The sequence below is a fragment of the Emys orbicularis genome, chromosome 14 (genome assembly GCF_028017835.1).
Source record: "Emys orbicularis isolate rEmyOrb1 chromosome 14, rEmyOrb1.hap1, whole genome shotgun sequence".
NCBI classification, from domain to species: domain Eukaryota; kingdom Metazoa; phylum Chordata; order Testudines; family Emydidae; genus Emys; species Emys orbicularis.
Window position 1 is genome coordinate 43,920,003 of NC_088696.1, and position 71,217 is coordinate 43,991,219.

Genomic DNA, 71,217 nt, shown 5'->3' on the forward strand with positions numbered 1-71,217 from the left:
GCAAGCTTTTCCCATGTGGCATCTGGAAGAAGAACAGGCTGTAATGGTGGCACATGATCACCACCATTTTGTCATGTAACTGGCTAGTAATGCACGTTTTTACAGCTGCTTCAACCTGAGCATGCATTCTTGGCCCCAATACAGGTCACATAGACACTCTTTCATTCTGTCAGTCCCTTGATGTGTATCATGTGCCAGATGTATGAATTTTGTCTGCAGTGTGTCGGGTACAATCAACCAGTCAGTACCTCTTAATACCCATCCGTCTAGTACAGAATTGTTTTGAGTACGCTACAGTAAAGGGGCAAAGCTGGATCAAGCATTTGGGGTTGTGTAGCCATTTTGTTATCAGCTGTTCCTGCAATCTTTGTTGAATGGGGCATGCTAAGTAAGCAGCTTTGAATTATTCTTGTGTAACAGATGTGGGGGTGCCTGCTATAAGTGCAACTACATTGTCACCATCTGTCGGCAAGGGCAGGCAGGACAAGCATCACATTTTGAATTCCCAGCCTTTATTCTGTGACATACATGAAAGACAGTAGTCTTGCTGACCATCTAGCAATCTGGCCTCCCACTCATCCAAGTCCTTTAGAAGTTAACAGTGTCGTCAAAGAGCTATGATCTGTATGCGACTTGAAAGTCTGGCCCCAGAGCTAAGTTCTCCATTTTTCCATAGTCCATAGCAAGCAAGTGCTTTCTTTTCAACAGATGAATACTTCCTCTCAGCTTCTGTAAGTGTTCTTCAAGCAAATGCAACAGTGTCCTCCATGTTGTCATCCTGGATTTGAGTAAGTGTTGCTCCCAGTCTGTAGTCTGAGGCAGGGTCAAACAATGCAAGTGCTGGACTATTTTCAATCAAATCTTTCACTGTTTCAAAACAACTTGTGCAACAGTCATCCAGGCCAAGCTCGAGATTCCCTGGAGTATGTTTGTAACGGTGACTGAAGTGTTGTTCAGAATAAACTGGGCATACCATGACATAAAAACTAAGAAAGCATGTAAGGTTTGTGTGTCTCTTGGAGGTGGTGGTTTTTAACCACCATGATGTGGTCCAGGTCAGGTTTCAATCCAGTCTCCAAAATTATGTGCCCCAGAAATAACAACTCTGTTTGTCAGAATTGGCATTTGGCGAAATTCAGTTTCAGCCCTGCAGTTTTGATGTGGTTTAGTACTAGGGTGACCAGATGTCCCGATTTTATAGGGACCGTCCCGATTTTTGGGTCTTTTTCTTATATAGGCTCCTATTAACCCCCACCCCCTGTCCTGATTTTTCACACTTGCTGTCTGGTCACCCTATTTAGTACTGCATGGAAATGTTTTTCATGTTCCTCGCAAGTCTTCCCAAACACAATAATTTCATCCAAATAATACTGGACTCCAGGCTGATTCTTCAGAATCACTGACATTATTCTTTGGAAAATGCTGGATGCCAATACAAGTCCATATGGTGCATGTTTCAAGTGGAATAGATCCTCAAGTGTAATAATGCTGTGAGATCTCTCTGTCCTCCTGTAGTATAACTTGGTGATATGCATTCTGTAGATCGAGAGTAGAAAATGTCTTTGTGTCACAAAGATCCACCAATGCTTCTTCTATGTGTGAGTGGATAGCTGTCAATCACAATGGCTTTATTAGGCTCCCTTAAATCTATGCTAAGACAAATACCTCCAGTCTTTCTCTTTATCACTACTATTGGTGAGACTCATTCAGATGATGCAATCTCTTCAACAACACCATTTTGTACTAATTTTTTAACCTCTTGTGCTACAGCATCCCTGACGGAGAATGGTAGAGAGGGAAATTCTGTCATACAGCTGTCACTTGAGGTCAAAATTTAATTTCGTGAGCAAATCCAAATGCACAGCCACTGGGGCTCCTCTGTACCATCCTCGTTAAGAGCAGAGACCAGAGTTTGTGCTGTAGTGGTGCCAGGTGGGGTAAAAGCAATGTGCCCATTGCCTGCCTACATGTTTAGTGAGGGAAACAAATCGCTGTTTAGGATAGCGGTACCCCTAGGCATAGGACAGAATTCTGCCGGTACACATTATGTATCAAATGTCAGGGTTGCAGGTAGTCAACCAAGCACAGGGATGTGGTTCATCAAGTAGCACACTAGGTGTAAGCTCAGTTCAGTAACTGATACATGTCCAAAGTATTGCAAGCAAATCAATTCAGGTAGTATAGAAACTGCTGAGCCAGTGTTCAACATTCATTCCACCACCTGGGGCTTCACTCCTGCTGCAGCAGAGACATGAACAGCACACGTTATTTTATCCACAGTGTCTGTGGAGCTGCTTCCATCCACACCCAATGCAGTAAGTTACCTCTGGCATGGTAACCGCACGGACTTGTTGATTAGGATGGGTTGCTTTAGCATACCTTAGGGAAATGTCCGCTCTTTTTGCAGGCCACTGAGCTCCCTCTGCAAGCTTTCCAGTATAGTCCAGGGATCGGCAACCTTTGGCACACAGCCTGCCAGGGTAAGCCCCTGGCGGGCCTGGCTGGGCTGGTTTGTTTACCTGCTGCGTCCACAGGTTCGGCTGATCGCGGCTCCCACTGGCTGCGGTTCACTGTCCCAGGCCAATGGGGGCTGCAGGAAGCGGCGCAGCCCGAGGGATATGCTGGCCACCCTTCCCGCAGCCCCCATTGGCCTTGGACGGTGAACCGCAGCCAGTGGGAGCTGCGATCGGCCAAAGCAGCGGACGCGGCAGGTAAACAAACTGGCCCAGCCTGCTAGGGGCTTTCCCTGGCAGGCCACGTGCCAAAAGTTGCCGATCCCTGTGTAGTCTGTAGTGGGGTGTTACATTCACAGTGGTGACATTCTTTTCCTTGTGTGTTTTGAAATCACTGGGCATGTTACTTCTCATTTACATTGCCCTTGTAATTTTTCAGCTGCCTTGTTGTAGTCCAGATGTAGTGGTTGCACGGCTTGCATCGCACCTGCTGTTCCTGAGCTCATTATATTCACCTCCACCATTGCTGACTCGATGTGATTAGCAATGGTTACAGCTTTCTGCCACTTCAATTCTGGTTCAAGCAGTAGATGTTCTCTAATACGAGGCACAGCTGTTTTCTCCATGAGCCGATCTCAAATAATTTTATCTGCCATGTTGCCAAAAATCACATGTGACAATCAGTTCCCTTAAAGCAGCAATATACTGATCTGTCAATTCCCCTGGTTTCCACGCTGGTGGAATTTATAGCATGCAGCTACCACATTCACTTTAGACACACACCAAAATTAATGCACAGAGTGCTGTATCATATTTATTATTCAGAAGGGAAGAGTGTAACATATAGCTGCCCTTCTGCTCCAAGGCACTTAAATAAGCAAAGCACATTTTCTTACTTCAGAGAGTTCTCTGTCATTAGCTGCAAGGACATCGTACTCAGATACTCTTATCCAAGCATTAAAAGCAATTGGAAGCTCTCCTAGGCTTTGAAGAAAGGGTGCAGGTGGATTCAGGGGCAGGAGAGCCACTTTGTTGAGCAGTGGAGGCCAAGACCAAAAAAGTGAAATCCAACATCAAACAGCTCCAGAAGCAGCTGCTGCAGCAGCCCCTGGCCTCAGCACATACAGATGCGCTTACCCTTCCTGCTAGTTCTCTAACCTCAAAGACTACAGCTCCCAGAAATCAATACTGTATCTAGCAATATCACACGGGGCTCTGCTAGGCCTTGTTTGCACACTGGGGGGAGTTGGGTTGGGGACTCTCAAGTATTCATAGAATGTCCCCACAAAGCATGGCAGGGAGGCAACTGACAATTCATTCTCTGATCAAAGAATCTGCATTGCCTTTGTTGTAATAACCTGGAGCTACCCCCTCTCTGAGCCCTGAGTATTTTTCCAGGGGAAACCCCTCACTTCACACGAGTCCCAAAGTGGATTTGGATCTCAGTCCGTGTAGGTCAAAGACAAAGAAACATAATCAAAAGAAGAAATAAAAGATCTGGTCCTGCTGATGTAGATGCTGCTCTCTCTGTAGTTTCCAGCCCTTTCTAGGATGGACACTTCAAGTCATCAGAAAAGGATGTTTCTCTTTCTCCTGCACACACCCTTAGAAGTTGTGTGGCAAGAAACAAGAGCTGATTTTCAAGCATTTTTCTTCACCTTTTTATCTTCTCTTGCTGTTTTCTCCAAAATTAAAGGTCTAATGGTCTTTAAAAGTCTTTCATAGGTTCATTCACAGATTCATAGATTCCAAGGCCAGAAGGGACCATTATGATTCTGACAGCAGATCTTTTAGAAAAACAGCCAATCTTGATTTTAAAATTGCCAGTGAAGGAGACACCACCACAACCCTTGGTAAGTTGTTCCAATAGTTCAGTGGTTCTCAAACTTTTTTGTTTGGGGACCACTTGAAAATTGCTGAGGGTCTCAGCGGACCACTTAACAATCTTTCCAAAAGTTGGTGTACCATTAACTAACTATTGTAAAGCGTGTTGGATAAAAAAACACCTTAATAATAATTAACATTTTTTTTTGTTCTACAAATAAAAGCACACAACTCATATTTTAATATCAGTATTCTTACCTTTCTAATGCGATGGATGTGCCTCTCTCCCCCACCACAGCCGACACAGAGCTGAGGCTGGGAAGGAGTGGGGTCTCTCCCTCACCACAGCAGCCACAGAGCTGGGACTGGGAAGGAGGGGGGTCTCTCCCCAGCCCCAGCAGCCAGAGAGCTGAGGCTGGGAAGGAGGGCCTTCCCTCCCCAGCAGCCGCAGCCCTGGAGCTGGGGAAAGTCGCCTTTCTCTGGCCGCTGCAGCCCTGTATGTCCCAAATTCCCCCCACCGCCTCTTCTCACCCCACTGCCCCCTCCCACTTACCCCCTATTCCCCCCAAGGCCACAACCTCACCTTACATGTGTGTCTTCTCCAGGGTCCAGGCACCTAATTAGTGGAGCCACGCCTGGGTGGGTGGCCCTTCATTCTCTCATGTGCGGCCTTAGAGGGAACTATCTGCAGACCACCTGAATGGAGCTCGCGGACCACAATGTGAGAACCACTGCAATAGTTAATTACTCTCACTATTAAAAAATTATGCCTTATTTCCAGTCTGAATTTCTCTAGCTTCGACTTCCTGCCATTAGCTTGTGTTACACCTTTCTCTGCTAGACTGAAGAGCCATTATCAAATATTTGTTCCCATGTAGGTACTTATAGATTTTCTCACAGTTCTTGCACAACAAAGATGTGAAAAGAACACCCAGAGTGTGGAGAGACACACATTGAAATCTGTTCGCTTATGCCCAGGGCACAGGCTCCTGAACAACTGATGGGAAATAACTGGCAGATAGAAGGGAATTCTGGATACTCGCATGAAAATGAGACACATCAAGTTCCACATCAAAATAAATTATTATTCTGCTGGGAATTCAAATTAGCAGCCCAAGTTACTGACCTGTCACCTTCAGTTCCAGAGTGGCTTCCGCATAAAATCTGCTTGATCGGAAGAAACAGATAAACTGCCCATGGTCAGAGGGGGTGATGTTGCGTATACGCAGGACAACGCTTCCATCCACAATACCATCCTTCAGCAGCTCTGTTCTGCCCTGAGAATTTGGTATTTGCTGCTCAGCCTGATCTTTTTCATTCTGATACAGATGGACAGGTTCAGAGAACTTGGATCGGTACCAGCGCACCTCCATCTTCTGAGCACTTGTGTTACGGAAGAGGTGACAGGGTAACAGGGCATCTTCACCTGCAGAGCCCATGATGGGATGATCAGGTCCAATCACCTTGAAATTCACTGTTAAAGGAACCAAGACACACAGACAATTAGACCAGAGGGGAGCTGGATTGCTTTCATAGGTAATGAATGGTGATCTCTCACAACTGCCTAGGCTGCAACTTGACCAGCTAAAACTGAGCTAATGGTGTCTCACTGTATCTGCACTGGAAAACAGGTCAAGTTAGGACAGGCTTAGCTAGCACATGTTAGCTAACCCTTGAGCTAAACTCAGCCACTTTTCCTAGTCAATACCAATCCAGAGAGAATTAAAAAATGGGTGATCTCTGTCTCTAAATGTTGTGAGCTGGTTAATTTGTGAAACCAGAACAATTAACCTGTGGAAGACTGTTTGCCAGACTGGAACCGAGGCAGGTGGCCTCTAGAGAGAAGGATGATACAGAACACCTGAAAGGAGAGGCTGTGTCTGTGACATGCTGTGGAGCTTAAGGCCTGGTCTACATGGGAAAGTTTTACTGGTTATCCAGGTGTAATTATACTGGTATAACTCCTATGTGGACCCCCTTATTCTGGTATAATAGTGACCTTTTTCAGTTTGCCTTAAACCCCTTCCCCAGTGACATAAGCTAAACTGAAAAAAAAAGTACTTTGTTTTATATTTGTAACTTGCTATGTATCCTTTCAAATATAGATATTTGAAAAACAATAAAATATAGTACAAAATCCTTCTTTACCCCTTCCACTTATGACATTCTCTGCTTGGTAGCACATCACACAAAATGAAATTACAGCATGTGTCAGTCACATTCAGTTCAAATCACTCTGTTTCATATATTTGACTTATTTGTGTAATGTGCAATTCAAACTTTTGCAGCATAGATTCATAGATTCCAAGGCCAGAAGTGATCATCTAGTCTGATCTCCTGTGTAACACAGGTCACAGAACTCCCTTGTATTTCACACTGGTGACACCCCTGCTGGAATTCTGTGTCCAGTCCTGGTTCTCACAATTCAAGAAGGATGTTGATAAATTGGAGCGGGTTCAGAGAAGAGCTATGAGAATATTAAGGAATGACTTGATAATGAGCTCAATTTAGCAGAGAAAGCTATAACACAATCCAATGGCTGGTACAGAAGCCAGCAAAAATAAGTAAATAAATAAATAAGAGGTGAAAACAGGGGAGTTTGAGTGGGAGTTCAGTGGGAGGAGAAGGAAGGAGGCAAGCACCTATTCCATAGGGGACAGTGAGTGAGTTTTTGTAGTTTTGTGTGGGTTTTTTTCTTTTTTTTTTCTTCTTTTTTCTTCAGTTTGCAGAGGCTGGTAGGGCATAGTTTTTTGTGAGAGAAGCAGAGTTCAGATTAGGGGGCAGGGCTTCCCTGATTAGGCAGTGGGGCTTCTCTGATTGGGGGTCTATAAAGGCAGCCAAGCAGCCATCCAGTGGCACAGGAACCAGCAAACAGAGCTGAAAACAGGGGCGTTTGAGTGGGAGGTTGGGGAAGGGAGTGTGTAGTGGTCTGTTTCTGCTTTGGTGTTCATTGGGGGGGGGGATTTTGTTTGGGGATTTGTTATTTTCTCCATGACAGGAGCTTAGGCGGGAAGGCTGTGACAGATACAGAGGCAGCAGTGGTAGGGAGACAAGGAATGGGTGAGACAATGAAGACAATCAGATGTGGAAGCTGCAGGATGTAAATTATCCGGAAGCGGGTACACAAAAAGAGCTTGGTTTGTATGAAGTGCCGCCTAGATGGAAGAGAAGATCAGAGACTTGGAGATGCAAGTGGAAACTATGGTTGTCTAGTTTTGATGGGGATTCAAGCAGATGATGGAGGGAAGACAAGAGAAGGCTGAAGGGAAAAGTCAAGACTGGCAGATGCAAGCTGCACTGATGAACTCTGAGGGGAGACTGCTGGATGAGGAATGCGGCCACTGGAAGCATGTGACTATGAGAACCAGGCAGAGGGAAAGACTGGCTAATGAAGGAGAAATAGAGCTCAGGAATAGGTTTGCTGAGTTGGAAAATGAAGAAGGGGCACAGCAGGCAGTCACAGAAGGTGGGAGGTCAAGGAAGAAGAGAAGAACGGCTAGTCCTATAAGAAGAGGGGAAGGATACAGGATGACTCACAAAAGATTGCAAGTGTGAACAAAAGACAAGAGGACTTGCAATCAGAAGGAACAGGAGGAAGCAGGGCCGGCTCCAGGCACCAGCACAGCAAGTTGGTGCTTGGGGCGGCTCATGGAAGGGGGTGGCACGTCCGGCTCTTCAGCGGCAATTCGGCGGCAGGTCCCTCAGTCCCTCTCGGAGGAAAGGAACTGCCGCCGAATTGCCGCAGAAGAATGAAGCGACGCGGTGGGGCTGCCGCCCAAGTGCCGCCGATCGCGATCGCGGCTTTTTTTTTTTTTTTTTTCCGCCGCTTGGGGTGGCAAGAACCCTGGAGCTGGCCCTGGGAGGAAGGCCAGAAAATCACAACAAAACCAAGAAAAGGAAGGTCTACATGACTGGGGACTCCCTACTAAGAAGAACAGACAGGCCTATCACCAGAGCTGATCCGGAGAACAGACGAATGTGCTGTCTGCCAGGAGTTAAGATACAGAATGTGGACCGGAGGCTGAAAAGAATTCTAATGGAAGCAGTAAAGAATTAACTGATTGTCCTTCACATGGGGAACAAATGATACTGCTAGATTCTCACTGAAATGCACCAAAGGAGACTATGCCAAGCTGGGGAAGATACTTAAAGAAATGGAGGCTCAGGTGATCTTCAGTGGGATTCTGCCTGGCCCTAGAGGAGGAGAGTGAAGGCAAGACAAGATTATGATGATCAACAGATGGCTCAGGCAGTGGTGCTACAAGGAGGGTTTGGGGATATTTCATGACTGGGATGCATTCACGGACAGAGGACTGTTCTCATGGGATGGACTCCACCTGAATAGGGAGGGAAATAGACTGCTGGGGTGGAGGACGGCACAACTGATTAAAAGAGCTTTAAACTAGGAACTCGGGGGGAGACTGCTGGGAGATGCTCATGTAATCCTCATGCCTTATTCTAATATTGACCGGCAGGAAAGTCAAGAGAGAATACTCCAATGGGGAAAGGAAGAGCAGTATGTAGGAGAATGGACAGTAAGAGGAAAGATAGTGCCAATACCAATGAAGCTAAAGGCAAGTAGGCAATACTGTAAGTAGAATAACTGTACTCAATCGGGTGAGGAATCTGAGTGAAGCCGAGCAGCAACAGTTAAGATGTTTGTACACCAATCCAAGGAGCCTGGGTAACAAAATAGAGGAACTAGAACTACCAGTGCAGGAAGTGAAACCAGATATTATAGGGTTAACAGAAACATGATGGAATAGTAGCCATGAGTGGAGTACAGGAACTGAAGGGTATGTGCCGTTCAGGACAGACAGAAATAAACGCAAAGGTGGTGGAGTAGAATCATATATTAATAAGGAGTTAAACTGTAAAGAAATCAGAAGTGATGGAATGGATAAAACAGAGTCTGTTTGGGTCAAAATCACTTTGGAGAAGAAAGCTACCAGAGGCTCCCCTGGATAGTGCTTGGGGTATGCTAGAGACCCCCTCCCCCCACACATCTGATTTGGATATGGATAGAGACCTTTTTATGATTATGAGAGACTTTAACTTCCCAGATATAGATTGGAGGACAAGTGCTACTAATAATAGTAGGGCCCAGATTTTCCTGGATGTGATAGCTGACAGATTTCTTCACCAAATAGCCACCAAACCAAAAGAGCTGATGCTATTTTAGATTTGGCATTCATGAGTAGTGAGGACCTCTTAGAACAGCTAGTTGTAGGAGACAACCTTGGTTCAAGTGATCATGAGCTAATTCAGTTTAAACTAAATGGAAAGATAAAAAATAGATCTGCAATTAGGGTTCTTAATTTCAAAAGAGCAAATTAAAAAAAGTAAGGGAATTAGGGAACTGGACTAGACTGAGGAACTCAAGGATCTGACTGTGGAGGAGGCTTAGAATTACTTTAAGTCAAAGTTGCAGAAACTATCTGAAGCCTGAATCTCAAGCAAGGGGAAACATTTGTAGGGAAGGGTTACAGACCAAGTTGGATGAGCAAGCATCTCAAACTATTAAGAGAAAGCAAAAAACCAACAAGGAATGGAAGATGGGATGGATCAGTGTGACACTCTTTACCTCAAATTAGCACCCTGGACCCCTCATATTCACTATTATCATGTGATTATGGTTTGTTTTGTAAAAAGTATGCCTTGTGAAGTATCATTTTAAAAGTGTGGATCTGTTGGACCTTAATATGCTGTGGATTTTATGTACTATCATTGTATGTGAAGTTATGAAGTATTGCTATACATGTTACTGAAATATGTTATGAGGTTGAGAGATGCCCACAGCTGGACTTTCAGTAGGGACAAAGAAGCCACCATCGCTGGCCAGACAGGTGTTAATGGCTCATCAAAACCCAGCCTTCTATCTCAGAGACTTCTTGTAGAAGGCACATATGCAATGGGGCAACCTAACTCACGTTACAGCAAGGATCTTTCTAGCATCCTGAAGAAAGCATAAAAGAGAGACAGTGACATCATCTCTTGGCCTCTCTCCCCGCAACCTCCATCTCAACACCTGGAAGATCGTCTGGAAGAGAATGGTCCCAGGCTGGAAGGGTGTCCAGTCCGTGTATTAAGGAACTGTAAGCTACCTGTAGGATCTGTTAGGGTGAGAGACAACTTGATTCAAATCTTACTTAGTCTGTTAAAGTTAAAATTTAGACTGCATTTCTATATTTATTACTTAGGTAACCAACTTTGATTTCTATGCCTGCTACTTATAATCACTTAAAATCTTAGTTAGCCTTTTTTGCATCTCCATCACATTGTTGACTCATATTTAAGGCTAAGATTTTGGTATGGGTATTTTTAATAAAAGTCACAGGCAGGATGTGGGCAATAAACAATAAATCATGGAAGCCCAAGCCCCGCTATATGGGGCTGGAGCCTGAGCTCCACCTCCCAGGGCTGAAGCCTTAGCTCTGCCACCCGGAGCTGAATCATAATTTTCAGGAAGTCATGGAGGTCCCATAAAATCATGGAATCCATGACCTCCATGACTGACTCATAGCCTTATTCATATTCAATCGGTGATCCACTGTAAAAAGGGAGAAAAATCAATATCTTCCCCTGCCCCCCCCCCAAAAAAGATTTTCTTTCTCAAATTTACATAAAATGCTCTTATTATGAATTGTTTCAAAATAACAAAAGATCAATGGTATTCAAACTGTTGAGAGAAAGTAGAAGACACTCTGTCACAAGAGGCTTCCTACCTGATTCCAATATAGAAACATGGACCCTAAAAAAGAAAAGGAGGTAACTGGACAGAGAGGGGTTGCCCATAGCACAATGCGAGTGGAAGGAAATCCTCATCTTCATTGTAACTTGATTCACACACCAGAAAGGAAAAGAAAAAACAAATTCCAAGTGAGCAACGTGCTGTAATTTGGGATACAAATTCATTGAGCACAATATGAACCCTAGGACATGTGCTAATTAATAATTGCATCAAAATGTGCGTGTTTGCTACTGTTTTTGTCAAAAGACATGTTACAAGACATAGCAAAACTCGGCTTCACTGTTCACCATCTCAAATTACAGTCCAATATTCTGGACAAAGGCCTTAATATTAGCATTTGCAAAATTCATTGAAAAATATCACAAAAATCACTAACTTTTTGGTTGTAAAATTACAAAGAGAAAGTAGCCAAGAAGAACAAATGTATTTTGTATCTGTTTTTATAATGCAGTGTGAGAAAAGGCATTGCAATTTCTGGGTCTGGGTCACGTGGATAAATACGGAGCATCTAAAGTCATTAGTGAAGCTTTTCAAGTGGAAAAAGGAGCATTTTAAAAACAAATTAAAGGATGAGAACTTCCTGCCACGTACCTCATGAGCCCAGGAGAAACTTCCCAGCAGTTACAGGATCACTGGGACATTTCCAGCTTCTCACAGTCAGTGAAATGGACCCTTAGTCCGGGAGGTGCCTTACAATGAAAGAATTCAAGTTATAGTATAAAGCAAAAATAATTTAGGAAAAGAGAATCAGTTCAGTATCATCTGTCCTTGTGCACTTTTATGGTGATGTTTTTTAAACAGCAGCAGAATTTACTCTTTTCTCCTGCATGTAGCAAGGCTGAAGATGCAAGTGAAATTGTAAAGCAGAAAGCCACCATTATCGTTTAGATGGTGCTATGAAATTAAAGAGTCCTTATGGAAATCTGCATACAGCAATGTGCTTATCCTCTCAGACCCAGACGGCTTAGCCTCACACACATCCCGGTTGGAGCAGAGTCATTCCCACTGTGGAAGAGGCTCCTTCATCCCAGTATGATGGAGTGATGATAGTCACTCCATAGTTTAAGACTCTAATAGTTTCCTTTATAACCCTGATTTTTGACCCTACATCTATAAACTACAGGAAGATCCTATCAGCCTCAAAATTGGAACCTTAAATCTGGGGCTGAAGTAAACTATTTCTACCAAATTTGATGTGAATTGGACAAGTGGTTGCTGAATTATAACACCCTGGAAAGGAGGGTTCACCAACGTTAAAAATCTTTTTTGCTGCTTTAAAGCATAAAGAACAAACACAACCACCCATTTTCTTATGGCTCCCTGGCCCCTCTGCTCCCTGGCCCCTCTACAGCAGAGGTTCAGGGGCTGCCCCACATATGCGATCCCTGGCACAGCGCCCTAACCCTCTGAACATTCTGCTTTCACGAGACTTGCCCAATGCTCGGCTCTTCCTGCAGCCTCTTGCCTCGTTCACGTGGCTGGGCAGGGGTAGCTCCATTGCACAGACAGCATAGCTAAGCACATCGATTTGGCACAGTCATTCCAAAAGGCAATGGCTAAGTGGGAGTGACTTGAGTCTGCCCCAGGAGAGACTGACCTTCTCTTCCTAACTCTGCTAGAAGTGAGCTTGAGCAGTGTCTCTGGTCCTCAGTTACCGCCTCTGTTAGAAGGGGGAGAACGGTCCTTGTTGGCCTCCTAGGATAGGGACATGGGGTGGTATTCACAAAGGTACTTCGGTGCCTGAGTCCCATTTTTAGGCACTGCTGAGACCTACGAAACTGCTGCTTGGCTGCTGCCCAACCCTGTAGGTGCCTTAGCTCACTTGACTGCTTAGTGCCTAAGTTTCTGCAGCACAAATTCCCTACGTGCCTAAGTCTTTGCCTCCATGCATGTGCTCTGCTGCCTCCCTCTAGGTTTCCAAATGCCTATCCCCTGCCTAACCCCCAAATGTGTCCTTTATAAACAATTGATTAATATGGAGCTTCCCTGAAAGTTTTATTACTGGGGGCAGGAATAATTAACAATCAAACCCAGTGTCTTCATTTTAATTTCAAGGGTCAGTTTCCATATTATTCTAAATAAGGAGGATTTTTGGTCACATATTTGCAGATTTACTATGAAACAAGCGATTTTCTGTCTTTATCGAGTACCTCTATGCTTTGCCCTAGGGAGAAGGCTAATGAAAAAGAAAAGCAAACAGGGTGAGGCAGTGAAGTAGCTTCCTGCTCTGTAAAGCCTCCATCACACACAGCACATGCTAGTCAAGGGCTGTTAGAAAGAGTTCTTGGTTTCCCAGTTTGTAATCCAGGGATGACAACACACTCCTGCCTTTGAACCTGTGAAGGAAAAGCCCTGCAGAGGGGCTCAACCGGTCATGCTGATGGTGCCAACACTTGACCCCAATTCCCCGCACAGCTTTGATGGTTGCTTGTTTTGGTGCCCTTAGGAGCCTCAACTGCTAATGAACAGCGCCCGGACACTTGTTTGTGCTGCAGACTTTGTGGAGAGTGATTCCCAAGGGCTCTGGGCTCAGAGGGCAGCAGCGTGGCCTGTACATGACTGGGCCCATAGAGCAGTGGTTCTCAAACTTTTGTACCGGTGACCCCTTTCACATCGCAAGCCTCTGAGTGCGACCCCCATTATAAATTAAAAACGTTTGTATATATTTAACACTATAATAAATGCTGGAGGCAAAGCAGGGTTTGGGGTGGAGGCTGACAGCTTCCAACCCCCCATATAATAACCTCCCGACCCCCAGTTTGAGAACCCCTGCCCTAGAGGGTCTGGCCGGGCTGGTGCAAGCCCTGGTGCACTCGAGCAGGGCCCCACACAGGCGCTGGGTGTTCCCAGGCCAGGGCCTGGCCCAGCCCCTGGGGAACGGGCAGCGCAGGCAGTACAGCCAGATGGGCCCACGGGGTGGCTCCCTGGCACTGCCGGGCCGCAGCTGCGGGGTCTAGGGCGCCGCCGATCCCCCAAGAGCCGCAAACGGAGCTCGCGGGGGGAACGGGGGAGAGGAGGAACTAGAGGATATGTTGCCCCGGTGCTCCCTCTATTAGAGTCTAACCTGGAACAGTTACCGGAAGTTATGTTGCCCCGGTGCGCTCAATATTAGAGTCCAACTGGGAACAGTGACCGGAAGTGACAGCACTCAGTAACCCCTCTAACAGATTCCCAACGGGAACAGTGGGCGGAGGTTGCTCCTCTTCCATACCTGGGGGATTGGGAGCTAGTGGAGAGGGGGAGGCCTGGCGGCATTGAGACGGGGGGCACCTGGCAGGTATTGGGGCGTGGGGGGAGTGAGGAGGGGCGGCGTGGGGGGGGTCCCTGCTGCAGTGCAGCAAGCTGGACCCTGCACCCCCACGCGCACTGGGGATGGTGCAGAGCGGCGCGCGGGGCAGGGAGACATCTCCTGGGGGGGGGCTTCCCAGCAAGGGCGGCCCCTCCCCAGCGTCACAGCAGCTTTTGCTTTCGGCCTCGGCCCACCGGCCCCTCACTCTAGAAATGGGAAGGCGGGGCCGGGCTTGGCAGCAGCTAATGGGAGATGGAGTCAGGGGAGAAACTACATCTCCCATGGTGCCATGGGGTCTGCAGTGGCAGATGGGAGATGGAGGCAGGGGAGACACTACATCTCCCATGGTGCCATGGGGCCCGCAGTGGCTGATGGGAGATGGAGGCAGGGGAGACACTACATCTCCCATGATACATTGCCTCACTCCCCACCCTGCTGCTTCTTGCAGGGGTAGCCTCACAGGGTTATTGAGCTATGGCCCTGGGATTTCCCCTCCCCTGCCTAGAGCCCCCCAACCCCAGGCTCCGTAGGGTTTGCAGGTGGGGTCAGGGCCGGCTGTAGGTTTTTTGCTGCCCCAAGCAAAAAAAATTTTGGCTGCCAACCCCACCACCACCACCACCAGCCCTGAGCTCTCTCTCCCCCCCCCTCCCCAACTGCACCCTCCTGCCGCCCCAGCCCTGGGTCACTGGTAACTCGCTCCCAGGGCGGGTCATTCAGCAGGAATTTTGGATGTTCACAGAACAAAGACAGGATTGGTTCCCATATGGTTACAGAACTGCAGTAAAGTGGAACATTTTTCAGCTTGTGTGATTGGAGGATATCTGGATGCATATTATAAGACTGTCCTACATAAATGAGGAAAAGTTGAGGTGCCTTTATTATTCTTTTGTTCCATTCTTTGTTTCTATGGGGAATTTGCCAATGCAATATTACTGTCTTCCTTTCAAAGAAATAAAACTAAAAAAAAAAAAAAAAAAAAGCAATGACTGTTGAAAATAGCAATTTCAGTCCTAATAACCACTGGGAAGCATTTCTTGCTCAATTTATTCTACTTTTTCTACAGCAAGTTACAGTGGATCAGTATATTTGATTTGGGAGAAATGAAGTAACAGCTGCCCGAATTGCACTTGAGCCCTCCTGAATTTTGAGGTGTTCAAATCTGGAAGGCTAGATTCCCTTTCTGAATATTAGCTATATCTGGAAAAGAAAAGTCAATTTCTGCTTCCATGGCTCAGAAGTGTAAATCCTCCTACGTGCCTGGTACTGTATCTAAAGCTGCCCAGGTCCTAGTAGAGCCTCCCCTCCCTTACTTTTCCGTTTAAATTCTAGTGGGATCCACGTACCTCCCTTGCTAGGCTTCAGATAGAGAGGGGCACTGTCCATTTAGTCCACCCAATTCTTTCTTTGGGGGAGAGCCCAGGGCTGGGGTGGCAGGAGGTGCGGGGGAGGGGGAGCCCAGGGCTGGGGCAGCAGGAGGTGCAGGTGGGGACCAGAGCTGGGGCAGCAGAGGGTGCGGGTGTGGGGGGGAAGAGCCCAGGGCTGGGGCGGCAGGAGATGTGGATGGGGGCCAGAGCTGGGGCGGCAGGAGGTGTGGGTGCAGGGGGGGGAAGAGCCCAGGGCTGGGGCGGCAGGAGGTGCAGGTGGGGGGCAGAGCTGGGGTGGCAGGGGATGCGGGTGCGGCAGGGGAGAGCCCAGGGCTGGGGTGGCAGGAGATGCGGGTGGGGGGAGAGCCCAGGGCTGGGGCAGCAGGGGGGTGCAGATGGGGGCCAGAGCTGGGGCAGCAGGGGGTGTGGGCGGGGGAGAGTCCAGGGCTGGGGCAACACGGGGGTGCGGGGGGAGCGCTGGGGTGGGGGGGGGCAGCAAAAAACCTAGAGCTGGCTCTGCCCCTACCATTCACAGCAAGCTGCAGCGTGAGGTTTCAGTTCCACACTCCTTCCCCCTCCCTTTCCTGTTAATTGCGGCTGAGGGAATGCTGGGAAACGTAGTTCTTTCCCTGCTCCAGGGCTGGCTCTATAGGCAGGGAGCTAACTAAGGAACTACAGCTCCCAGGGCCCCCTGTTGGTTCTCAGCTCCCATGCTGGATTCTTGCGCCCCTGCAAATTTGCCACCCCAAGCAACTGCTTGCTTTGCTGGTGCCTAGAGCCGGCCCTGGGTGGGGTGCCCTGGGAGGTTGGGGTCAGGGGAAGATGGGAGGATTGGCGGGTGGAGGGGGGCTGGAGAGCTGCAGCAACCAAGGCAGTGAAGGTGGCCACTCACATGTTCCCAGAATGCCGAGGGACAGGGCGGGGAGGTAATATCTATTATTGGAATAAATTCTTTTGGGGAGAGAGACAAGCTTTTGAGCCAGGCAGGGCTCTTCTAAAGGGCTGGTAAAGGTGCTCAGAGTGTCACAGCTAAATACCAGGTGGAGTCCTCTACCCAGAACACCAGCGGGGTTCGTTGCCCGGTGTGCTTCGCGCCAATAAACACACCAGGGGTGGAGAAGCAAACAAAGTTTATTTGGGATTCCAAAGCAGTGCTAGGAGACAGGCACGTCTTAAATCAAGCACACTAACAGAAACAGGTTTTTTTTTTTATATATATATATATATATATATATAATTTTTTTTGCAGTTAAGCCTTACCCCCCCCCCCTTTCCCTCCCTTCCTCCCCCTCTACCCCTCTCTTCCCTGGTAATAGTTACTAAGCAAATAACGATCATATTTAAGCAGTTAAGTTATTCTTGGCAGCTATAAGCCTAGCTTGTTAGTAACTTCTTTAAACCGTTATTTTGTTCTTTTTCCCTTCAGACAGAAACATGCAGGCCTCATTATTACCGCTTGATACCGGTGTGAGCAGGGGGTTGCACACAGATAACTGGTTGCTTACATAATTCAATTGCACCTGGCTTTTGAGGTTGATTAGAGTTTAAACATGAAAGAAGTTTGGTTCATATAGGCCTAGTGCAGGAAGGCTTCATTGACACTTTGTGGCCTTCCACCCTCCCGAGTTACCTAGGGTGATGCCTAGTGACGTCAACAAGCTTGCACTGTTCAAGAGACGGTCTAGAGCAGTGTAAGAGGGTACATTTCAGAGGTGCAAGACTGGAGCCTGGGGGGACTTGCTGGTGTCTCTCTATAATTCATGAGTGGCTTATAGAGCATTCATGCAACTTTGCTGGGTGTGTCCCTGCCTGTTGCTGGCTGAGTGATCACAGCACCTGGAGGGGTTTTGCTGTTTGTCACTAGCACAGCATTGTAAGAGACAGCCCAGGGAGGAGAATTAAGGGGGCACAGCAGTCCCACAGTTCCAGATTGTACCTGGGGATCCTATCCCAGGGTCGCAAAGCATTTTACAAAGGTGGGTCTGATTATCTCTATTTTACAGATAGGGTCAGAGAGGTTACTAAATACCCAAGCCACACAGCACATTTGGGCTTAGAACCCAAGAGCCTTAACTCTAGTGTTGGCTGCACCCGATCACTCCGCTTGGCAGGTAAAGCAAGAATAGCAGAGCTGTAATAACAGAACCTTGCACTAAATCTCCTGTGCTAAAGGTCAGATGGTGCCATGAAGGCCCAGGCTGCATTAGGTGGGTGTGGAAATGCCAACCCACAGGAACCCCAGCAGGTCAGGGCAGTGTATTGCACAATGCCTCCAGGAGCTCCTGGGCACACAGGGGTAACATTCCACTGCTACCACCCTTAGGAGGATATGGCATACACCCCTCCCCGTGACCAGCTGTTAGGGGGCTTATTCCTTCACCCTCTCACTTCCCTGGTCCTTCTTGCATGAACAGAGAGCAACAATACCCAAAGTCCAAAGGAGCAAACAATTCGATGTTTATGGGGGTGAGCTTCCAGCACGCATGATTCCGGTTTCCTTCCTCAGTGTCCCCTTTCCCAGCTCTGACACCATAGAGCCTTGCCTGTGTCCCTGTTCCCATTTCCCCCCTTAGCAAAACATGATTCCAATTCCCCCATTCCCATTCCCCCCCTTACTTCCTGATTGACTGCAGACTATATAGTAAAACTTGAATTCTGCTTAGTTATACCTTAACCAATCATTTTACTGAAATTTAACCAACCAATCCTAAGATACTGAAACATGGTTATTTAACCAATTATATTCCACCACCTTAATTAGTTTACACTCAGCAAAATTAATTATACAGCAGACAAAAACAATTAAAGAACCAGACAGAGACCATGCAAATAAACATACAAACCAATACAGAAGTGAGGATTTCACAACTACATCTATACAGACATAAGGGCTTTCCAGCTGTGTCTATTGATAAGTGAGTTCTTACCAGACAGAAAACTATCAAACTAAATTTTCTTTTACATGTTCTAGGCTTTTCCCTTTCTCTGGAGGTGATAGATCGGATCACCTTCCTAACAGCCCCAGATCGCCTTATTTCAATGTGACTAGTTTGGAATGTGAGGATGTGACCCTTTACTTCTCAGCTTATGGCTGCCTCTGCTGCTTCGCCAAAGGCCTTACTTAGCCTAAGAACAGAGCCGCAGACTGTCACAGTACGAGAAGGCCCTTACACAGACAGACAGTGATTTTGATTCTTTTATACCTCTATCACTAGCTAAGTGGTAAGAATACACCTAAATTCTTAAAGTATAGGCCTTTACAGACAGGCCTGAATATCTATATCCTAACACCAGCCAGAGTGCAAGAGGGTGTCGAAGCCTGTTCCCTCCTGCCCTATGCAGAGTGGCTTACAGCTAGCAGGGAGCAGCCCCTGAACTCAGGAGAGCCCAAGGACTCCTGGCTCCTAGAAAAGGTGGAGGAAGGCCCCTTGTACCCTCTCATTGAGGGGTTTGAATGAGCACAGGGTCTGGTGCTGCTCAGGGAGAGCTTTCCATGCACAGAGATGACGTGGAAGGAAGTGTGGAGGTGGTTGTGGGAGTGCCAGGGGAAGGGGGTGTTGAAGCAGAGCAGAGCGGGGTCAGGTGTGCTCAGATAACTAGGGAGAGGCAGTAAAGCCAATGAAGCCTCGCAGAGTGAAGCTCTTCAGTTAAGCCCAGAACAGGTAGAACACAGGCAGAGGCAGTGCCAGCTTCCCCCCATGCTGCTTTGCAAGGACAGATTCTTGGGGTGAGCAGATGGTCATGAGGAAAGAACTAACTCAGTCCTGGACTTTTCTTCTGGGCCCTCCAACAAGGAACCCCTTAGTGCCAGGCTTGGTTTCTGGCGTCTGCTGAAAAATCCCCACTGCTTTCACACGGATCACCAAACACCCAGGACAGTCGCAGCAGATCCTAGAAGCCCTCCTTGCATTAAGTTCCCGTCTGATTGCAAAAGGAGAGCACCCGCAGAAGGCTTTCAGAATATGTTCCCTGGTCCTCCAAACCTGAGCTAGAGACAAAGCAGTCATAGACTCTACTTCCTGTTACCAGCCCTCTGAACCAGCCACTCCCCCACATCTCAAGTCTTTTAAAAGGGCAATGAGCTTGACAAAAAGCTCTTTGCCCCAGTGACAGCACCAGTCCATTGGGTCTCTGCTGTGGAGCATCAATAGAACAAATCAAGCTGGAAGCGTAAAAAAAAAAAAAAAAAAGATTCTCACAGAATCAGAGGATTGTGAAGGGAATAAAAATAACAGTTCATCTCCATACGAACTGTTACAGCCCTGGCTGGGTCCCCCCCGTGGACGGTTATCAGTCTGCTTATTGGACCCAACCACTGAATCCCATCTACTTCCAAGCCAATTGGGGCTGAGCAGCATCCAGGGCCAGATTTCCAATTAGGCACATGCCTAGGGGCACCAGCGTTCTAGGGGGCCCCTAAAAGTGGTTTAAAAAGTTAATACATGCAGCTCCCCTGCAGGCAGTCGGGCTCCTGGCACGGGTTGGTGGCCACCCAGCATGTGGGGCTGGAGCAGGGTGAGCCCTGAGTCAGCCCACCTGAGGGCACTGTGAGCGTGGCGGCTGCTGAAGGTGCTGGGAGCATCCCAGCCCCTTCCCAGTCTCAGCTGCCCTGCTCCCTCCGCCCTGTGCCAGGGAGGGAAAGGGAGTGGGCGTGGCCGGCACCCCATTCACTTGCATGGGCAGAGCCAGAGAGCGGCTGCTGCGCCAGGCTGCGGGAGGGATGGAAGACACCTGGGGACCACTTGCCATGGGGAGAAGTACAGTCCCCTCCTTGCGCCTCGTCTGGGTGGCTTGGGCTGGGAGTGCCGTGCGTGGCGGAAGGTCTCAGGCCTTCCCGGGGAGGTTGTTCTTAGATTTCTTTTAATTTAATTTATTACGGAAAACACGAATGTCAGTGGTGGGTGGGTTGGTGGGCGGGGCGCTGAAGTTGCTGGTAGCATCTAGACCTTTTCACTTGTTCTGGATTCTCAGGTTGACTCCAGAGATACAGACTGGCTGGCTGGCCAGCCACCCTCCTTGGGATGGGGGGTGCCACAATCCAGCTGCTCTAGGGCCTGAAACCTGTGCTGAACCTCCCTACCCTGAGGTTCACCCTTGGGAGCACTCTGGTTTATAGCTCAATTCTTCTGGGACATGGGACAGTTCAGTAAGGAATATGGGCTTTGTAGAGGAACTTCTAAAACACACATACAGCTTACTCATAGGCAGTTTGGGAGAGATACAAATCTAGGCAAAACAACAAACAACTGAATGCAATCCAGGAGTGGTGAGGACAGTGAGGAGGGGGAGTCTTTGGCCTTTTGGTCAGTGTCCTTGGGGAAAGTGGAGTCTCTCTGCCCCCTGGCCCAGCCCACCCCCTTCTCCCGCTGTCTTTTTCTGGTGCTGGATGGCTTCCCTTGCCCAAACAGCGTGTCTCTTTTAAAAGCTGTCTGTAATACGTTGCTCTGCTTCCCATTCTCCAGTCATGCTGGATTCATGTGCACAACTCCCCTTGTTTCAGAGGGGATGGAATAGCAGATCAGAGTCATTAGTGAGCCAATAGTCCTTGACTGACACCTGGCTCACTCTTCTTGTGTTAGTTCTCCATAAGGTGAAGCCCCTCCTTCTCTGGCCTTGTAATGTATCACAACCTGGCTACGCGTAGACCAGGTCAAACAGGCTCCCAACACAAAATATGACCAGATTAGAACCAGGGGTTCTATTCTACAATGCAGGTTACAATCAAATCATAGAATCCTAGAAATGTAGGGCTGGAAGGGACGTCAAGAAGTCAACCAGTCCAGCCTTCTGAACTGAGGCAGGACCAAGTAAACCTAGACCATCCCTGACAGGTGTTTGGCCATCCTGTTCTTAAACTTCTAATGAGGGGGTTCCACAACCGCCTTTGGAAACCTATTCCAGAACTTTACCCTTAGAGTTAGAAACTTTTTCCTAATCTCTAACCTAAATCTCCCTTGCTGTAGGTTAAACCAATCACTTCTTGCCCTACCTTCAGTAGACATGGAGAACCATTGATCAGCAGCCTCTTTATAACAACCATTACAATATTTGAAGACTATCAGGTCCCCACCCCTCCCTGTCTTATTTTCTCAAGACTAAACACTCCCAGTTTTTTTAACCCTTCCACATATGTCAAGTTTTTCAAACTTGAAGTCATTTTTGTTGCTCTTCTCTGGATTTGTCCACATCTTTCCTACAGTGTGGCACCCAGAACAGGGCACAGTACTCCAGCAATGGTCACACCAGTGCTGAGAAGATTGGGACAATTACTTCCCATGTCTTACATACAAGAGTCCCATTAATACCCCCCAGAATGATATTAGCCTTTTTCACAACTGCATCACATTGTTGTCATATTCAATTTGTTTCACTATAACCCCCAGATCTTTTTCAGCAGTACTACCACATGGCTAGTTATTCCTTGTAATCAGGCACAGACTCACCCCTGCGGCGCCTCCTACTGGTCGTCTCAGGAATTAGCTCACCCACATCCAGAGCACCCTCTGCAGGCCAGGTGTCCCACCTGTCTCTGGCCCCTGTGTCCCTCCCAGACCCCAGTGCCCTTGGCTTGGGTGCTGCCCCCCTGGCAGTACCCCACTCCCTCTCTGGGTCTCCCCACACAGGGGAACCCCCACCCCCTATCCCAATGTCACCTCAGTCATGGCTACTGCCAGTCACCATCTAGCCCCCATGCCCTTGGGCAGACTGCAGTCTATCAGCCAATCATCACCAGCAACAAGGGGTTTTGAGTGGCTGCCTTTACCCACCCTCAGGTTGCCCCTCTGCAACCCCAACCTATATGAGCCTAGGACCAGGCCCTGCAGCCTGGGGAGTTGCTGGCCTAGGGCTTCCCAGCCCCCAAGGCCTTTCCCCAGCCCTGCCTCACTCTAGGTCCCCAGTGTGCTCCCTACAGCCAGACCTGTCTCTCTCTCTCCTATCAGAGGGAGACTCCTCAGTGCTGGCTACCCTGGCCTTCTTATAAGGCTGAGTGGCTCAGTTTGGGGCATGGCCCAAGCTACAGCCACTTCCCCAATCAGCCGGGGTTTTACTCCTTTTTACAGCCCCAGTCCTCTGTGGGGCTTTTCCAACCCCTTCAGGGCTGGAGTGGGTGTTCACCCTGCTACATTCCCCATTTTGTAGTTGTGCATTTGACTTTCCTTCCTTAATGTAGTACTTTGCAGTGCATGGGGCCAGCCGCTCCCCCTTCTGGTCTGTCAGCACAACCCCTGGTGCATGCCGGCTTTTGGCCAGCAGGGCCCTGCCCCTTGTCCCGTTTTCTGCCTGCGCTGGCTGCATGCTGTGAGCTGCGGTGGCTGGTGAGTGCAGGCAGGTGCCAGTCAGTGGCTGATCACGTGTCGTCTCTGCTGCCCACTTAGGGTGACCAGACATCCCAATTTTATCGGGACTGTCCCGATATTTCCTTGTTTGTCCCGCGTCCCGACCAATGTGCGGTCGGGACACTGGACAAACAAGGAAATACTCCGGAGCCCGGAAGTGTTCGCGCCCCACCCTGCCCCGACTCCGCCCCCTCCTCCCCCCACTGGCTCCCTCCCCGAATCCCTGCCTCTTCCCCAGGCTCACCATTCCGCCTCCCTCCACAATCGCTGGAGGGAGGCCTGGGAGACGCAGGGGAAGCGCGGGGCCGGGGTGAGTGAGAGTCCGGCCTGGCCCCGAGCAGGCAGGACTCAGTTGGGCGGTAGGGAGAGGAGGGGGGCGGCCCGCGGGGCCAGGCGGCGGCTGTCCTCCCCCCCGGGCAGCGGGACTAGGGAGCAGCCGCTGCTGCAGCTCCCACTGCCGCGGGGGGAGGAAGCGGCCGATGGCCAAGCTCGGCGGCTGCGGCTCTGGTGCCCGGGCCCGAACTCCCCGAGCCCGGGCCTGCTGCGGGGACCCAGCAGCGCGCACGCTGCACCCAGCCCCTGGCCAGTCACGTCTGGGCTGCTGCCCAGCTGGTGCAATCCCGCGGCGGCCCCGGGGCGGAGGCATCGGCAGCCCAGCCCCGTTCGTTCCCCTGCGGGGGACGGGGGGGCTGGGGCCTGCTGCCCCCACTCCGGGGCCGCTGCGGGAGAGCACCAGCTGGGCAGCAGCCCAGACGCGACTGGCCGGGGCTGGGTGCAGCGTGCGCGCTGCTGGGTTCCCGCAGCAGGCCCGGGCTCGGGGGGTTCCAGCCCGGGCGCCAGAGCCGCAGCCGCTGAGCTTGGCCATCGGCCGCTTCCTCCCCCCGCGGCAGTAGGAGCTGCAGCAGCGGCTGCTCCCGAGTCCCGCTGCCCGGGGGGGAGAACAGCCGCCGCCTGGCCCCGCGGGCCGCCCCCCTCCTCTCCCTACCGCCCGACTGAGTCCTGCCTGCTCGGGGCCAGGCCGGACTCTCACTCACCCCTGCCCCGCGCTTCCCCTGCGTCTCCAGGGCCTCCCTCCAGCGCTTGTGGAGGAAGGGTGTTTGGTTTTTTTTGCCCCCCCCGCCGCGTCCCGATATTTGACTTGGGTGATCTGGTCACCCTATGCCCACTCATCGTCCCTTTACGTGCTCCCCCTCTCGCTGTCCCCTCACTGCTTTGCCCTTTTGTCCCCTCCAGCCTGCTGCTCCGCCATATCCCCCACGGCGGGGCGTGTCCCATTGCCAGCGCTGTGCGGAGAACCCGCCCCTGGTCGGAGCGCTCAGCTCACCAGCACTCTGGCCAGCAGGTTCCTTCCTTCCCCCACTGCCTCTGGCTGGGCCGGCGTCTCGGGAAAACCCAAGTCCCTCCGGCGTGGGGCACTGGCCAGGAGGAGCCGAGCCCTGCATGTGTCAGAGCCCCGCACAGCACTGCCATGGGGAAGCCTCTCCCCCCCCCAGCCAAGCTCTGGAGTTGGGAGGGGGGGAGGAAGCGATTTCTGACCTGTTCATGCCCTGAACCTGCAGGCTCCATAGCAGCCCACAGGGCAAGGGCTTAGCACCCTCTCACCCATCTCCCCTCACCCGCCCTAGGTCCTGCCCCCCAGGGAGCGTGGGGCTGCTCTGTCCCCATGGCACCTCCCCTGCTGAGCCACCTCTCTGGCCAGGTTCGCTGAAGCCCCTGCAGTCAGGTTCTCTGGGCCCTGGTGCACAATGTGTCCTTAGGGCTTAACCCCTTCCTGCCCAGGCTGTAGCCAGAGGCGGCTGGTTTATGTCGGTGGCCAGCAGCAGCCTGGAGGTGTTAGCTGCCTTTTGAAAGTGCAGGCATGAATCCCTGGAACAATACTTAAAATGGTGAAATCTGAGTTGATAAAGGTGTCATTTTGGGAAACAAGTGATTTAAGGAAAGAGAGTGAAAAGTTAACTCTACAGAGGCTGGAGAGAATTAAGCAGTTAAACTTTGTGAAAATGTTAAAAAGGACCATGTTAAAGAGAGAGAATTCTTGGTTTCTTTGCAGCCATTCTGAAGGGGAAATGGGCCCTTTTCCAAAAGAATGTCTGTACTTAATCCAGGTAAAGAGACTATCTGATTGAAATCATTTGACTATGGACAATTTAGTCAAATTTGCTAAGAGCATGGGGGGGGGGGGTTCTATTGGAACTTAACTGCCTCAAATGTATAAAGGGAATGTAATCTATGTACAGCTATGTAAAAACAAAGCAGTGTAGAAGGGATGTTAAGGAAAAGAAAATGTGTATGTATCTGTCTGTCTGTGGAAATATGTGAGGTTGTAAAACTCCTGTTTTGTAGGTTTAAGATAAATTGGTTTTTAATAATGACACTGTGCAGGCAGGAAAGGACAAGCTGCTTCCAGCCACACTGGGGCGGGAAGGGGTGAAGGAAAGAGATGAGCTCTGCAAAAACACCCATCCCTCTCCCCTCCCTCTCCTCCCCCCCCAGCAGCTGGAAGCAACTCCCATCCCTTCCTTCCTGCACAGTGCTGAAAGGCTGCTGCTGGCCACATTCTGGTGTGAACCCTGGCAGAAATCCGGGGTGGGGGGGCATGTGACCCTGCATGACCCCCCATGTGTTGCCTCGGGAAGACGCGGTGCCAGGTACCAGGAGAGGCGGGTCCGTCCTGGGGCCCCAGCCAGGCATGGAGGGCAGAGAGCACCGGGAGGGTCGGGTAGTCAGTCACCTCCCCTGTGTGAGAGATGTGTATCGGAGTGTGTGGGGTGTGTGTGTGTGTGTGGGGGGGGTGTTTTCCCATGTGAACCCTAAAGCCTTAAAGATAAGAAGGTAAATTAAAAGAATCCAACTATGCAGTATTTCTTTTTAACAGGGGCTCAGTCAACTTGGTGTTAATTTGAATGTGTATATTGCATAGTTCTGATTGATTGTCGTTGAACTCGCTTGAATACGAGTAATTTTACCAGGTGTCCCGTATTCAGCATAGGGAAATATGGTCACCCTATTCAAAGCAACTGAAGTGCAAAATGTCTATTAATGATACAAAACAAAATGAAATTCATCAGGAGACACAGATATATTCCACGACTGTCACACTAACAGCTGCATGAACCAAGGGACAAATCCACACCGTCCTCTGTGAGTGTGGTGGCTCCCAGGCAGTGGAACGGATGCAGGTCTGCTGTACAAGCAATGGAGACTGGCTGCTGGGGCCACACACAGCGACTGTGTAACTATTCCACGTGAGCTGTCTGTGCTAAATAGGGTGACCAGATAGCAAATGTGAAAAAGTGCCTAGGTAAGAAAAAGCTCCAAAAATCAGGACTGTCCCTATAAAATCGGGACATCTGGTCACCCCAGTGCTAAAGCATGCAGGAGATGGAATGTGCGTGGGACTGAGTACGGTCTGGGGATTCCCCACTACATAAATGTAAGGGGACTGTTGCCCCCTTACTAACACTCAGTGGGGGTGTTTTGGTTGGCTAGCTCCCAGCACTGAAAGGGGAAGGGTTGATGGCAAATCAGACTCAATGCTCCAGATCAGCCTGATTGACAGGGCGGGCAGGCTAATCAGAGAATCAGGAGGCCGGGGGGTCCCATCCTCCGTGTGAGCTGGAATTGCCTGGGTCAGACAGAGTGGGGCCGAGCTAAGGAGAGAGCAGGGGCCCGAGCTGAGCTGCTGGAAGCAGAGCTGCAGCCCCAAAGCCAGAGCACAGCCCAGAGAGAGCAGACCTGCCCTGGGAGGAGAGCTGCAGCAACCAGAGCCAGAGGGGCCAGACAAGCAGCCCAGGGAGCTGGAGGCAGAGCAGCAGCAGCAGCCGTGCTGAGGCAGAGTGGAGCTGGGGCTGGAGCAGTCCGGAGCTGGGTGCGGTGAGCAGCTGGGGAGAGCGAGGGGGACCCTGGGCAGTGGGCCCAGCACAGGGAGACGCCTCAGCCAAGAGGCTCTCCAGGCCAGGCTTGGAGGGGGATCGTAACCCTGTCAGGGCGGGGGCAACGCTGGGAAGAAGGGTCCTGCCACCTAGAGCCTGAGAGCGTGTGGCCACCGCCAGAGCAAGTGTCCAACCCGCAGCGTCTCTGCAGCACAGCCAGGGCCTGAGAAGGAGCCTGGGACCTACAAGGAACAGACTGTGACCTGCCCTGACGTTCCAGAGACACTGTTTGTGATGTTCCCTGCCACAGAGCAGGGTGATGGGTTTCCTTTAACCTTTCCCATTTTTCCTTATTCTTTTTTTAAAATTAATTGTTAATTAAACAACTTGTATTTGCTTTAAATTGTATGAAATGATCAGTGGGTCAGGGAGGTGCCCAGTGCAGAGAGAGTACTCCGGAGTGGGGACACCCTAGCCCCTGTCCTGGGTGACCACAGCAGGGTTGGGGGTCGAGCCCCCCAGGAATCCTGGGCCCAGCCTTGTCGGGGTTTACGAGGACAGGAGAGTGGAAGGGGAGTCCTCAAGGGCAGGCAGGCCTCTGGGTAAAGGAAGTGGGAGCGAGGACTCAGATCCTTTCGCTAGCCCACTTCACCGGGGTAGTGCAGAAGCCAGGAAAGTTCCCCACAATAGCGGGACCATTCCCCCGCTTACATAAAGATCACTCGAGGCACTGCAATCTACAGCAAAGGTCCATATTTATATGAACGATCTTATGCATACAAGTAGTTCCATCATTTACATGAATTACTTGCATGAGTAAAGATTTCTCACAAGTAAGGATTTACAGGCCCAAAGATAAATCACATTACTCTGCCTAAAAGACTACAACCTACACTAAACAAGACAAACACACAAGAGATGATACAGGGTAAAGCTTCATGCATTGCAGACAATAGACATCACATTCCAATGCACAAAGGCACAACAATCCAAGAGAAGGGTGTATGGATCCAAACATCACCCTGCTGAGTTTTACAACCCAGGCATGCATTTTGCTAGCATGGGAGAAGCAGGCAGTGAAGTAATTAGACGCTGTACACAAAATGAAACTGCCTAGTCTCGTTTTGTTGTTCAAGGCCAATGAAGTGCAAAAAGTAAATAATTTACACAAATGGTGGACAGTAAAGTGGATCAGTGCAAATGCTATTGGTTTTAATAATCTATAGTGGTTTTGTTAGGAAATTGTGTTGCTACTGCATGCTTAGGCAGCCTGGCCTTGGAAACATCACTCTCTTGCTTGTTTTCACTTTACTCACCTGTTGTAATAATAGTAATAGTAATAATACCTAGTCTTGCGTAGCACTTTTCATCAGCAGATGTCAAAGTGCTTTACAGAGGGAGGTAAATATTATTATCCTCATTTTACACATGGGGAAACTGAGGCACACTGCGGGGGGGCAGATCCTCAATGGTATTCAGACACCATTTCCATTGAAATCTTTCTTTGGGCCTGAAGCCCCTAAGGCTGTGGGCTGAAGCCAGTGGCAGAGCTGGGTGGGGAACGCAGGTCTCCTGAGCCTCAGCCCAGTGCACTATCGCTAGGTCACGCTGCCCCATCTGGGGGCAGGTGATACTGACCCGCCTCCAGCCCCGCTGGGAGGATCAATGAGCCGCTGTCTACGCAGCGCTTCTAACACACTAGGGGTTATTTATACCGGGCAGTGGCCCCTTGAGCGCAATAAACCTGCTGTAAATTGCGGGCGAGACACCGACGTGCCCGGAGCGGCCACTCCGCCCCCCGAAGCCCAGGGCGCTAGGACCCAGCCGCAGCCGGGCGGGGACAGCCTGCAGACAGCCCGCCTGGCCCTCTGAGGGCGCTCGCGTGCGCGGGGGCTCGCCCTGCACCTCTCCGCCGGCCGTGCGAGGCCTCTCCTCAGCGCGGCGTGGAGCGGAGGCGCCGGCAGACGTACTGCGCATGCTCAGTACCCCCAAGTAGCACATTACTAGGGAGAGCGCTTTAGCACGCTACAGCGGCGGCAGCACTCAGTCAGCGTCAGCTCCCTCCCGCCGCAGCCATGGCCCTGCTGCAGCCAGCCCGGCGCCTGCTCTCCGCCGCGGCCCAGCGCCACCTCTGCCTGGCCCCCGTCGCGGCCAGAGCCAGGTAACGGGGGCCCGGAGCGGACAGGCCAGCGCGGCTGGGGGCCGAGCGAGCGGGGCCGCGGGGTGGGGGTGCGGGGCCGCGGGGAGGCCCGTCTCGGACCCTGCAGCTCGTGAATGTGAATCCCCCGAGGCGGGCAGGGCCGCGCGCCTGGTTTGGGAGGCGCGCGGGGGGAGGGGTCTGCTCTCAGCAGGGTGCTGGGGTGCAGCCCGGCCGGTCAGTCACCGTGAAGTGTTCCCCTCCCCCATGACTTCCTCGCGTTACGAGGGAGCGTGTCCCTCGGCGCGGCCCGTATCGGACGGAGCTGGCCATGCCGCTGATGACCGAGTCGGAAAAGGCATCTCGGATTGGCTGAGGTGACGGGGGCGCGGTGCTAGTCCGCGGCAGTGATTGGCTCCCGCGAGCTGCCGCTGCTTGCGCGCGTGCCCTTGAGGGCCAGCTTTAGAGGGCGGAGGAGCCGCGGTCCCCCCCCTTTCCGGGCTCGGTGCCCGGCGGCCCCGCCAGCCCATGCCCCGGGGGCGGGGGGACCCTGGCCCGGCCTCCCGGCACAGACACCCCCGCGTGCAGTGAGTGCGGGGCTGGGAGCCCCCATAGTGTGGGTGCCGCTGCCGGCAGGATGGGGCCCCGGGGGCTGGCTCCCAGCGCTGCAGCCTCTGCCACTGAGCCCAGCGCTTTGATCGTCTCCTCCCCTTTCGATGGGGTCACCCTGGCCGCTCATAACGGCGGTGCTTCAAGCCTGTTAGAACCGGGCCCTGAGCCTGCCTGGTGTTGCACTCGCATCTGCCTGATAAATGTTAAATAGCCACTCAAATGGGAGGAGAGATTATGAAACTTACTGTGTGCAAAGTGTGCTCAGCTGTACAGAGCACAGGCACTGGGGGTAAATGGGATTATTTTTGTGTCTCATCTCAGTTACAGTGACTTTTAGGTGTTACCTGTAACAAGAATAGAGGGAAGTCCAGACAGAAGTAGGGTGACCATATTTCCCTATGGTGAATATGGGACACCTGGTAAAATTACTTGTATTCAGTCGAGTTCAACGGCAATCAATCAGAGCCATGCAGTACACACATTCAAATTAACACCAAGTTGACTGAGCCCCTGTTAAAAAGAAATACTGCGTAGTTGTATTTTTATTTACGTTCTTATCTTTAGGGTTCACACGGACACACACACACATCCCTACGTGACACACACACTCCCATACACCTCTCACCCAGAGGGGGTGACCAACCTACCCAACGCTCTCCGTCCTCCATGCCTGACTGGGCCCTGGGGACGGACCTGCCACTCCTGCTACCTGGCACCTTGTCTTCCTGAGGCAACATGTGAGTGTGTGTGGGGGGGGTCACACAGTGTCACATGCCCCCCTCCTCAGATTTCTGCCAAGGTTCACACCAGGATGTGGCCAGCAGCATCCTTTCAGCACTATGCAGAGCTGGATGGGATGTGATGGGAGCTGCTTCCAGCTGTGCTTGGGGGGCGGGGAAGGGTGACCTGGCCTGTGTCTTTACAGAGCTCATCTCTTTCCTCCTTCTCCTCCCCCCCTCCCCCCCACCCCCGACTGGAAGGAGCTTGTCCCTTCCTTCCCACACAGTGTAGAAAGACAGCTAACACCTCCAGGCTGCTGCTGGCCACCAACATAACCCAGCCGCCTCTGGCTACAGCACGGGCAGGAAGGGGTTAAGCTCTAAGGATGCATTGTGCACCAGGGCCCAGAGAACCTGACTGCAGGGGCTTCAGTGAACCTGGCCAAAGGGGTGGCTCAGCAGGGGAGGGTGCCTAGGGAACAGAGCAGCCTAGTGCTCCTTGAGGGCAGGAGCCAGGACAGCGGTGTGTGTTAAGAGAGTGCCAAGCTCCTTCCTGGAGGGCTGCTGTGGAGCCTGAAGGTTCAGAGCATGAACAGGCTGGAAATTGCTTCTCTCTCTTCCCCTTCCCCCGCAACTCCAGAGTTTAGCTGAGGGATGGAGAGGCTTCCCCGTGCCAGCGCTTTGTCACACGCAGGGCTTGACTCCTCCTGGCCAGTGCCCAGGAAGAGCATTTTGGACTTTCCCAGGGCACCAGCCTAGCCAGAGGCAGTGGGGGAAGGAAGGAACCTGCTGGCCAGGCTGTTGGTGAGCTCAGAGCTCCAACCAGGGGCTGGTTCTCCACACAACAATGGGAGTGGAACGGGCCCAGCCGGAGGGGGATATGGAGAAGCAGTGGGACTAGGGGAGAGGGGGCGAAGGGGCAAAGCAGGGAGAGGACAGCAAGAGGGGGAGCCCATATAGGGCCAGTGGATGGGCAGCAGTGGTGACACATAACCAGCCACCGCCTGGCGCCTGCCAGCACTCACCAGCTACTGCAGTTCACAGCGCGCAGCCAGTGCCAGCCGGAAATGGGTCGGGGGGGGTAGGGCCCTGCTGGCCAAGAGCCAGCATACAGTGAGGGCTGTGCTGAAGGACCAGCAGGGGGAGTGGCCATCCCCGTGCGCTGCATCTTCACCCTGCCACCAGCCTTGCACACCCACCCCCATCGTCCGCCACTGGACCACCCCCTCCCCCCACCGCTGGTGGGCGGGCGGCTGGTGAGTAGGGATCTGACCAGCAGCAGGACCCACCAGTCCTGATGGGGGGGGGGGAGGAGAGACAGAATTTTCCCATTTTTAAGAAAAAGTCAGGACACCTGCAGGAGGACTTAAATACAGGACTGTCCCTTTAAAAACGGGATGTCTGGTCACCCTAGACAGAAGTGACTTTAAAAAAAGGTTGAGTCCCGTTAACTATACATGTAAATGGTAAGGAAACTGAGGCAGACAGGGTAAATGAATTGCCCAATAGACAGTGAGTCAGGCTAAGAAACTGGGAGGTCCCTGTTCTGTGATTTCACTAGAGAACACCTCCTCTTAGGAAATAGACACGTAGTAGGGATATGAGGTGTAACCAGAGCTCTTTCAAAAGTCTGAAATTCTTCAGATTGTCACTTAAAATAAAAGTGTATGCTGATCTAATGATGGGCATTTTGTGCTGCCAAGTGGGGGGTCACTGAGCTGGGCACCTGATCATCCTGGAGCACCAGAAGCTTGGACTCAAAGTAGTTAAGAGGCAGCACCCTCAGACCTTGGGAGGGGAATCACTGCTCTCAAGGAATCTTCATTTTCTGGTTTCAGAGTAGTAGCCGTGTTAGTCTGTATCCGCAAAAAGAACAGGAGTACTTGTGGCACCTTAGAGACTAACAAATTTATTAGAGCATAAGTTTTCGTGGGCTACAGCCCACTTCTTCGGATGCATAGAATAGAACATATATTGAGGAGATACATATACACACATATAGAGAGCATGAACAGGTGGGAGTTGTCTTACCAACTCTGAGAGGCCAATTAAGTAAGAGGGGAAAAAAACTTTTGACGTGATGATCAAGATAGCCCAGTACAGACAGTCTGATAAGAAGTGTGAGAATACTTACAAGGGGAGATAGATTCAATGTTTGTAATGGCTCAGCCATTCCCAGTCCTTCTTCAAGCCTAAGTTGATTGTATCTAGTTTGTATATCAATTCCAGCTCAGCAGTCTCTCATTGGAGTCTGTTTTTGAAGCTTTTCTGTTGTAAAATAGCCACCCGCAGGTCTGTCATTGAATGACTAGACAGGTTAAAGTGTTCTCCCACTGGTTTTTGAGTATTATGATTCCTGATGTCAGATTTGTGTCCATTAATTCTTTTGCGTAGAGACTGTCCGGTTTGGCCAATGTACATGGCAGAGGGGCATTGCTGGCACATGATGGCATATATCATATTGGTAGATGTGCAGGTGAACGAGCCCCTGATGGTATGGCTGATGTGATTAGGTCCTATGATGATGTCACTTGAATAGATATGTGGACAGAATTGGCATTGGGCTTTGTTGCAAGGATAGGTTCCTGGGTCAGTGTTTTTGTTCAGTGATGTGTGGTTGCTGGTGAGTATTTGCTTCAGGTTGGGGGGTTGTCTGTAAGCGAGGACAGGTCTGTCTTCCCAAGATCTGTGAGAGTGAGGGATCATCTTTCAGGATAGGTTGTAGATCTTTGATGCGCTGGAGAGGTTTTAGTTGGGGGCTGAAGGTGACAGCTAGTGGTGTTCTGTTGTTTTCTTTGTTGGGCCTGTCTTGTAGGAGGTGACTTCTGGGTACTCGTCTGGCTCTGTCAATCTGTTTTTTCACTTCAGCAGGTGGGTATTGTAGTTTTAAGAATGCTTGATAGAGATCTTGTAGTTGCTTGTCTCTGTCTGAGGGATTGGATCAAATGCGGTTGTATCTTAGAGCTTGGCTGTAGATAGTGGATCGTGTGGTGTGTCCTGGATGGAAGCTGGAGGCATGTAGGTAAGTATAGCGGTCAGTAGGTTTCCAGTATAGGGTGGTATTTATGTGACCATCGCTTATTAGCACAGTAGTGTCCAGGAAATGGACTGCTTGTGTGGATTGATCTAGGCTGAGGTTGATGGTGGATGGAAATTATTGAAATGGTGGAATTCCTCAAGGGCTTCTTTTCCATGGGTCCAGATGATGAAGATGTCATCAATGTAGCGCAAGTAGAGTAGGGGCGTTAGGGGACGAGAGCTAAGGAAGCGTTGTTCTAAGTCAGCCGTAAAAATGTTGGCATGCTGTGGGGCCATGCGGGTACCCATAGCAGTGCCGCTGACTTGAAGGTATATATTGTCCCCAAATGTGAAATAGTTGTGGGTGAGTACAAAGTCACAAAGTTCAGCCACCAGGTTAGCTGTGACATTATCGGGGATACTGTTCCTGATAGCTTGTAGTCCATCTTTGTGTGGAATATTGGTGTAGAGGGCTTCTACATCCATAGTGGCCAGGATGGTGTTTTCTGGAAAATCACCGATGGATTGTAGTTTCCTCAGGAAGTCAGTGGTGTCTTGAAGATAGCTGGGAGTGCTGGTAGCCTAGGGCCTGAGGAGAGAGTGCTTCATTTTCTGGTCACTGCTTGGTGTTCTGGGGCTCTTGTCAGTGTGGCAAAGCAAGGCTTCCTCACTGGGCTCTTAGAGGACACAAAAGAAACATTAGTGTTGTACTGCATACTACTTTTTGTATAGTGTCATCCATGATAGGGCTTGAGGAAGAGTGTCAAAAACAGCATTTCCTGGTACCCTGAAGAGAGAAATTGGCATTTTATGCTGCTCTTGTGTGCAGGTATTGCACGCAGTGGAGCAGGCCTCTAATTAACTAGACTATAAACTCAGCTGAAGGGACATGGAGAGGTGAAATATAATGGGGAGGGTTATTATACTGAGCTCTGCTTTTTAATATTCTCTTTGTTATCCATGTGGCTAGCTATTAAAAAGTCTTTTCCTCTTGGAATGAGCTGGATGTGCCAGATGCCATTTGAAAAATTAAGATCTGCAGATGTCAGATATGCCCCTTTCTCCCTGTTAATTTATTAACTAGTTACAAGCTGCCAAGACCAGAAGGCCATCGAGGTTTCGTACTGCAAGCGTTGTTTATTTTATGCAACTCTCCTTATCAAAGCTATTAGTGATGTCAGGTAGGGATTAGCAGTCTTTGGTTTCCCTCCTTTCACTACTTTCAAATGACATTTGATTATGTTACAGTTACTATTAGCGACGAATAGCATCTCTAAAACTGGTATATAGATTGAGAGGTACAAAACAAATGGCCCTGAAATATAAAATTAACTTAACATGCAGAATAACTGCATCAGACATTCAATTTATTTATTACATCTTGTCATATGACTGGACTTTAGCTAGTTATTAAAATATCCCTGACAGGGGAAGCGCTTGCTGCAGCTGATTGAAGGAATGAATTCTTCAGGTTCAGTGGCTGAAAGGCTTGTCGTAGCCACTGCGGGCCATTGGCAGCTGAACGGGTGAACAGCAACCAACTGCGATTAGAACGAAGTAGGGTGACCTTTGTTCCGCCCACCCTGTTTGGGGTTCTTATTGACAAGGATTATGCAATTGAGTGTAGTCTAGATGTTTGAATTGCTCGGTGTAGCTGTATATTCACAGGACTCTCTTCAGAGAGGGGGAATGGCCCTCTTAAAGAGAGACTTCTGTGAGTTTCTGTATAGTTAATTACCCAAATGTAAATGTACTTTCTGAACCCAGGCTTTGCTGACTATGTCAGCAAACTCCACTCCTGAGGCTGCTGTGGCTCGCAGAAGATGCTTATATTCGAGACAGTCTGGTGACTGAAGACAACTCTTTTTTCACTTTACAGTTTGTATCGCTAGTGGTTTTCACAACTTCTTAAGAACTTGTAACATCTGACATCTGCTTTCATCTTAAAGGATCCCGAGGCACTTAAGGGTTAATAGAAATGGAGCCAGTGCTGGAATGGAGGTTGAGGTGTTGAGCAATTTAAAATGTCTACCTTAATGCATGTCTAACATTGTCTTTTCTTAATTTTCTGAAAGTTGACACGGTGCAGTGCATAGATGACATATTAAAATATTAGATGTGAGTTACCACAAAAGTAGAGGAGCTTGCTGATGTCTTGAGCCTTGGACCCCTCTTGGGGATGATGAGTTCAAAAACTCTCTGTAGGTGGGTTTGTTTTTAAAATGTGTGGCTATCCAGAGTTGGTTAGATAACAGCACATGATGTGCACTGAAACTGACAAGGAAAATTACATATTTTACTTCTGTTTTCAGCCACTTCTAGAAAGCAAAGCAGACATTTCTCCTTGATAAAAGCAAAATCTGAACTGTGAAAGGAAACTGCCAGTTAGCTGGGTTTGTTTTGGTTTGGTTTTGGGGATTCTTTTTTTTTTTTTAATTTTAAATAACTCATTTCTCTTTTAAATAGCTGAACACTATCCCTCCTTCCAAATTCAATAAACGATAAACCGTAGAAGAAACTTTCTTCAGCCTTCACCCCAAAACTCATTTCTTGGCTGAGAATGAACATGAAAATCATCAGCCCTAAAGCTAATCTGGAGCCAGTGAAAACAGGCTTGGAATGGAAGTAATTAACTCACAGGAGTGTTGAGGGTTAGTCTGCAGGATCAGGCACTAAGCAGTTCTTAGCTACATGAGTAGTCCCATTTACAAAATCAACAAGGAGTCTGGTGGCACCTTAAAGACTAACAGATTTATTTGGGCATAAGCTTTCGTGGGTAAAAACCTCACTTCTTCAGATGCATTTAGTTCATTGATTGCTTAAGTGTTTCCAAGTATGGGACCTTAATACATAAAGTACTTTAAGCTGCTTGAATGAAAGACGCTGTAAAAATACAAAGAACTTTCACCATCTCAAATGTAATTACAAGGGTCCTGCAAAAGTAGCCTTCACTTTTGCAGCTCAATTTAAGTACCTAAAAAATTGGTAGGGGTGTGTGTGCGTTGCAGGAGGTTCACTAGTGTACAGATCTTTTTTTTTTATGGCTCTCTTGTAACGTGGAAACACCACAAACCATGTTCAGGGCAGTTACCAGTTATTTGCAGAGACAGTGACTTCTGAAGGAACACAAAACAATATTGTACTTCACTTAAAGTAGCTTTAAAAGCTCTGGCTGCTCATACGCACCTTTAAAGCAGATGAGCTGAGGATGAATATCCAAAACATGTGACTGATTCCCCCTCCCTCAGCTGATACTGCACTTAAAATATAAACAGCTTCTATACTCAACTGTCCATAAATTCCAAAACAAAAATATTGTCAATTTTAAAACCAATTAAGGACCCTAAGGCTTGTGCTGACACACATCTTTACATCCTTTCAAGATGCTCCTCCCAGTAGCAATAGAGAAATGGACTTTATTAGGGAATTACGATGGTGATGAGTGCCACATAAAAATAGACCGTCTAGGCAACTATTTATATTATAGTAGTGGCCAGAGGGCCCAACTGAGATTGGGTTCCATCGTGTTAGGTGCTATATACACACACAGTAAAAGTCCCTGTCTCAAAGACCTTGCAATCTAAATAGACAAGACAAATGGTGGGATAAGAAATGGAGGCACAGAGGAGACGTGACTGGCCCGATGTATCATAGGTCAGTGGCAGAGCAAGAAAAGAACCCAGACCTCTTGAGTCCCCGTGCAGCACCCTATCCCATGACCTCACTGCCTCTCAGTGGTAATCTCCTGTCACTTGTCACATTCTGCCAGAAACTTCCCAAACCGCCTGATCCTAGGGTAGGGGGTGAAGATACATATTTGTGATAAGCCCTCAGTATAAAGATTGTCAGTCTATGGCTCAGAGCTGCATGAGGTATTCTCCTTAATAGTCCTGCTGTTCATGATGGAGACCCTCATTAAAACTGTGCCTGCTCATCAAATTGAGGGTGCAGCATTAAAAGTTCCAGGCCTCATTCTCTGTCACCTCTACCGCCTGCAGACGTTGAGTGCAGCTGTGCATTAGCTGTGGCCCAACAGAAATAACAAGGTTTCTTTTTATAGTCTGTCTGGTGTGTCCTTGACATTAAGAGGGCTTTTCCTCTTCCTTGGAGTGACAGTAGGACAGATACAAGCAGGTCACTAGAAAAAATAGCCCTGGGGCTCTCTGAGGCACTAGTTCTGCACTCTTTGGGGAGCAAAGCTCCCACTGAAAGAAAACGGAACTCTTGCTTTGGTGTGGAGGGCAGGGTTGGACCATCAAACCCTGAAATCATAATTCACTGGAGAAAAGGGATTGTGCCAGCAAACTGACTTCTTCTCCCTGATCAGGTGCAAGATAAGTGAGTGTGTGTCAGTGCCTTTTATGTCATTCAGGACGGTGAAGGGTGGTGTAACACATTTGAATTCAATGCTGTCGAAAGCTTCAATTCTCCACAATGGAATGTGAATGTTTGCATACCAGGCCCAGTCAAAGCAGTTCTGTGGGCTAAATGTAATGGTACTGAGTTGAGAGGGGTTTCTAAATTCATGTGGTCTGTGCTTATGATGAGAGTCTGCACTCTTCATTCAGCACTTACATTGCAGTAATGTCCAGCAGCTGTGATCAGGATTTTGAGTGTTGTGCTAGGTGGGGCAGCTACAGGGTTAGTTGCACCCCTGTCCCTTCTCAGGGATCAGGCCTTCTCCAGTTTGCCCTCGGGATATCCTGCAGGGAGACTTGGATGACCTTGTAAACTGGAGTAATAGTAATAGGATGAAATTTAATAGTGAGAAGTGTAAGGTGATGCATTTAGGGATGACTAACAAGAATTTTAGTTATAAGCTGGGGACGCATCGGTTGGAAGTAACGGAGGAGGAGAAGGACCTCGGAGTCCTGGTTGATCGCAGGATGACTATGAGTCGGCAATGTGACGTGGCTGTGAAAAAAGCTAATGCGGTCTTGGGATGCATTAGGCGAGGTATATCTAGTAGGGATAAGGAGGTGCTGCTTCCATTATACAAGGCACTGGTGAGACCTCATTTGGAGTACTGTGTGCAGTTCTGGTCTCCCATGTTTAAAAAGGATGAACTCAAACTGGAACGGGTACAGAGAAGGGCCACTAGGATGATCCGAGGAATGGAAAACCTGTCGTATGAAAGGAGACTCGAGGAGCTCGGTTTGTTTACCCTAACCAAAAGAAGGCTGAGGGGGGGATATGATTGCTCTCTTTAAATATATCAGAGGGATAAATACCACGGAGGGAGAGGAATTATTTCAGCTCAGTACTAATGTGGACACGAGAACAAATGGATATAAACTGGCCGTCGGGAAGTTTAGGCTTGAAATTAGACGATGGTTTCTAACAGTCAGAGGGGTGAAGTTCTGGAACAGCCTTCCGAGGGAAACAGTGGGGGCGAAAGACCTCTCTGGCTTTAAGATTAAGCTTGATAAATTTATGGAGGGGATGGTTTGATGGGATAACGTGATTTTAGTCAATAGGTCAATAACGTGCCATTGCTGGTAATTAGTATCAATGGTCAATGCGGGTCTGTCTGGAGAATCTTGCCCGCATGCTCGGGGTTCTGCTGATCGCCATATTTGGGGTTGGGAAGTAATTTTCCTCCAGGGTAGATTGGCAGAGGCCCTGGAGGTTTTTTGCATTCCTCCGCAGCATGGGTCAGGGGTCGCTTGCTGGAGGATTCTCTGCGACTTGAAGTCTTTAAATCACGATCTGGGGACTTCAACAGCTGAGTCAAGGGAAAGAATTATTCCAGGAGTGGGTGGGTCAGCTTTTGTGGCCTGCATCATGCGGGAGGTCAGACTAGATGAGCATAATGGTCCCTTCTGACCTTAAAATCTAAAGTCTATGAGTCTCTCAAATCAGGACCTGGGTTCCAGCCCCTATATACGAACCGTGACTAATTCAGCTGGTCTAACTGGGGTGGTCGGACCCTGCCAGGGTTTCCCTTTGGGAGCCTGTGACAGCATATGTTTGCAGTGATACAGGAACAGTGTCTTCAAAATAAAGCATGACACTTTCCCAAAAGATACAGTGCTTAGAGAAGTTCATTTAAAATAACAGGCCTGCACACATACTCCCTTACCTAATCTTAGTGTTTTTATTGATCGCTCAGGTGGGTATGGCTTAGTCCCCATCTCTGAGTTGGGGGAAACAGCCTATGCTGCTTACAGCCTTGGTCCCTCTGTCTTTGACACTGTCAGGCTGGCCAAGATGCATCAAAGGCTATCTCAACTCGCCCCCCTCACTTTTAGGATCTTTTAGGGGTTACGTCTCCTTAATCCCAGGCTTAGCCGGGATGGAGCCAGCTAGGTGCATTCTCCCACCAGCTGAGGGCTGTCTTAACGCCTTTGAAGCTGTGACTTATCTCTGTCATTGTTTTACTTTGCACAATATTCATAAGACATATTGGGGATTTTCCCAGTTGGTTATGCTAGGTGCTGGGTAAGAAGAAGTAGGAATGGTCCCTGGCCTGAAGAGCCTACCATCACAGAACAGTACTAAAGATGCATCTAGGACAGTGTAAAAAATGCAACTGTGGTTTTTGTCTGTTATAGCCTTTTTAGTGCTGAACACCCACAGCTCCCATTGACTCCAGTGGAGTTCTGGCTGCCCAGCACATCTGACAATCATCAGACCCCTTAGTTGCTACCCACTAATGATTTACAGAGGGGCTGGATTGAGCTGGAGCTGTTTGCTTAACTGAAGCAAGTCTAAATGTTGTTCCAGATGTCTAGTGATTTGAGCATGTAATGGAGCATAAATGGTTTTGTTTCCAGGATGACTCTTCTTAGCAGTGATCTTAACTGCCTCTGCCACTGTAAAAGTTCTTAGTCTGGAGTGGGGAGGCTGAGTACAGTCTTGAGTTGTGCATGTAGCTTAATCGAGAGAGACAGCTTCTTGAATTTAGAGTCCAGACTGAAATTGTCACTTCTTGAGGCATCCAGGTCACCAGCTACTGGCTTGGAAATGCCCTGATGAAGTGCAATGCTGCATTCATACAGAATCCTTTCCGGTACAACAGAGAGGCTGGCTGGTTTTTCCCTCCGATGATGCTTGACATCAGTGCAGCGGCGCTTGTGCCATATCTGCCTGCCCTGTGCCTGAGCAGAGGGTCATTGCCGCTTGCCTGGAGATGGTGTCACAGTTTGCATTTGAACGACATCAGCGATTTAGACTGGGACTCTCAATGGGACCCACGGGACTTAGGCACCCAACTCTTGCTAAAGTTTCAAACTCCCTTGCATAAGAATGGCCAGACTGGGTCAAACCATCTAGCCCAGTATCCTGTCCTCTGACAGTGGCCAGTGCCAGGTGCCCCAGAGGGAATGGACAGAGCAGGTAATCAAGTGATCCATTCCCTGTTGCCCATTCCCAGCTTCTGGCAAACAGAGGCTAGGGACATTTCAGAGCATGGTTTTGCATCCCTGCCCATCCTGGCTAATAGCCACTGATGAACTTATCTATTGGCCTTCACAACATCCTCTGGCAAAGAGTTCCACAGGTTAACTGTGCACTGTGTGAAGAACTACTTCCTTTTGTTTGTTTTAAACCTGCTGTCTATTAATTTCATTTGGTGACTCCTAATTCTTGTGTTATGAGAAGGAGTAAATAACACTTCCTTATTTACTTTCTCCACACAAGTCATGATTTTATAGACCTTTATCATATTCCCCCCTCCCCCCTTAGCTGTCTCTTTTCCAAGCTGAAAAGTCCCAGTCTTATTAATCTCTCCTCATTTTTGTTGCCCTTTTCTGAACCTTTTCCAATTCCAATATATCTTTTTTTTGAGATGGAGCGACCACATCTGCACGCAGTATTCAAGATGTGGGTGTACCATGGAGATAGATAGAGATAGAGATAGATATATAGATAGATAGATATAGAAGCAATGTATTATTTTCTGTCCTATTATCTATCCCTTTCTTAATGATTCCCAACGTTCTGTTTGCTTTTTTGACTGCCGCTGCAGTCCCCTTTGAAAATCCCACCTTGATTTCTTCCAAGTATGCGAGTGGGACTGGCACCGTGCTGTCATGATAATACCCTTCTGCCACTGAGTGAGGAGAAAATCTTAAGATCAGGCACACAGCAGGTTTGGGTGATGAGAGCTCTCCCAGTTATTTGATATTGGCTTAACTGAGAAGCTAGCATGCTTAGTCTCCCTTATAAACGTGCTGCAGTGGGAATAGGGTTAGTCTGTGGAGAGAGAGGGAAGCTATGGCTTGTTGGGTCTGTAGATACAATACTTCAGCTTGAGCCGTGGATACCAGTGCCAAAGAGATCCTGCTACAGTTGGGCCCATCGGCCAGGATATAACGAACAGCATTAGGCCATGACCATTTTCTTCTGTTCATTAACCTAATCCTCCCACTTATATTCCTTGTGCAGCTCCTGGTGGTCTCATGTGGAGATGGGACCCCCTGATCCTATTTTGGGGGTGACTGAAGCCTTTAAACGAGACACCAACGCTAAGAAGATGAACCTGGGTGTTGGGGCATACCGGGACGATAACGGGAAGCCATTTGTCCTGAACAGCGTCCGCAAAGTAAGCCTAGCACTAGCTGCTATAGGGGGTAAAATCCAAGCATCATGTGCTATGAAGTACTGTAGCTAGGAGTCTATGGGGGGAAGAGGGTCTCAGTGATTGAGCCATAGGAAAGACTTTGCTTCTAATCAAACCTGTGGCGGATGGGGTTAGTGTGAGTTCCTATTGCCAGCACTAGGGTGGTCTGGAAGACAACTCTATTGGATCAAGTTGACTGACATCTGAAGGAAGAACTAAAGTACTTCTCTAGGACCAAATCCTGCTCCTGTTGAAGTAAATAACAAATCTTGCCTCTGACTTCCATGATGTCAGATTGGGCTCTGTGCTCCCCCTTGGGGATCATGCTGCGTGGATCTCTTAAACTTTTAAGATATATATATATATATATATATATATTTTTAGTAAACAAGACTAATGCAAAGAGCACTTCCCTAAACCATGCCATGTCAGTGAGAAAGAGCTGACGCTAATCTAAGGAGGGGCAGTCTCAGAAATTCCGCTGAGTCTTGCTGCTGTCTCTCTAATCCAGTCTGAAATTCTGGACTGGGAAATTGGACACAGATCTGTATTGTCAAACTTACTGAAATCAGCCTCACAGGGAAATTTTCTCCAGGCATCTGAGCCTTGGCAATGACTGACCCTCTGTTCTGGGTCTACTGATATGTTCCCCTCCCAAATGCTCCTCCCCATTCCTATTGTTAATAGGCTCTGGACACAATACAGGTGTCTGTTGGCTGCAGTAGGTGGGACGAATGTGCTAAGGAGAATGTGGTTGAAATCCATTGTTCTTGCTGCTACTATCTGACCTGTGTAACATGTGAACATTCAGATTTGTAACTGAACTCCTGGGGCCTTGCCTGTGCTGGGGAACCACTCTCCTATCTAAACCAGCTGAATTAAACCAGTTTTAAAACCAGTTGGAGTCTCAGTGCAGACAAGGCTGTGGCAGCCAGAACCATTTTTATAACTTGTTTAGTTAAACTACCTAAAAACAGGTTGAACAACATCATTTGTCAGAGCCTTGTCTATGCTGCAGCTCCAGCTGGTTTGAAAAGTGTCTTGAACGTTTCGGTAACTTTGCCAGTGCAGCTAAGGTCTATATCTGAGCCAGCACAAATTGCGTGTCCCTCAGCACTGAGCTAGCGTGGGGCATATTTCCAGGCCCAGACGTTTCTCTTCTATAAATGGTAGCTCTCCCTTTCTGCAGAATGTTTTCAGATTAAGCGGAGGATTGTCTCTGGTGCAGCTCTTACTGCTAATGAGGCTGGAAGGGACCGTTTCCTCTAGTTTCTGGCTACCTGGCTCAGTAGTACTCACTGGGCCACCAGTTGCTCACAAGCAACAATGCTGGGTTTAGAAACTCGGTGCTTTGTGTCAGCCTATCTGTAAACTTTGCTTTTAAAGCAATAGCAATAAATATTTCTGCTGACAGGTTGCCATAGATGGCTTTGACTTTGAATGGAGCCCTCATCTCTGGGAAATAACTCTGCTGAGCTGGAGTTCATAGACTTTAAGCTCAGAAGGCACCATCATGATCATCTAGTCTGACCTCCTGCACATTGGAGGCCACAAAACCTCACCCACCCACTCCTGAAATAGACCCCTAATCTCTGGCTGAGTTACTGAAGTCCTCAAATCATGGTTTAAAGGCTTCAAGTTCCAGAAAGTCCACCGTTTACAGTAGTTTAAACCTGCAAGTGACTCGTGCCCCACATTGCAGAGGAAGGTGAAAACCCCCAGCGTCTCTGTCAATCTGACCCAAGGGAAAATTCCTTCCTCACCCCAAATATGGCCATCAGTTAGACCCTGAGCATGTGGGCAAGACCCACTAGGCAGACACCTGGGAAAGAATTCTCTGTACTAACGCTGAGCTCTCCCCATCTAGTGTCCCATCACCAGCCATTGGAGATATTGGCTGCTAGCAGTCACAGATTGGCTACCTGCCATTGTAGGCAGTCTCATCATACCATCCCCTCCATGAAGCTCAGTCTTGAAGACAGTTAGGTTTTTGGCCCCACTGCTCCTCTTGGAAGGCTGTTCCAGAACTTCACTGCTCTGATGGTTAGAAACCTTGTTGATGGCCAGTTTATATTCTTGGATGGTACCTTACCATTGTACTGAGTGCTAAGCAAAGGAAACATTAATATATATATTGCCTCTGGCAGAGCCTTGGGGAGCCTGTAGAAAGTGTGCAGAAACTGAACATGTGTGTTCCTTTCTTAGGCGGAGGCCCAGATAGCTGCTAAGAAGATGGACAAGGAGTACTTACCCATTGCAGGGCTGGCGGAGTTCAATAAGGCATCAGCTGAGCTGGCACTGGGTGACACCAATGAGGTTATCAAGAGTGGCCGGGTAAAGAGCTAGGTGGAAGTCTGGACTAAAATACTGTACAAGTAGGGCTGTTCTACCCTGTAAGCTTTGTACTTGTCAGCAAAGAATTCCATAACCACGTACAGACATTTCTCTTGCAGAGCATTTAAAGAGCAACAGATAATACCTCTGGCTCTTGTAGTGCTTTGCCTCAGTATGTCTCAAAGTGCTTTACAAAGGAGGTCTATATCATTGTCCTCGTTTTAGAGGAGGGAACTGAGACAACAAAGCCTACGTGACTTGCCCACGGTCATCCAGCTGGGAATAGAACCCAGGGTTCCGGTCTAGCATGGCATTGGCCTAACTCTGCTGCCATTGACGGCAACTCTGAGCACTTCTGAAAAAACTCACTTAAGAGGGGAGGCGACCTTGTCCAAGGGCACAAAGAAGCCAGTGTTAGAACTGGAGGTGGAGTTCAGCAATTCCTGGCTCCCAGTCCTATGATGAGACAGTATTTCAATTAATGTAGAGCCATGTCTTGCTGTTTAGCTAACTTTTAATCTCAGGTTGTATTGTAAATTACCATTTGAAATTGAGTAAAAGATCCATGAAACATTGTTTTAACTTCTCAGGCCTGGGGAATTAGCTTGCTGTCTTGTATGGGATTTAGGTATTGATGAGTTAAGAATAGATCTGTAACATCAGTGTTTCTTCTGTGTGGCTCATGCACACTAAAAAAGATGTTAGTGCACTTTAACATGGTCCATATTTTGTGTGGTAGTTTGGCATCTTACGCATTCGTATCCCTTTTCCTTGTAGTATGTCACCGTGCAGACGATTTCTGGGACTGGGTCTCTAAGAGTTGGAGCCAATTTCTTGGTGAGTCCCTGGGAAATGGTGATGGGAGGAGAGGGGACATCTGTGGCCGAAGCTCATGCATTGATTAAACTCCTTATTGCTGGGAGACCAACTTTCTTATTGGCAGCAATGGAATACACCAGTTGAACTTGCTCTCGTTCTCTGCCATAGCAACGATTCTTCAAGTACAGCCGTGACGTGTACCTGCCCAAACCATCCTGGGGCAACCACACCCCCATTTTCAGGGATGCTGGCATGCAGCTGCATGCCTATCGCTACTATGATCCCAAGACCTGCGGCTTTGACTTCGCTGGAGCCTTGGATGACATTTCTGTGAGTTGACTGTTGGGATGGGAGCAGAGGGGGAAGGTAGTGTTTGTAGTCTCATGACCCTACTTACTTAGCTTCTAGGCTGAGACTGAATCTCAGACCACTGAGCAGCTCCCTCATCTTGTAGTTGCAATTTCTAGTAGTCATTGGAACCTTTAAAGCAGCAGTTCTTAACCTTTCCAGGCTACTGTACCCCTTCCAGGAGTCTGCTTTGTCTTGTGTACCCCAAGTTTCACTTCAGTTAAAAACTACTTGCTTACACAATCAGACATAAAAATGCAAAAGTGTCACAGTACACTATTACTGTGAAAAATTGCCGACTTTCTCATTTTTGCTATATATTTATAAAATAAATCAATTGGTATATAAATATTGTACTTGCAGTTCAGTGTATAGTATACAGAGCAGAAAAAACAAGTCATTGTATGAAATTTTAGTTTGTACTGACTTAATTAGTGCTTTTTCTGTAGCCTGCTGTAACACAAGATAAATATCTAGATGAGTTGATGGTACCCCCTGGAAGACTCTGCGTACTCCCAGGGGTATGCGTACCCCTGATTTGAGAGCCACTTCTCTACAAAACTCATCACACTCTTGAGCGCAAACTGATTTACTGCTGCTCGCCTCTTACTCCTCATTTCTGATATTGCTGTGCCTTCTAACTCACTGCTTGCCCTGTGGCTTAGTTATAGGCGACTGAAGAAGAAACATCGCTTTAAACATCGCTTGTCTCATGTCACTCTCTGTAACATCTTCTTTAGAAAATTCCCGAGCAGAGTGTCATTCTCTTCCACGCCTGCGCTCACAACCCCACTGGTGTGGACCCCCGACCAGAGCAATGGAAGGAGCTGGCTGCTGTGGTGAAGGTGAGTTATGGGGTGGGCTGGTGTATATGTCATATCTGTGTTGATACTACTGATGAAATGGTGCCATGTTCCTAGACTTTCTTAGAGCAAAGTCTTGCTGTGTAGTCTTTGGTCTCTGTTGAGCACTGGCCCATTTGTCCCTTGTCAACTTGGATGGCAACCGTACCTGTCTAAAGTAGAGGGGAGCCCAAATGTATTGGACTGGTGCAGAAGCAGAATTCATAGCACATACTCACAGGTCAAACACTCAGCGTTCTATGGAAATCTCAGTTATCTAAGGCCCTGATAATTATTCTGCTGAAACTCATTTGAATTCTTGAACATGGAATATTGTAGGAGCTCCAGCAACAAACATTGTTATGCTAAAACTACCTTCCTTCTCAACCCAGTGATGGTTGGAAATAAGAAATGCCTGGGTATACTGCAGATATTTGACTCTATTCTCTGTGGGAAGGAAAGTGCAGCTAGAATCGGTGGGAGTGATGGCTGATCAGTGGCTGGCTAGAGCAGTGGTTCTCAAACTTTTGTACCGGTGACCCCTTTCACATAGCAAGCCTCTGAGTGCGACCCCCCCCCCTTATAAATTAGAAACACTTTTTAATATATTTAACATCATTATAAATGCTGGATGCAAAGCGGGGTTTGGGGTGGAGGCTGACAGCTCGCGACACCCCCCCCCCCCCCCCATGTAATAACCTCGCGACCCCCTGAGGAGTCCCAACCTCCAGTTTGAGAACCCCTGGGCTAGAAGATTCTGTAGCAGATGTGCTCAGTTAAATGTCTTTCTTCTAACAACTAACTCTGCAAATTCACTCTGCTATCTAAGTAAAGATCAGCAAAATTCAGAATTTTCATCCCACAGGAAATTATAACGTTTCAATATTTGTTTGTCCAAATTGGGATGAAAAATTGAAATTTTTCACAGAACAGCAATTCCAAAACATTTTAATTTGGAAATGCCAAAAGTGTCAACACAGAAGATTTGGGGAATGACGAAACAAATATGACAAACCAAAATGAAAAAGTGAGCCAAAATTCTTCATTTCAAGTCAGTTCAAAGTTAAACTACATTTTCCTACTGCGGTGTATTGCCTCATGGGAGTTGTAGTTAGGGGAGAATTATCAGGCTCCCGATGGGCCAGGCTCCCCGGCTGGAGTACATCTCCCATGATGCACCTAGAGTCATGTGATTCCCATGATGTAACACACGTCTTGCAATGTAGAGTTTCTTCCGGCCATTATGGGAGTTCTGGTGTGGGTCCCCATTCTCTGCTGTGGGCTGAGCTCCCTGGAGGATTACAACTTCCATAAGAAAATGCACTTTAATGTTCTGTTGAATTCACTTGAAATATTTTGGGTTAGTTCAATAAAATGAAATATTCCAATTTGATTCAAGCCAACATGAAATATTTCATTTAGATTTTCCTAGTGGAAAGCAAATTTTGGCAAAACTGAAATTTTCCAATGGAAATTCTGATTTTTTACAGAAACTGCAGTTTCCCTCAGGAAAATCATTTGGATGGAAAATTACTGACCAGCTTTAGCTCTGAGGACTCAAGCTGGATTCTTTCTTATTGCATGTAATCTGTAATGCATATTTTGCATGCCAAATGATGATGATCTCAGTAACATCTCTGCAGCCCCATTGTCTCTGCAGATGTTTCTGATTGGAACTTAGTAATCAATTCTGCTGATAATGACCAAGAAAGGATCAAACCCAGTTCATTCCTTAGCTGTACTGCCTCCTGTAGACCTAGCAGGAGTATAAAGCAATAGAATCTGACAGTCACTATACCAAGCAGAGATGAGTTTGAATACACACAGCAGAGTTGGTGAATAGAGTGTCACTTTAAGTTCCTCGATGGAGAATGACTGTCTCAAAGGGCAATCTCTTTAGCTGTTGAAGTAGGTTTTCCTATTCCTGAAGGGAATCTTGTCCAGCACATTGGCTAGTAGAATGAAGGCTGAAACTCAAGTCTTGCCTTGGGGTTCAAATTAGGAGGCTAATCTTTTGTGGCCGACAACAGGAAATATGTAGATCTGAGACTTCAGAGACCATCTGCCAAGGAAGGATATCTCTCTCTGCGCCTCTCCCCAAAAATACCTTTTATATTAAGGTCTGTGGCTTGGTGGCACTGGAAACAGTTTCTAGTAAACCAGGGCCAAAGACTCCTGCAGGATACTTCAATAAGGATTTGCTTAGGGTGTGACTGCTCTGCTACTAAGTGATTTGGTTCCTGAATTGGAGAAGGGAACCTAGTGATGTTGGCTTATTTTAAAGTTGTGTTAAAGCATTAGGGCATTAATATGTTTGTCGTGGAAGGGGACAGAAGACTAAAAAACTGAACCCAGCTAAATGTTTGTGCAATCTTGGCCATTGGACAGAGGAAGTGATGGGGGATAGGAGGATGCCAGCCAACCTGACAAGCTGTCTCATATTCTGGGGTTAGCATCTTCCCTTCAGACACACAGTTCTCAAAGTATTTAGCTCAAAGATTAGCCTGGAATGCAAATGAAATGTACTGCTATGTGCTACATAATGTGTGACTATGCGTGCCACTTCATGCTGCCTTTTAGTAGCCAGGAGCCCTGGTGGTTGTGGAAATGGCCCCGCAGCTGGTGCAGTAACACATGGGGGAGGCCCTGCATGAATCTCTAGTAACTAATTCCTACGGCTCGTAGGTGACCCTGGACATTCAGCCATTAGAAGGGTGAGTGATTGAATCTTTGTTTTTTCCTTGCAGAAAAGGAATCTCTTTGCATTCTTTGACATGGCGTACCAGGGCTTTGCCAGCGGGGACATAAACCGGGACTCCTGGGCTGTGCGTCATTTTATTGAGCAAGGCATTAATGTTGTTCTGTCTCAGTCCTATGCCAAGAACATGGGCCTTTACGGTAAGCAGTGGGAAAGGAAGATGGCTCAGAGGGCTAATGATGAGATATGGAGCCTTTCACTTCCAGGTTGCCAATGTGAAAGCCACCTGCACCATTAGTGACCAAAAATCCCTATCTTCTGGTGGATGCCCACCAGATCCACGTCCTTTCTCCTCCTAGAGGCACTCCCCTTTGGCACAGAAGGGAGATCTGGTCAGATCTGGGGTACTGGGGAAGCTCATGCTACTCTACCTGTGATGTCCCCTCCGCAAATGGGGACTGCTGTGGCGTCCCAGGGCAGATCTAATCCAAATGCTGGAGGCCTACAACCACTGTTCCCTCTAAGCTGTGCGTGCATACACAGATCCTAAACCCTGCGCACACGGCGAAACACCGCGCGTACAAACATTTGCACAGAAGCACAACAATTTGCACAGAAGACATTTTTTGCGCACAAGGCCTGTCAAAAATTAGAGGGAACATTGCCTACAACATACGTTGTCTGTTGTGGTAGGACAGGTATGATCTGACTTGGATTGTGTTTCAGGGGAGCGCGTGGGTGCCTTCTCAGTGATCTGCAAGGATGTGGATGAGGCCAAGAGGGTGGAATCCCAGCTGAAGATCCTGATCCGCCCCATGTATTCAAACCCACCTGTCAATGGAGCTCGTATTGCCTCTGCCATCCTGACGAGTCCTGACCTGCGGAAGGAATGGTAAGGCAGCTCCCCTTCAGAAGCCTGTTTGCTTCTAGTCTGCTCGTGATGGGAAAGGTGCTGCATAGGAATGATGCAGGACAAAGTACTGAACAAGTCAGGCTAAACAAGCTTCTCCATTGTAGCTAGAGAGCACAAAGGAATGAAACCTCCACCAGCCACAATGGGGCGTCATCAGCCAAAGAAGGGGGAAATTCAAGAGGCTTGCCCTTAAGGGAAGCTTCTAAACAGGGCACAGTCTCTCTCTCTCTCTCTCTCCTTCCCCCTCCCCCCCCCCCCCCCCCCCCGCCCCCAATGCCTGCTCGGTGACTGTCGTCAAAGAGAAATGTAACTCCGACTGAACACTGCCCCTCAGGACTCCTAGGCAAATACGCTGGTCAAGGTGCTTCCCTGCATGGGTCTCCTCTGTTGCAGTAACAGTGCCATGGAGCTCTGGCACCAAGCTGCTAGCGAGCAAGAGACAGAAAAGCCACTTACACCTCTTTTCCTAGAGCTGCAGGGAAGATGCCCGTGTCTAGTCCAGCTCTACCAGGAGGGGAGTCCCTTTAAATACAGCAAACTCCCCTTCCTGTGACTACGCTGACTTCCTGCTGCTCCAAATGTAGAACCTAGCAGGGCTGTTTGAACAGGTGGCCTGATAAGATCTTCATGTTCCTTGGGTAACCAAATCCCAGCATGCATGGCATCATCTGGTGGAAATTCAGACTGGAATGCGCAGTTTTCCCTCACTTTCATTTTAACTGGACAGAATTCATCTGTAAATGGAACTGTTCAGGTTTCTCAGTCTGAAGGCTACAGTCTGTGCGTAGCAGCTCAATGCTAGGGCACTAAAGGGTCTGACTAATGCATTGCGGGACTTTTTAATACATCTTCCATGGGGAAATGAAATGGTGTTTGTTTTTAAGCTCTGCTCCCCTCCGAGTACAGCTGAGGACGGTAACCTCCTGATCCCATGTTCTGAGGTAACCGTGCACTGCTTTTCTAGTCCTGTCCATCTCTTGCTAGAGTTCAGGCTCCCTGCAGGCAGCTGACTTGGCAGAACAAAAGGGGGAGGCTGTGTCCTCTAGCCCTCACCCCACTGGGAACTCTGATAGCTGCCTCCTTTTGGCAGACACGTCTTTAGCATGGTGCCTATGCCTGGAACAGACCTGCACAGATCCAAGCCCCAGCAGAGACGTATCCTGGATGGGTTGCTTTTGGGGAGTAGTGGGTGTCACCCTCCAAATACAGTAGAATTGCGTTTATCTGAATTGCCTGGGGGACACCCAGAATGTTGGGCTAATGGAATTGTGCGGTCTGGCTGTCAGTACCAGGGAGCAGTGATGGTGGCCCCCGGGGGTGGAGGAGAGAGAAGGGGAAGGAAGGAGAGGGAGAGCAGCTGCAGGAGACTGGAACCTCCTTGGTGTTGCTCCAGCACTAACATCCCCAGGCTCCACAAGTGCAGTACAAATAGTGAGGGATACAGCTGGCTACCTACCCCAAGGCTGTCCTAGCCAGGAAGCGCTAGAGCACACCACCGAGGTTCCAGACCCCTGTAGCTATGCCCCCTCCCTCTCTGCTTTCCTCCACCCTTGTAGACCAGCTTCACTGCTTCCCAGCATGACAGCCTCAGGGGAGGTAATTGACCATACCCATGCTTCCGTTTATCTGGAAATCCTTCCAAATCGCGGTTCCCGCAGCCTTAATGTTTGTTAATCAGCGGGTGATTAATTGGCATAGGGCTGCATGGAGGTTACACTGTTGATTTGGATAATTAGGATTCTCGTATAAATGGAATTTGGATAACTGGAATTCACCTGTAAAGATGTTGTGGTTCCCCCCCACCTACCCCCCCCATGTGCAGTAAGGTCTATAGAATTGAACATTGTCCTGGATGGCATCAGAAATATTTCTGTTCATGATGAGCCCCTTGATATTTAAAGTCCATGGCTCGAGTGTGCTTAACAATCAACCCTCTGCAATGGGGAATCCTGTGAGTATGGTGATCTCACCCTGGTCCCCTCTCAACTGGAGTCCATATCGCACCCACTGTGCATAATCTGGGTTAGTAAAGAGCCCCCCTCTTCTGATCACAGGAGAGAGAGGCAGCTCCTAAAGCAGCATGGACTCAGCTTCCCACACGGAACTGAAACACTAGGCTTGCTCTGCCTCTTTAACTGAAGCCACCAAAGTGATCTTTTGCCTGTAGCACTCTCAACTGAATGTGTGTGCGACCAGTTTAAAGCAGCAGTGCGTAACTTCACTTTGGCATTGCAGGTTGGTGCTCAGTGTGAATTGTGAAGAGGGAAGCTGTAGAGGTGTTTCCGTGGGTAGTCGACTGCATGCTAGTCTCTGTTGTTATCCTGCCTCACTGCTGTCTGAATCTGATGTCCAGGCATCTCCTTTCTGTTGCTCCTCCTGCAGGCTGGAAGAGGTGAAGGGGATGGCTGACCGGATCATTGACATGCGCAACCAGCTGGTGGCCAATCTCAAGAAAGAAGGCTCCTCCCACAACTGGCAACACATCACCGACCAGATCGGCATGTTCTGTTACACGGGGCTGAAACCTGAGCAGGTGAGTGCGATTCTCCCCAATCTGCCTGGAAAACAATTCCCCTGGACTGGGGGGAACAGGAAGCACATGGATATCCATGGCAGCGTCCATCAGGCTGGGCTCATGGAACACATGCTATTCTTGGGAAGGTGGGGAGCTGATGACGAAATAATCTCCCACTTTAGCATTGGCTTTTTCTTTCTAAATGTGTCTGAGGTCAGTGTTAAATTAAACTGATGAGATGTACCTGACTCCTTGGGGGAATCCCAGTGGGACCTAAACAGGTTGCCCTAAGGCAGTTCGCAGGAGAAATTCCAGTCCTGTTGGATTGCTTTGTGTGTCTGAGACTCCTGCTGGCTCCATGCTGGTCTGCTCAGTGCATTGTCTTGAAGGAGCAGCTTGTTCTCTCATTGAAAAAGAAGATGGTCCCTTCTGGGTTGCTAGTGGCTGCACTAGGGAAAACATAGAATTATCATAGAATGGTAGGACTGGAAGGGACCTCGAGAGGTCATCTAGTCCAGTCCACTGCACTCAAGGAAGGACTGAGTTTTATCTAGACCATCCCTGACAGGTGTTTGTCTAATCGGCTCTTAAAAATCTCCAATGATGGAGATTCCACAACCTCCCTGGGCAATTTATTCCAGTGCTTAACCACCCTGACAGGAAGTTTTTCCTAATGTCCAACCTAAACCACCCTTGCTGCAGTTTAAGCCCATGTCACTCATGGCTGTATTTCCAAATGGGAAGTCACGAATATGAAGCCAGTTAAGACACTGGTGGAGCTGAGGAACTTCATTCCTTACAAAAAAGCTTCCTCCTCTCTTGTGCAGACATAAAGAATCTTGTGTGCACTCAACATCAGTCTTAGCCTCCTAGCTATCTAGGATACCCCCTTTTTGCAACTATCGTCTATCCCTTCAGACTAGCCTACTGTCATAAAGGTACCATGATGAGCCACCTGTTCCAGTAACACGAGATTTCACATGAGATGCAGAGGTTTGAGGCAAAACCATAGAAACGTAGAAATGTCTGGCTGGAAGGGACCTCAAAGTCATCAAGTCCAACCCCCCTGTGCTGTGGCAGGGCCTAGTAAACAGAGGCCATCCCTAAGCTCAGTAAGCTCCCTCTTGCCATGTTCTCAGAGCCAGGGCTCTGTTGTCTAATGCGACTATCTAAAAAACAGCTACAGCAGGGGTTCTCAAACTGGGGGTCGGGACCCTTTAGAGGGTCGTGAGGTTATTACATGGGGGGGTTGCGAGCTGTCAGCCTCCACCCCAAACCCCGCTTTGCCTTCAGCATTTATAATGGTATTAAATATATAAAAGTGTTTTTAATTTATAAGGGGGGTTGCACTCAGAGGCTTGCTATGTGAAAGGGGTCACCAGTACAAAAGTTTTTGAGAACTGCTGAACTACAATGATGAAAAATGAAAGTGAAACTAAGTCACTGCTGGAATATAAACATGTAGATGTAAAGGTGCCCACAGAGTAGGCGAGCACATCTATTTGTGCATGCCCGTGGTCCAGAATGCTAGACTATTGATAACTTAAATAGTTTACAAACATGGTTTTCAATTGAGCTGCCTGCCAGATCCTGAGTTCAGGGTTCAGCTTCCTGTTAGAAATTTGGAAAACGCTCTCAATCCTGCTGATGAGGGGCAAAGGATGTGTGAGTGAGTATCTTGGACTTATACCAATATAGGTCTGTAGTGCAGACCAGACCTAACTACATCACTCGGGGTGTGAAAAATCCATGCTGCTGAGCGATGTAGTTATACCTAGAGCCCTGCAACTCTGGATATCTGCGGACCATGTTTGCAGATCAGTTGCAGGTACAAATTTTGTAGCTGCTCAGGGCTCTAGTTATACCAGCCTAACCCCCTGTGCAGACAGCTTCTCCCTCTGACCCAGCTACTGCCTCTCGAGGAGGTGGATTAACTACGCTGACAGGAGAGCGTTCTCCCATCAGCATCGAGTGTCGTCTTTAAAGCACTCCAGCGGCACAGCTGTACCAGTGCAGCATTTTAAGTGTAGACGTGCCCTTGGAGACTGGCAGATCAGTCAGGAGATGCTAACTTTTCAGGCACTGTTAGCCTATTAACATCTCTCAAACTCCTTGCTGTCTCTTGATCTTCAATGTTCATTTTTAAGAGTCTTTGCCATTTTCTTTGGCATACGGAAACCTTGGATGGGCTAAAACATATCTTACTGACATGAGAGGTCCTCATGAAAAGAGGACTGTCCTTCTTCCCTGTTCTTCCCCAAAGTCTCTATTCTCTACTCAAAATGTTCTAGTGCTCGCATGACCCCCTTCGGTGGTCGTGATGAAAAGCTAAACTAGCTCTCTCAGCCAGGGCTTTGGAGCGGAGCCCAGAGCTGGAGCACGGAGCAGCTCTGGAGCAGTGGAGCTGCAGGTTTTGCCTGGAGCTGGAGCAGGGCTTTGGAGCTGTGCTCTGGCTCCCCTCTCAGCTGTAAAATGAAACAATCGTGTTGCTCTTTAAAAGATGGCATTCAAGTGCTGCTGAAGTCATGTGATTGTCTTGGCTGAGCATTTTAGTGCTTTTCTGTGCCACAGTGCTAGTGAGTGGGCTTCAGGGCTGGCCCAAGAGCAGTCTGCAGGCCAAGTGCAGCTCCAAGATCTGCGCTATGAGATGGGGAAGCCACCTTCTCTCATATAAACTACAATTGCCAGCATGCACTGCTGAGTCTCTGCCTATCTACTGCTAGAATCAGGATGGAGCACTGCATGCTGGGATTCAGTCTCCGTGGGCTACACCTTCATTTTAGGCAAACTGGTTGTGACTTGAGGCCCTGGCAAGCTGCCAAAGCAGCCCTTCAGTCAGGTGAAGTTTGGACCCCCTGGAACTAAGAACTTTTTTGTTTGTTTTTTTTTTCCCCTCAGGTGGAGCAACTAACCAAAGAGTTCTCCATATACATGACAAAAGATGGCCGGATCTCCGTGGCAGGGGTCACATCTGGTAACGTGGGTTACCTAGCTCGTGCAATACACCAAGTCAGCAAGTAAACACGGTGGAGCAGACGGCCTTCCCTTCAACGGTCTTTGGACTTTCTGAATCAAGAGGAAGGGGAAGTGCATTTGGGGGGTTGGGGCAAGCAGAATATTTACTTTCAACCACAGCACTTGACTCTGTCATTTAATGTATTTCGTGTACAAGGCCGCAACTAGCGGTATCAACACATCGTAGCCAAAGCCACCTGCCCTCTCCGACAGGGATGTCACTGCTTCCTGCTCCTCTCTTCAGAAGCAGCTTCTCGCGTTATGCACCCTCTCCCCGACACAGGCACCCGTCAGGCTTTAAACGTCTTGGCAGAACTACTGCATGTAGAATGATAGAACGCTGACCAAGAGCACTGGGCGCTGAGTGGCGTCTCTGTGCCCATCCCTTACTTGGGAGGGGAGAAGGCTTCATAACAAGTTCAGTTACTGGTTTTAAATGAGCTGGAACAGGATCAAGACCCCGTCCTCCCACTCTGAAAGGAGATCAAGTAACACATCCCTGCATTCATGTCAACAGGGAAACCTGTCCTTATACACTGGTGGGGGTAGAGCAACAGCTGGAGTTGTGGGAGCCAGTACAGCTCTACTGTCTAGTTGTACAGCATGTCCGCTTGCTTTACTCACGTCATTCGAGGAGGGCCACTGAAGCTGAAAACGCTGTACGTAAATGAAGGTTTTGGGAGTCTGCTCCTCATGGGCGGCGGGTGGAGCCCCAGTTCAGGGAGGCTAGTCCCTGGCTCTGCCCCTTCCGCTCCCCCCTCCGTGGCCAGAGCCCTGAGCCCCCCACCCGACCTGCTTGGAGGAGCCCCGGGCTGATGGGTGTAGTGCAGTTTGTGCCCCTACACCTGAGCCATCGCAGCCGCGCCTCCCCGCCGCAGAGTCCAAGCCGCCCCGCAGGAAAATTCAAAAGCTCTTCTCTTCTTCTCTCTTCTGGAAGGAGAACCTGAGCTTTTGATATGCGCCATGCAGGCTGTGGGGCCACTGAGGAGGCGGTATGTGTTGTTCAGCTTCCCAGGTTCATCAGGACTCTCCTTGGAGTCCAGGGAGATTACTAAGGAACCCAGGAAGCTGAGTAGCACATACCATCTCCTCAGCCGCCCCGGAACCTGCATGGCGCATAATAATGAGCACAAATTTCCACCACGAAACCTGCAACCAGGGTCCGACGGCAGCAGCTGCACGAGGGGAGGTTGAGCCTCCCCAGGCCTATTCTACCCACCGCCCATGCTACTCCTCCAGATTGGTAGGTGTAGGGGGAGTGAACGTGGCCTACAGGTCTTGCTTGAAAAACAGCTTTTGATCAAATGACCTAGAAAACCACCTTGAGATCCTAAATAACTAACCCTCTGCTGTGTGGACTTGCATCACCAATGTAGTTTAAGGTTGCTTCTTCCTTACCTGTCAGAATGCTACAGATGATGGCCTCTACCACCTTTACAGCAGTAGAAGCACGCAAGGAGAGAGCACTTTTCAGAGAGCACGTGCATGAGGGATACTTATTACACAGTTGCAATCTAAGCCTCTGAATGCCACTTTTGGGGTTGATTTTGTCTTTAACAATTGTAGAAAGGACACAGAGGGTCTAAATTTGCTTCTGAACAAGTAAAACTGAAAAGCTTTAGGGAACTCCTGATCTCAAAGCCTGTACAATTCTTTCTAATCAGGAATCTCATCTCTGTTCAGAAAAACTAGTGGTGCTCTTAGGGCGTGTAAGATAGATCAGTGCCTCTCTGGGGCTGTCATTTCTCACTTTAATCTTGTTTGGAAACATGGCTTGCTTCATTCTCTCCCTCCCATGCCTCCCCGACTGCCATTCACACAGAAGTAGAGTGATTCTTCCCACTCTAAGATTCTGCTCTGAAAAATGGCCCACTTTTTTGCCTGACCTGATTGTGGTGTGTACTCTCCTATCCCTGCTACTAGAGTGACAATCAGCCTTAGCTGTTAGGTATCTTAAATTCCTGCTATCTCTCCAGAGCTGAGAGCTGGCTTCAATTCCTTGTGCATCAACAGACCTAATTGGCCCTGGCTTTGAAACTTAGTTATATCTGTGTAACCTCCTGAAAGCAAGGGGGTTGTGCCCAGGTGTCAGGAGGGTATACTTAACAGAACTGTCAGCACTCATGGTCATATGCAGGAAGGAAAGATCCCAGTCTGAAGGACTGCTCATTTAAAAACAAAAACAAAACCACCTCTCTCCTTGTAAACTCAGAGTTGTCTCTTGGCAAATGATCAATAAACATGGAACCCCATGAGGTCTCTTCTTCCACAGTCACTCTTCAGAGCGGAAGTGGAATATAGGGGAGTCGCATCTTACACGGGGGTTAGGTTCTGAAGTCCGCGCGTAAGGCGAAAATTGTGTATTGTCAAACGCTCATTGAGTGGAATGGTGGGCGGAATCACCCGCACTACAGGTACAGTATTTAAATTATTTTTCTCTTTTTTTTGTTTTGCCGAGCGCGTATAGTTAAAATCGTGTAAGTTAAATGCGCCTATGATGCGACTCCGCTGTACTTCGATATTTAATCCTGAATAGACTCTCCGGCATGCAACTGAACCCATATGGATCCATTCCGGCTTTCCAGTGTTTGTCTGCTTAAGGCTGAGCCCCTCCCCATTTTGTGTCTTCTTCCACAGCGTATGTCATCTTATAACCAATCATCTGGGTTTCCATCTTTCTCTTTCTTCTCCCCCCTCCCCCCACCAATTTTAGAGGTAGAGGCTGCATTTTCAGCCTTGCATTCAAATCTCTTGAGCTGTGTTTAAAGCCCCTGGCTTCCCATTGATTTGAGAAAGAGTTACATGGCTAAAACTCCAGTTCACTTATTTAAAAACTAACTGGAACAGTTTGCATGGAAATTGGTGGTAAGAGATCCACAGGCCTTAAAGCAAACACACCAATGAAGTGTTTCCGTAGTATCTGGCAGCATGGAGTTCTCCGTTGCTGAAGGTAGAGGCCTGAACATGAACATACATGAGGTAGACCCTCTGATCCCCATGTGTGTTCTTTTCTTCCCACTCACTCCCAGACTAAGTGGCTCCATCTCTCTTATAAACTGTCTGTGGGCATCTTTCCTATTTTAGTCCCTAGAGGGCTTTTTGCTGATTGATAGGCAGTTGTCACTTCTGTAGTTCCTTCCTACCGCTGTTCCATCCTGAGCAGCTGAGAATAGCCTAGTCTACCGTAAGCTGACACTGCTATACCAAGAAGAAAAGGAGTAAAGGAGGATTCTAGCCTGGCTCGAGTAAAGAGAAGTCGATTGCACTTTAATGGCAGTGGTGATGTACACGTCCTCCTGCATGGGAGTTACTGAAGCCACCTGCCCAAAGCCTTCGCTTCGCTCTGATTCTCAGTGTGCATCTGGTTAGGGAATGACTGTTTTGTGCTGTGGTTCTAAGCTGCTGTGTGCTTCCAGCTCTGATCTTCACCTTTCTAGGCAAGCCGTCTGCCATTGTCTAGTCATTTAGGCCTTTATGCAGCCTGTTCTCTCTGTTACAATAAAACTACAGCTAGAGTGTATCCATGTTTCGCTGAATAAGTCTGTAACACCTTCCGTGACATTTTTTTTCTGTTAGCAAATTACAAACAGTCCATCTAGGCTCACAAGTCAAGCTGTTCTTAGGAAGCATTGTTATAAAGTCAACACTAAACAAAACTTCCTACAGCACTTGATCCAAATAGTAAAAATTGAGATTTTGGATTTAAAAAAAAGTGTTCAGCACTAGAGCAGCTGAGTTTGAATGCCTCCATTTGGTGTCTCTCTAGCTTGAGCTCCCATGGGCCTGACTCGTCAAAGGAGCGGAGCACCTGCCTCTCCCATCGACATGAATTGGAGTTGGGGGCCACTCAGCACTTCTGAAAAACCCAGCCCCCAAGGTACCTCGAGAGCGGGACAGAGGCACCCAAAGTCCATGGCCAATTTTGAAACTGTTGATGAAAGGTCTGAAAAAGCTGCCAAGAAGGTCCAAAAACTAAGGAATCTTTAACCAGAAGACTGCTCTTAGCAGCAGCAGTGTGGGTGGAGGTGGGGAACGGACTGACCGGCGTATTCGATCTTGGGGCTTGGCTGTGTCATGTAGGGCACAACTTACTACTAGGCACCCCTGCAATGTGCCCCTTCTGGTATGGGGCAAGTTCACTCCTCTTTCTACTATCCCCCCCCGCTAGTTGGGCTTACTGAACAAAGGGCCCTAGTTGGTCTCCACTGTCACCCAGCCCAAGCAGTGCCTCTTGATTCAACCTGATGAACAGATGTAGCTGAGATCAATCCAACTCCTCAATCAGTGGAATGAGTGGGAGTAGGGGCTACTCTGATCCCACTTTCTCTTCCCTGAGGCAGTGAAAATGAAAGTGAGGTGGCTATCGAATGAAAGTGGGGGGACGGGGGATCAGTAGACGCCATTACTCCAGTGTGCATATGTGACACTGAATTGGCAGCGGGCATACCACTGACACGGCTGCATCTGACAAAGCATCCTCTGTATATCTGACTAACTCTTGTCTGCCAAGGGGCAGGTGCCATAAGTCAGGGCCTCGGTGTTCTCAGAACTCATGCAAAACGGCTCAGTGTTCACTCCTGGGGGCATCTCCGGAAACACAGATGTCACCTCGTCATTCAGTATCTGGGACACTAATTTTAAACCCCCCATGGATAGATTGAAGATGGGCAGCATAGCCCATCTCTGGAAGAAAAACCTAGAACGTCTGTGTTGCCTGCCCACCACTATTGTGTTATCTGTGGATTGTGCATGTGAACACTAACTCAGTGGATCAGCAGTTAAAGTTGCCTTACAACATGCTCCAAGCATGGTAAAAGGAAAGTGTCCAGTATTCCCTGTCAACCTTACATTGCTGTTGATAACACTCCATAAGGCATCCATATCACCATCTACAGCACATACTGAAAAGCCATACCTACCCCATCTTCATCCAACTCACTGTCACACAAAACCTTTTAACAAGGTGTCCCCTTGTACGGGCTACGCACACGACAGGTACTAGTGTGGGGAGGAGAGCTGCCTCGGGGGGGTTCCAGTGCCCCACCCCATGCACGTGGGTGCGATTGGTTGGGGAGGGGGCAGAGCTTTGACTCTATTCCCCTAATGAGCTGGCTACCATACCTGCTGCACCAGCACGGTGAGGGAAGTCCACTGTGCCTTGGAGGGAACTCACAACAAACGACTTTCAAGGGTTCTCTAGGAGCAGCATAACACACTGCCCTGTGATCAGGCCTTGTGGTAAAGCCACGAATGAGCCCTGTTTTCCAGGGAGATTGCCTCCAGCCCAGGCAAGGGCCAATTACCCAGAAACACAAATATCCTGAAACAATGGCCAAAGGAGCGGATCTTATAATGGCGAAAGCTTCAGTTAGTCTGTGATTCAGCAACACCCTCAGCCGAGTCCTCACCCTGATGCTCCACTTGCGACGTTGACACCCTGTGGGATTCTGAGTGTTGTCAGGTGCGTATGTTCTCTGTATGCTGGCCCAGCCCCTTGCAGGTAGTTGACTCAGCCGACCTCGATAGCACTCCTCAGAAAGACCACAGACTCGGTTTGGTGACCAAGGCACTCGGCTAGGTTTAGTGCCCTCGAGGCACAGTACTAGTGCCTTGGCTCCATGGTTACAGGCACACTAACATGAGTGCCAGTCAGCAGCGGGAATTTCTGCTGTCTCTTTGGCCACACAAAGGGTGAAGGCGAGTACACCAACATTTATAGACTGAGACAAACGACTTATGTTCTATCTTACATGTTCCCTGACATCGGCTTGTATCGTGCTCCAGGAGTCTCAGGCAAAACATCCTCTTACCGGGTGTTAGGTCAGGATGGCCCTGGGTAACCTTTTGGAGCATGTTCTCACACATAACCCAGTTTCTGTCGCTTTTAGAAGTGCGTTTTAGAAAAGCTAGCAATACCTTTGCCACAGTCATATATTACAGCGGTTCTCAAAACTGGGGACTGTGCCCCCAAGGGACGCACGGAATGTATTCTGGGGGGGGGGGGGCATGAGAAGCCGCTCTGCCTGCAGAGCTGGGTAGCAGTATAGGTACTTGTGTGGCAAGAGCCAGGGGAGGGGCTTTAAAGGACTACAGCCACAAAGAAGGGGGCAGGATCAAATAAGTTTGAGAACCTCTGATCTATTGGATAGTGAACTTGTAAACATCCGTTTTAATACATGGCTTAACTTTAATTCACAACCTCTGGTTCAGGCCTCAGGTCTTGCTCCCGGCTCTCTCTCTTCCCCCCTACAACAGGGATCCCTCAACTGGCACTGAGATGTAGCTGCCTCTGGGGTGAGGCACAGGTACTGTTTATCCCTTGCCCAACATTGAGATGCAGCCGCCCCTGGGTGTATTTATAGAGGGATCTCTCACCCAATGCTGAGATGCGGCTGCCTCTGAGGTGGGATAGTGGGGGCTGTTTATAGATGCCATGATTGGCAAAGAGGTGCAGCCATCTCTAGGTTGGGGCATGGGTAGGGTTACCAGGTGTCTGGTTTTGGACCAAAACGCCCGCTCGAAAAGGGACCCTGGCGGTTCTGGTCAGCACCGCTGACTGGGCCGTGAAAAGTCCAGTTGACAGGGCTGGCAGGCTCCCTACCTGGCTCCGCGTGGCTCCCTGGAAGCTGAAACATGTCCCTCAGCTGCTAGGTGGAGGTGTGACCAGTGGGAGCTGTGGGGGCAATGGCTGCAGGTGGAGACAGCGGACAGAGCCGCCTGGCCGTGCCTCTGCCTAGGAGCTGAGGGACATGTCACAGCTTCCAGGGAGCCTCCCAAGGTAAGCGCTGCCTGGAGCCTGCACCCCTCACCTCCTCCTGCACCCCAACCCCCTGACCCAGCCCTGAGCCCCCTTCCGCATCCAAACTCCTGGACCCCACAGCTCCCACACCCCAGCCCGCAGCCCCTTGCCACACCCTGAACCCCTCATTTCTGGCCCCACCCCAGAGCCTGCACCCCCAGCTGGAGCCCTGCACCCCCCTCCTGCACCCCTGCCCCAGCCCGGTGAAAATGAACAAGGGAGTGAGGGTGGGGGAGAGCAAGCAGCAGAGGCAGGAGGGGTGGAGGGGGCGTGGCCTTGGAGAAGGGGCAGGGGTGGGGCTTGGGGAGTGGCAGGGCAAAAGTGTTCAGTTTTGTGGGATTAGAAAGTTGGCCACCCTAGCATAGGGGCTGTTTACATGCTGGGGGTGTTGGGCCCACACTGTTCCTAGACGTAACAGGCTGTCCAGTATTCTGGGAACACAGGAGTGGCACCTTTGTCTCCCATCTCACTCCTGCCTCCAGGCAATTCCCCAGGTCTCCTCCCCCATCCATCCCAGCCCCCCTCTACAAGCACCGCAGAGCCTGTGGCAGTGCCGTAAGGAGGGCGAGGCGAGGGAGGCACTTGCCTCAGGTATGCACAGCCTAGGGGCGCAAGTGTCCGCTGCTCTCTCGGCTTCTGCTGCCTCTATGGCCACCAGAGACGCTGGCCGCTGGCCGGCAGAGAGCTGAGCCTGAGGGCGAGCGAGCAGCTGCCACTCAGGAAGGGGAGGGGTAGGACAGAGGCACATACATGCTTCTGAGACCTAGCCTTCCCCTCCCCCGGCACTCACCTGGAGACGCTGAGGGGGCTTCCAGTGGGAGACAGGATCATCGGCAGTGGACCTCACTCATCACCTGAGCAGCTGCTGGGGCTTCGGTGAGTGTTTGACCCTGTGATCCGCGTGCACACGCGCACACACACACACACCCTCCAGCCATCACTCCTGCAAACTGGGCAAGGGGCAGCCCCATCCACCACAACCCAGTGAGGGGCAGCCGAGGAGGAAGGAAGCCACATGTGATGGCAGTCCCCTTCCCCACAGCACCCACCACCCCCAGATCCCACACCCCCTCTCCGGCCCCCAAACTCTGACCCAGGGCCTGCACTCCTCCCCCCCAAACTCGCTCACAGAGCCTTAGGCAGGTGGGGGCAGAGTTGGGGGGGGTGGGCTCTGAGTGTTCTGGGCACCACCAAAATTTCTACAAACCTGCTGCCCCTGATACTTGGAGGGGGGGTGAGGAGGCGAGTCGGTGGATGTAGGGGGGCATCCATTTTCAGTATTTTAATTTTTGGTACTGCATTGATTGACTGCTGTGTGCATTAATATAGTGACCCCTGGGTCTTTGAATGAGGCTTTATACTTGGTGGGGGGTGACGAGGCGAGCGGCGAGTTGGTGGCTGGAGTGGGGCAAATCTCCCAGATTCAAAATCTGGGACTGTGTCCGTTGGTCCTTTTTGCTGCTTTTCTCTGGGCTGGGGGTTGTCCCAATGCTGCAAAGAGGGTGTTCCCAAAGGAAGGTGCTTGCTTCTAACCCCCGAGGTCCTCTAGTCAGCCCACTTGACAAGTTTGATTGTCCTTGGTCTGGCTCCCATCCCCTTTCCCAAGGGTTGCAGCTTTCTGGAGGTGCTGCCTTCCACGCCTTCCTCATTCATTCAACAGGGCAATTGATTACAAAGGGGGGGGGGGAATCTTATTCTACTTCTAGCAAAAAGACATTTTTCTTTTACCTTAATTATACTACCTTAGGGCCCTGCTATAACATATTACCAAGGTTCAATACAAAGTCATATAAAAGTTATACAAAAATGCATAATGCAGAGATTTATCTACAACTGCATTGATTGCTGTGTGCAGTAATATAGTGACCCCTGGGTCTTTGAATGAGGCTTTATACTTGGGAGGGGCGAGGGGGCAAGCGGGTGGGCAAGTGGTGGGTGGGCAAAGAGGCGAGCAGTGAGCCAGCAGGGGTTCAAGGGGCGAGCATGGGGGTTTCTGGCAGGGGAGGGAGAAGGTGAAAGGAGGCGAGTGGTGGGTGGGGGACTGACTAGGAGGGACACAGCAAGCCAGCGGGGGCTAGGGGGTGAAGAGGGGTGTGATGGTGGGGCTGAGCGGGGAGGGGGTGGGTCCTATTTTACTGCTGTGATCTGGTCACCCTATGCGTGCTGTTTCCTCCCCCCCCAAAAAAAAGCTTCCTTTTCGGCTGTGACGTTATTGACATAATCTGGGACAGTATAGAACATGGGTGCAACCAAAGTCCTGTAGTGGCACCAAATCTTGTATAAAGGGGGTCAAATGAGGTGTCTAAGACAAGGTTATGGTTTGCTGGTTATGATTATGCTCTCTTTATGTGTGTATCATTTTTGTAGTTGAAGTTATGAATATTGGCTCTATACTGTTTGTATTTCAAACTTATGCTATGCTTCTGGGTGACATCCCAGCCAAGCTGGTGTCAGCTCTGCCTAGCCTGCTTGATGGCCTATTAAGGACCATCAGATATACAAAAAGGAAGATTACTTACCAAATCAGAGTGTGAATGTTGTAGTCCTCTATGAGTTTACTGTAAGTGTGCCTTTAGCCAGAATCGACCTTGAATGGAATGGGGCTCAGCATGAAGTTATAGCTGGGGGTAAAGAAGTTATTGCCTAAGGATCTTTTGATTGGGGAAAATGTTAAAGCTTTGTTCGGTCCAGGTAGCCAGAGCCAGTCACAGGACAGGAATGATCTTAAACCTGTGTCTGTTATGGGCAATAATTTGCCTGGGGAGGGTTTCTCCAAAGGTTTGTCTGAGAAAAAGAGCTGTTTGTCTGTAAATGAAGTTTCTGAATGTCTGTCTAATGTCTCAGAAGTAAATCTGAAGTTAGATCAAGAGCAGAAAGATCTCATTGGTCAGGAAAATATTTCTCAGGAGCAGATTAAAGTGGCTGGTCAGGTGAAAGCCCTACCTGAGGAAGGAAAGGGTAGATTTTGGATGGGTGATGGATTGTTGGCTAGTACAGCTTGTAAAAGGGAACCTGAGAAGGGTAACTGTGATTTGCTGGCAGTAGCTCAGTGTAGTGAGAAGAGCAGCAGTGTATCTGTTGGGAGTGGCAATGTGCCTGGTAAGGAAAGTCTGGAGGAGCCTAGGCAGCCTTGTGAGCTGATGGCTTTATCTAGTCAGCAGTTTGGGAAGGCCGGGAGAGTGGAAGATGGGTTTGTTTTCGCGGGGCGGGCGGATTGTTTCCTCGGCAGGGCCGGCTCTAGGCACCAGCAAAACAAACTGGTGCTTGGGGCGGCACATTTTTAGGGGCGGCATGGCCGGCGCCAGAATGCCGCCCCTAAAAATGTGCCCCGGCCGCCCTAGCTCACCTCCGCTGCTGCTGCCACGGTGCGCGAAACAGCTGATTTGCGCGCCGCTACTCACCCTCCCTCCCAGGCTCTCAAGCCTGGGAGGGAGGGGGAGCAGCGGTGCGCGAATCAGCTGTTGCGTGCGCCGCGGCCGCTCGGGGTCTCCCCCTCCCTCCCAGGCTCTCAAACCTGGGAGGGAGGGGGAGATCCCGAGTGGCCGTTTCGCGCGCCGCTGCTCCCCCTCCGTCCCAGGCTTGAGAGCCTGGAAGGGAGGGGGAGAAGCGGTGCCCGCGCCGCGGCCACTCGGAGTCTCCCCCTCCCAGGCTCTCAAATCTGGGAGACTTGAGAGCCTGGGAGGGAGGGGGAGAAGCGGCGCCTGTGCCTCGGCCACTCGGAGTCTCCCCCTCCCTCCCAGGCTCTCAAACCTGGGAGGGAGGGAGGGAGGGGGAGCAGCGGCCGCTCGGGATCTCCCCCTCCCTCCCAGATTTGAGAGCCTGGGAGGGGGAGACTCCGAGTGGCCGCGGCACGGGCGCCGCTTCTCCCCCTCCCTCACTCCCTCCTAGGCTTGAGAGCCTGGGGGGAGGAGGCAGGGCTGGGGATTTGGGGAAGGGGCGGAGTTGAGGTGGGGCCGGGGGTGGGGTAATTAAAAAACGGGGGCGGGGCGGCCAAAATTGTTTTTGCTTTGGGCGGCAAAAATCCTAGAGCCGGCCCTGTTCCTCGGGGCCGGGCGGCGCTGGGTGTGTGTGTTTCGGGGCGGGGGGGGGGGGGGCTGAGCGGCACTGGGGGGAGGCGCAATTTTATATTCTTGCCTCGGGCGCAAAAATAGCTAGTTACGGCTCTGGCCTGTGGTGGGGCAGGGGGAATCCCCAGCCAGGCCACATGTTCAGTAACCGGGTTTTGAGGCCGCCCAGGCAATGGAAAGCTAGGGGGAGGGGGGAGAGAAGTGCATTGTGGGAGATGTAGACAATGCACAATGCTGCCTCCATCTCCTGTCACAGGCTCCAGCTTGCCATGCCAGAGCAGAGAACACCAGGTCCAGACCCCCCCCCGCCCACCAATCCCTGCCAGGCACCCCCATTCTCAATGCCCCCATCCCCGCCACCCTCCCCCTAGTCTCCACCAGCCCCTCTCGGTTGTAGAACCGAACAAGCACCGTGGGAATTTTCCAGACAGTGTTCCTCGATGGGACACTATTAGAGCGTGTACAGGGACAACGTAACGTCCAGTCACAGTTGCCGGATACTATTAAAGTGAGAACTGAGTCAACTAAACTTCCCGTCACCGTTTCTGGTCGGACGCTATTACTATGAGAGTGTCTCACTGGGGCGATTTACCTTCTGGGCACTGTTCCCGGACAGACACAATTCAAGCACGTACCAAATTACCTTAACTTCTGGACCAGGCGGCCATTATTAAACTGAGTACCAAGCTAGGGTGACCATATTTCCCTAAGGTGAATTCAGGACACCTGGTAAAATTACTCGTATTCAAGCGAGTTCAACAGCAATCAATCAGAGCTATGCAGTACACACATTCAAATTAACACCAAGTTGACTGAGCCTCTGTTAAAAAGAAATACTGCGTAGTTGGATTCTTTTTATTTACCTTCTTATCTTTAAGGATTTAGGGTTCACACAGGGACACACACACACTCCTACCCCCCCCCCCACACACACACATATGGGGAGAGGTGACACACACACACTCCCGTACACCTCTCTCACACAGGGGAGGTGACCAACCTACCTGACCCTCCCTGCCCAGAGCTCTCCACACTCCATGCCTGGCTGGGCCCCCAGGACGGACCCGCCTCTCCTGGTACCTGGTGCCATGTCTTCCCGAGGCAACACGTGGGGGTCACGCAGGGCCACATGTCCCCCTCCCCGGATTTCTGCCAGGGTTCACACCAGAATGTGGCCAGCAGCAGCCTTTCAGCACTGTGCAGGAGGGAAGGGACGGGAGCTGCTTCCAGCCACGGGAGCGGGGGCAGAGGAGAGGGATGACCTGGCCTGTGTCTTTACAGAGCTCATCTCTTCTCTCCCCACGTGGCTGGAAGCAGCTTGTCCTTTCCTGCCCGCACAGTGTAGAAAGGCAGCTAACACCTCCAGGCTGCTGCTGGCCACCAACATAACCCAGCCGCCTCTGGCTACAGCACGGGCAGGAAGGGGTTAAGCCCTAAGGACACATTGTGCACCAAGGCCCAGAGAACCTGACTGCAGGGGCTTCAGCGAACCTGGCCAGAGAGGTGGCTCAGCAGGGGAGGTGCCATGGGGACAGAGCAGCCAGGGCCGGTGCTACCATTTAGGCAAACTAGGCGGTTGCCATGGGTGCCAAGATTTGGGGGCGCCAAAAAGCGGTGCCCCCAATTTTTTTTACAGCGTTCCTACGCCCCCTCCCCAAGCGCGTGGTCGCCACTCCACTTCTCCCGCCTCCCAGGCTTGCAGCGCCAATCAGCTGTTTGGCGCCGCAAGCCTGGGAGGGGAGGAGAATTAGAGTGGGGCGGCGTGCTTGGGGAGGAGGCGGAGCAGAGGTGAGTTGGGGTGGGGAGCTGCCACACGGCTCCTCGGGCCAGGGGGGTGGGGAGCTGCCGTGGGGGGGCATCTCAGGGCAGAGGGGGGGGCGGGGAGCTGCCGCAGGGCTGGGGGGGGGGCGCAAGGTGGAAGTTTCGCCTAGGGCGTGTCGGAGAATAACACAGTTCTTTTTTTTTGTTTGGGTACAGCAAAGTCAGATATTTTATTTTTTTTAACAGCTGTGTAAAGGAAGAGAGTGCACTAGGACACAGGGTCTCCCCCTCCTAGGCAGGTCTCTTCACAGGTAAACAATTACAGCAAGCATTGATACCTTTTGTTACAGACAATAAGCAGCAACAGCTGCATTTTGTTTATACATTGGTCATTCTGATATCTTGTTTTGCTCACTAATGTAGACTCTTAGTCTACATTCCATATTGTCTGCACATTATTTAACATTATTTACACAAGGTCGCAACAACTTCTCACACAGTTCTTTCCTACTCGCCTCACACAATCCTCGCTTCTACAAATTTCGCGCTATTAGGGTTACAGTTAGCCTGACTCTTGCTAACAAACTGTCATGCATTGTAATCCCCTTCCTGTCAGTTCTTTTTCTGCTTCCACACCTCCCCCTTTTTGTACTACCAGTACAACAAACATTTTTAAATTTTTATTTGCATTAAGTTTAGGAATTTAGATTTACATTAATAACAGGAGTACTTGTGGCACTCCTGTTATTTTTGCGGATACAGACTAACACGGCTGCTACTCTGAAACCTGTCATTATGCAAGCTTTACATTAGATGCTTTAACCTTAGGGGTTTTGATTGGATGTAATGACCATGCATGATTACTATGGACATGAAAGATATTACTATTATTACGTTTTTTACAACAACAATAACATAATATTAAACTAATTAATAGCAATACAAGCAATAACATTTTTATAGCAATAATATGATGGGGTTGTTGTACAGTTTTAGTTATAAAGCACAATACATTATACTTAGTGCATAAAGTAGACACTTTATAAGCTGTATGAAAGGCATACTTTTTAACTTAATATATATATTTTGAAGCATGTGAATTTGCCCTTGTATTTTAGAGATTTTTTGAACCTTTGGTAATACTGAAAGCAAATTTTAAAATTGATTAGGTACTAAACTGGTTCAATTAAAGGGTATTTGGAACCTAAGGGCTACTTGCAAAATTTTATTTGCAGGCCAGCAAATAATATGATTGCCTGCAGCGGTAGTGAGATTAAAATGTATATTTTGCAATGTGGTGGTTTTAACATACACACAACTATTATAAGCTTGAAAAAGTAAGTGTCCTGTCAGGGTAGTTCCTTGTTCCCTACCTTTTCAGCAAACGCAGTTATGAACAGTGACAACTTTTTTTGGCTTCAGTTTACGGATACACTGAAGCTGTGGGGGTTCTAACGGCCAAAATGTCCATTGACTCCCTAACCCCATTTAAATGTTAGATGTAATTCCAGGAGCACTGACTAAAAATCGATTGGGCATACCAGGTAGTCTAATTTTTTAGATGTCTTGGTGAATAACCAATCCCACATGCATTTTTTCCATGGACCCGGCAGGATTCGGTATGTGGGAGCCCACACCCCCCTAACCAGTTCATATGCTTGGAAGGAGCATTGAGAATGTCCGCACTTTCACCCAGAAAGTCTCCAAGTATGTTTTTATGGCCACAGATTAGATGGTACTCCTGATGTGTCTGTAAGGGCAGTGGGCCAAGCCTGATGCTCTAGATTATTCTGAATGGCCATTAGCTGGTTATTTAGGAAATCCTGAATTTTTGAACATGCTAGATCCCACTGCAATGCCTTTCTAGCCTCAGTGATATTTAATACCATTTTTGTTAGCAACTTTTGGGTTATAGAACTAAGGGCAGAGATAACATGTAACTTACCAACTTTAGCCTGTACCTGGGTTAGCTGTGCCCCAGAAATAAGGCTAGTGGCCTTCTCTAGTTGTCTCAATTTCTCATTATGTTCTTGGTTTTAAAAACATTTTAAACTGCTGCTGCACTATTGGCCCCATCCCAAAGGGTTCCGGTCAATTTTTTTTTTTTTTTAGAGGAAATAACTCAAGCCCTCTGTTGTGCTAATTTAATGGCAGCCCCCCCCCCCCCTTGAACAATTTGGGTATGTAGAGGTGATCTGGAAACTGGATAAGGGCAATGAAAATTTAACAGTTCCTAATGTAGTGTTAATTACAGTTCATTGATATTTTAATACATTTTTTTTTTTGGTGTAGTACTGTACCACCTTTGTTGGTTAAATACCTTTATGTATTTCTGGGAGGCATTGATATTAATGGCATAAGAAGGGGTGTATTGCAATAAGGTACAGGTCACATTATTAGTCACTGGAATAATTTCTATGCAGGTAAAAATTCCAGTGGCAAAACAAACTTTTTGGGTATTTGTTTAATTGTTTACTAATTGGGTGACCAAATAACAATAAGGGCCTTTTTTATTTAACACAGTGCAAATTTTAGGAACAGCTATTATATTTACTTTGCTATAGAACCCATTAATTGCAATTACAGATTCTTGGGGTTCACTGGTAGTGATATCATATACTTTTATCTCCACTGATCCATTCAATTGTTCGCTTATATGGGATATCCTGAACCTTAAACATATTTTTTTTCAAACAATATTTAAATAAATCACTAAAGTGTGAAGGCCTTAGTCATTGGTTTTATCAAATATATGGCATTGTCTGTATTTGGATGTGTTACAGGGGTAATAGTGTAATGGAGGAGATGGCAGGGGCAATGGCAACAAGGTGCCTTTGGAACTTGTCATTTAAAATCCAATTAGGGAGGGCAATACATGCTGAAGGACTTATCCAAAACACAGGGTGCAGCCTGTAGAATAAACCCCAAAATTCAATCAATACCACATTCCCAAGCATGGGTTCCACAAGTTTTTTTTTGCTAGTGTATAATGTTTTGTTTTTTTACCAGGGTTAGATTTTAATGTTTTTTGTAGTCAGGAATTCCTGGACTTTGGTGGTTTCAATGGAGCGAGTGTTTCTTCTTCTTCTTTTTTTTTTTTTCTTTTTTTCTTTTTTTTTTTTTTTGAACAGTTATGGTGCAGCATTATACAGGGGAGAGGTTACTAG

The 71,217-nt window shown here is 49.0% G+C and overlaps 1 protein-coding gene across 1 annotated transcript; it reads left to right on the forward strand.

Moving 5' to 3' along the window:
- The first annotated feature begins 28,965 nt into the window (after positions 1 to 28,965).
- Positions 28,966 to 55,534, forward strand: GOT2 (glutamic-oxaloacetic transaminase 2). The gene is made up of 10 exons (XM_065416517.1): positions 28,966 to 29,051; positions 41,765 to 41,921; positions 44,145 to 44,273; positions 45,051 to 45,110; positions 45,261 to 45,422; positions 46,181 to 46,285; positions 49,030 to 49,180; positions 49,707 to 49,872; positions 52,276 to 52,426; positions 55,307 to 55,534. Exons 1-10 carry the CDS (start codon positions 28,966 to 28,968, stop codon positions 55,427 to 55,429), a joined length of 1,290 nt encoding a protein of 429 aa, XP_065272589.1. The 3' UTR covers positions 55,430 to 55,534.
- Positions 55,535 to 71,217: the final 15,683 nt, after the last annotated feature.

What these genes read in the sequence shown, in the direction of transcription:
- GOT2 (XM_065416517.1), top strand. Translation starts at nt 28,966, where the DNA reads ATGGCCCTGCTGCAGCCAGCCCGGCGCCTGCTCTCCGCCGCGGCCCAG. An exon ending in CAAGAACATGGGCCTTTACG is followed by an intron (nt 49,181 to 49,706) that starts GTAAGCAGTGGG and finishes ATTGTGTTTCAG; the next exon opens with GGGAGCGCGTGGGTGCCTTC. An exon ending in CCTGACCTGCGGAAGGAATG is followed by an intron (nt 49,873 to 52,275) that starts GTAAGGCAGCTC and finishes CTCCTCCTGCAG; the next exon opens with GCTGGAAGAGGTGAAGGGGA.